The sequence below is a fragment of the Helobdella robusta genome, assembly GCF_000326865.2.
Source record: "Helobdella robusta unplaced genomic scaffold HELROscaffold_9, whole genome shotgun sequence".
Taxonomy (NCBI): Eukaryota; Metazoa; Annelida; class Clitellata; order Rhynchobdellida; family Glossiphoniidae; genus Helobdella; species Helobdella robusta.
The window spans coordinates 488,472-560,560 of record NW_008705512.1 but is presented as its reverse complement, the minus strand read 5'-3'; the positions used below and the strand labels follow the sequence as shown (position 1 = coordinate 560,560).

The 72,089-nt window shown below is 33.7% G+C and overlaps 9 protein-coding genes across 9 annotated transcripts in view; 2 read left to right on the top strand and 7 right to left on the bottom strand.

Moving 5' to 3' along the window:
* HELRODRAFT_165970 (hypothetical protein) overlaps positions 1-775 on the bottom strand; it is a gene marked incomplete at both ends in the record, with an annotated part of 3,731 nt that extends 2,956 nt beyond the window's left edge. The window contains 3 exons of the mRNA XM_009033021.1: positions 1-37; positions 243-387; positions 668-775. The exon at positions 1-37 is cut by the window's left edge and continues 1,115 nt beyond it. Coding sequence (XP_009031269.1) covers positions 1-37; positions 243-387; positions 668-775 — 290 coding nt within the window. The remainder of the gene's footprint in view (positions 38-242; positions 388-667) is intronic.
* A 1,052-nt stretch (positions 776-1,827) lies between these two features.
* Positions 1,828-4,381, bottom strand: HELRODRAFT_165969 (hypothetical protein; the record flags this gene model as incomplete). The annotated part of the gene is made up of 4 exons (XM_009033020.1): positions 1,828-1,923; positions 2,027-2,116; positions 3,271-3,419; positions 4,114-4,381. The coding sequence occupies 4 exons, from the start codon at positions 4,379-4,381 to the stop codon at positions 1,828-1,830; spliced, it is 603 nt and encodes a 200-aa protein (XP_009031268.1).
* A 27,562-nt stretch (positions 4,382-31,943) lies between these two features.
* On the bottom strand, positions 31,944-36,283 carry HELRODRAFT_165967 (hypothetical protein; the record flags this gene model as incomplete). The annotated part of the gene is made up of 3 exons (XM_009033019.1): positions 31,944-31,960; positions 34,709-35,167; positions 35,242-36,283. 3 exons carry the CDS (start codon positions 36,281-36,283, stop codon positions 31,944-31,946), a joined length of 1,518 nt encoding a protein of 505 aa, XP_009031267.1.
* Positions 36,284-51,418: 15,135 nt separating this feature from the next.
* Positions 51,419-54,604, top strand: HELRODRAFT_165965 (hypothetical protein; the record flags this gene model as incomplete). Its single annotated transcript, XM_009033018.1, has 3 exons — positions 51,419-52,336; positions 53,216-53,356; positions 54,551-54,604. 3 exons carry the CDS (start codon positions 51,419-51,421, stop codon positions 54,602-54,604), a joined length of 1,113 nt encoding a protein of 370 aa, XP_009031266.1.
* A 3,406-nt stretch (positions 54,605-58,010) lies between these two features.
* HELRODRAFT_70875 (hypothetical protein) lies at positions 58,011-58,322 on the bottom strand (the record flags this gene model as incomplete). The annotated part of the gene is made up of 1 exon (XM_009032932.1): positions 58,011-58,322. The coding sequence occupies one exon, from the start codon at positions 58,320-58,322 to the stop codon at positions 58,011-58,013; it is 312 nt and encodes a 103-aa protein (XP_009031180.1).
* A 1,037-nt stretch (positions 58,323-59,359) lies between these two features.
* HELRODRAFT_70817 (hypothetical protein) lies at positions 59,360-59,569 on the bottom strand (the record flags this gene model as incomplete). The annotated part of the gene is made up of 1 exon (XM_009032926.1): positions 59,360-59,569. The coding sequence occupies one exon, from the start codon at positions 59,567-59,569 to the stop codon at positions 59,360-59,362; it is 210 nt and encodes a 69-aa protein (XP_009031174.1).
* Positions 59,570-61,819: 2,250 nt separating this feature from the next.
* Positions 61,820-62,222, top strand: HELRODRAFT_156148 (hypothetical protein; the record flags this gene model as incomplete). The annotated part of the gene is made up of 2 exons (XM_009033017.1): positions 61,820-61,895; positions 61,981-62,222. The coding sequence occupies 2 exons, from the start codon at positions 61,820-61,822 to the stop codon at positions 62,220-62,222; spliced, it is 318 nt and encodes a 105-aa protein (XP_009031265.1).
* A 1,060-nt stretch (positions 62,223-63,282) lies between these two features.
* On the bottom strand, positions 63,283-63,693 carry HELRODRAFT_70858 (hypothetical protein; the record flags this gene model as incomplete). The annotated part of the gene is made up of 1 exon (XM_009032930.1): positions 63,283-63,693. The coding sequence occupies one exon, from the start codon at positions 63,691-63,693 to the stop codon at positions 63,283-63,285; it is 411 nt and encodes a 136-aa protein (XP_009031178.1).
* Positions 63,694-64,702: 1,009 nt separating this feature from the next.
* On the bottom strand, positions 64,703-66,770 carry HELRODRAFT_135178 (hypothetical protein; the record flags this gene model as incomplete). The annotated part of the gene is made up of 7 exons (XM_009033016.1): positions 64,703-64,747; positions 64,907-64,985; positions 65,197-65,264; positions 65,408-65,467; positions 65,587-65,761; positions 66,311-66,398; positions 66,686-66,770. Coding segments are annotated over 7 exons (600 nt in total), but the record flags the coding sequence as incomplete, so codon positions are not given.
* Positions 66,771-72,089: the final 5,319 nt, after the last annotated feature.

Sequence of the window (72,089 nt, the reverse complement as noted above, 5' to 3'; positions counted from 1 at the left end):
ACATCGTCATCGTAAGAGGTTGCATCATGTCGGTTATCTATGAGCAAATGAAATGTTATTCTGTTGGATCGTATAAATGTAGGCAGGTTGAAGCCCATTCATTCAACAAAGGCAATAGACAATAGAACACAATAACAGCAGCAACAACAACACAATAACAGCAACAACACAATAACAGCAGCAACAACAACAGCAGCAATAACAACAATTAATATTTTCCCCCATACTGTCCTAATATTAACCAGCATCATTTTTATAAGCATCTTCTTCAACGCCATCGTCATCATCGTCGCCAGCATCGTTATCATGATGGCACTGCACCCACAACTGATCCATCCACTCCACGTAATGCACGTGCACCGGATCACATGATCCTGTTCCTATCCTCTGCGCTCAGGTGATGATCATTATGAATCAGATGATGATGACGATGGTGAGGGTGATTATGATGACAACATGAGGACTATGTGGATGGTGACGACGATGATGACTAATATGAGAAGAGAAAATGTATAAAGCTAATGAATGCAACAACAGAAGCCACCACATAAAGTTCATTCGTAGAGTCACATAAAGTAGCAATTAAAGTAAGAAAATCTAATTCATCTGGCGAATCATCATCGCTGTGTTAATTAAGTAATGGTCATTCAAAATAGAGAATCGAAACCTCGGCAATTGTTAATTTGTAGCGAAGGTCGATTCGATAGATGGCAGGTGAATGTTGAACGAGAGCATATATGAACGTGTTCCTGACCAACGCAACCGACGTCCACATGATTGAAATCTGGAGTTGGAGAAAAGTTTTCTCAACCAATCAGTTAATCAGTAAATCGGTCGGTCCGTCTGTCAGTAAGTCAGTTAGTTCTCATTTGTTTGTTAATGTTTTTAATTTTAATGTGTTAATTTGTCTCTTACAGATAAGATAAAATAAACTGTTTCTAGAAAGAGGTCTGCAACTTTTGATGCAAATTAAATTAATTATTAAATGATGCGTAATCTTGATAATGAAATCAAAACATTGACAATATATCACTATAATATTTAAGTAATCTAATAGCATTGTGACTGTTGGTCAATAGGTAGCCTTTGTTGCTGGCATACGGTCGCAATAATATTTTTTATCGGAGTTCAGAATGACGGAAACTTTGTTCAAAGTCAGTTTTTGAAGCCTCTTAAATGAAAAGACACGACAAAGCCAAGCCACTGATGTTGTCCGTTGTTTGCAGATAGGCAGGAAATGACGCGTGGAAATATGCAAATCAGCGCCGCCAATAAACAAAAAACCTGAAAGTTATTTGAACAGAAAAATCATTCAACCATTGAAGCTTCAACAGCCTAGCTTCCGTAATGCTGAATTGCGCTTTTTTGATAAATTTGCCTGAACATCTTTTCGGATTGTTTTAAAAAATGAAAAAATTTGTTCATTCATGAAATAACTACTAGACTGTTATGAATTTTTATGAAAATATTTTTTCATATTGTATATGACTGTAATGTCAGTCTTCAAAAATTCCTTTTCAAAATCGCTTCGAATTTTTCTTAAACTTAAATGCTTTTTTATTGTTATAACCGCGGAAATGATCGAAATGCGCTATATTATTTGTTATTCTAATTATTGTTATCTTTGCTTTATTTGTAATTTTTGGATTGTAAACCATAGAGTGTAAAGAAATATTGTATCTATAGATGTAAAATCGGTCTATACACCCTGCATAAGTCAGGTTTCTAGTCATGTTTCCAGCAGAGAAAGCGAGCTCGCAGATGTGATTTATGTAGTTACTTGGATTAGTTTATTGTTTCTATTACTGTTGGCATTCAAATAAACGTTCAACAAAGTTTGCCTTTGAAGCAGTTGTATTCATCTATCGAAAAACTTGAACCTACGGAACAACGATAACTTAACGATCGTAGGAAGCTACAACTCTGGTGTTGGAAATATAGAGATCATTGAAGTTATAACAATGGTGTTGGTAGTTACGAGATTCAAGAGTTACAATAATATAGCTTTCTAATAATTGAATCGTACTTGCTTAATTGAGCACTTGTATGAACAAATCTGGCTGTTCTTAATTTTGGAATATAGGTTTGAAAACTGCCTGAACTTGCCTAAATATTTCTACATAAAAAATTGTTTTCAACAGGGCCTGCATGATTTATATTGTTACAACACAATTAAATAGAACACAAAACTGACAAATTTCTGTAAAAAAAACTTAATACAGCAGACGATAAATTATATCGTATTATTTATGGAAGTTTTTGATGATTGCAATCGCAGTCTACTTTTGATGGAGTTTTAAGTTTAAGTAGCAAGAACCAGGTTTGTATTGTCAGAAGGAAGGGGCAGTGGGGTTTGTCCGCATTGGAAGCACATTTTAAAGGGCGGCAATTTTCTAATTTTATAAACTAATTCAACAGACAGACAGATATCAATTTGCTAAAAAATTGAGGCAATTTCTGGAGCTGGTGAATTTGTTGGCTGAACACGACTCTGTGCTAAAGGTACGTATATGTATTTAATGTTGAAATAGGAAATAAACATAGTGTTACCTTTTTGTGGCTAACAATTTAAAAAAATTATAGAGCTACTGGGAGACAACGTTAGGAAAAAATTTTAACGGAGAAATCATTTTTGTACGACTTTAAACGGTAGACCAGATATTGGATGGATACATGAACCAAACAAATCTAATAATAAGATATGCTACAAGCTACAGAACTGAAGAGGATACAGCGAGTAAATGCTGCTAAGGAACTTAGCATTTGTGTTCATTGAAAGATTAATTAATATTATGAAATTATTTTTGAACCAAAATGCCAGAAAAACACATTTTTAAAAATTTACAATTTGTTTGCATTTTTTTTAATTATAAAAATTTATAAATTGCTTACAAAGCTCAGGTGCAGCAAGTGGTGCATCGTAGATTTGTAGAGAGCCTATAATGAGTTGGATTAAAGGCATTTCTTGAGTTTATGTAAAAAAAAAACTATCGAACTATCGATAAATTATCCACAGCTTCATTTTCAAAGAATAAGAATGTTTTATTATGTAAGCAAATTTATGAAGCCAATATGGTGAAAAAATTATTTTAGCCATATTTGATAATCTCAAAAAATAACCAAGCTGCTAGATGGTTTGTAAAAAGGCGATAAATTTAATGCTCTATGAAAAATGGACTTCTTAAGTGTATATAAATTCAGAGAAAAAGAAAAAAAGAAAGAAGGAGAAAATCTTATAAAACATATACATGCAACAAAATTGAGCAAAACCTTGCTGTTGTTGAAAGATTGTTTGAAGTGATGTTGAACATCCTGCCGGATTTTTGTTGGTTCAATGAAATGCAGTCCACACCTGTCAGGATCCATGAGCCAGCAGCCTTCCTCGTTGAAGATCACATACACATCTTCTTGCTTCAGGCCTGCAAGTTCAATGAAATGTTATTTAATTCTTACAGCTCAACTAATTTTAAAATATTTGCACATCTTACATTTTAAAAATTTTGAGAAAGTTTTTTGAACGTTTGTGATGAAATGCAGAAGACTGATAACCCTCTGATCATATCGTTGATGATGCATCGCAAATAAATTACGGCAGTGATAGTGCTTGTAGCAAATTTTAAAAATGTGTTGTTAATGTTGCAACTGAATCTTAAAAGATGATATTTATGCAAATTTTTTTCTACCGTTTGTACAGCCTCAACAGCTCATTAATCAACTTTAATGTGAAAATTTTAATTAATAATCTAACTTTTGAGAGAGCCTACCAAATAAAAAAAATGTTAAATCATTCTACCATTAGCTCGAGACTAGTTATGTTAAATTCTATCATCTGTTATCATCTCCATTGTTAGATTTATTGATTTTTATACAACTTTAAACTTTAAAAAAATTAAAAATCCGAAAGTCTACATGTTGAAAAACTCAGACCTCGGCGTAGCCTTACATTCAACACAACAACGTAACTATTGACCTAACTAAAACTACTAGCCAACACCCCACAGATACAACTAATTACACGACCACGCAAACCGCACAGCAAATGAACAACAACAAAACACAGTCGAACACAACAACAACCACATTACACAAAACAACGACACAACAGCAACAAACCAGCGTTGAAATAGTCAACAGGTAGATCGACTTCTTCGACGAAGACCGTAGAAATATCTTGATTGATTGCCGCGTGGTTGCTCGCCAAGCACTTGTAGGCACCAGTGTCAATGATGTGCCTCACATTGCTGATCGTTAACGTCTCGTTGTTGGCTGCAGGGCGGTCGAGCAACATGAAAGCGACAAGTGAATAACATGTTTCATCATGCAAACACACCATGAAATAACTAAATGATGCAATTATCCGAGCAGGTATGTACGAAGCCATACGTGCTTGCGACTCAAGTGCTCAGAGTGCTACATGGCGAGATGTTGCATACCTACCTATTCATTCTGTTGACACGTTTGTTACCTCACGATGAATTAATGCATGCATGCAAATGAAGACGTGAACTGCATGTAATGAGTCAGTTGTGTAAAGTTTATTATCATCAACATCCAGTTCTGCCCGCGTGACACTGTGATTCATGTGCATACAAAAAATCTTTCAGTAAATTACCACTCACAAAAACGAATGTACACACATATATTCACGCACACACATGCACGCACACACACAAACGTGCACGCACATACATAATGGCCTTTCCGTCTGAGTGAAACAGCAACATCACTGCTGGGAAACTCGACATGTTACTTTGCGAAAATCCGTTAAATGAATGAAGACATATTGATCTTTCTATAACATGCACGCCCTTCCACACAACAACACGCAACGGTAAACATTTAAATGCACGTAACGCAAGATACAAGCCAAACACGCAAAAGACACACACACAAGCACTTACCCAAGCGTTAACAATTATGAACGTGAGCTCCAACAACAAATAATGCATACAGATGCATGCATTCACATGCACAGAATTGCAGATGCACTGCATGGAACATACCACCACGCATCCATCCAATCCAAATACACGCTTACATCACTGCTCACGTGTTTGTTGTGAAGATTTTTTTTAAATTTAAAACAGACAAGTTAAAAAGTTAAAGACATGGATGGCATTTGCCTGTAATTATTCATTTGTAATGCGAATGAATATGTATGCACACAGACATGAAATACACCAATAAATATAACTGAATAAATCATATGTAATGTAATTTATAAATATAACTATATATATATATATATATATATATATATATATATATATATATATATATATATATATATATATATATATATATATGGTATATGTACACTTTGTTGAATGAGATTATTACGTTATTTTAAGAGTTTTTCAGTTTTTTAATTATAACTTTTATAACTGCAATTCAAACCTAAAATATTTTCTCCTGTCTCTCTTCACTCACATGCACACACGCACGCACGCACACACACACATATAAATCTATATCTAAAAAGAGAGACAGAAAGAGAGAGAGAGAGAGAAAGATTGAAAAAATATTTCAAATATTGAACAATACAATACTGGCATGAAATAATGAATACCTATTTGAAGAATTTTTTATGTTCAATAACAATTTATTTGGCCGGTGGGCAGATCGTGCAGGCGAACATCAATCAATCAAAATCAACCAATTAATTAATTAATCAACGAATCCATCAATCAATCAATCTATATATTAATTTATCAATCAATCAATCAATCAGTAAACAGTAGACTAGCTGGGATTGGAAAAGAAAGTCATTGAATTAAAAAAATATTCATCAGACCACGGAAGATAAGCACTGACTGGATTGGCTGTTTGGAGTGGAAAATTGATGTCAAATTATAAAACTGCTGGCGATTGTGAATGTGCGAATGGAAAGCGAGGCAATGAAAAATAATTTGAATCGAACAATTAGTCATAACGGAACAGAAGCGCGCCTGTCATTATAATGATTGCTGATTGGATGGAACTGTTGCAGAAATTTCAAAAGCTTCAATTAAAAGTTTAAAAAAATTTTAATTGTTGTGGAAATTTATAATGATGATAATAATAATATAATAATAATAATAACGACAAAAACAAAAATAATAACAATAATACATCATGATCGTGTGGATGATAATGATAGCAATAACAACGACTACACCAACAACAACAATAATAATAATAACAATAATAGAATGGGGAAACCTTGCATTCCATTGAGTTTAAAAAAAACCCAAAAATAAATTTGCATTAAAAATGAGAGCAGTGATGAAATAAAAAAGATGCAGTACATGGAAATAAATAAGGTGATGAATGCAACTGGAAGGCCTCATCTATTCTCCTTACTCCAACAACCTGCGCCTCTATTTCGAGCTCCATTACAACGCATCATCATCATCATTCTCATCAACACCGTCACCATCGTCATTAAGAAGAGATTATTGTTATTGGTATTATTGTTGTTGTTATTATTATTATTGTTGTTTTTGTTGATATTATTGTTGTTGTTGTTATTCTTGTTATTATTATTATTGTTGTTATTAATTTATTATTATTATTATTATTGTTGTTGTTGTTGCTAATTTAATATTGCCATTGTAATCACCATCAGTTAGAGTCATACACCGTTATCTTTGTTCAAATTTTCATAACAACCCATACTCATAAACTACTATCCCCATCTACCACCACCATCCTCATTCTCATCCACCACCACCACCTCCATCCTCATCATCGCCATCATCATCATTATCACCATCGTTATCATCATTGACTATAAGGGAATGAGACGGATCCAACAACCGGTTACCTGGAGTGGAATCCAGGTGGTGGTGGATTCGTACGGATCCGACCGAATCCAGGTGGTGGTGGATTCGTACGGATCCGACCGAATCCAATTTGCTGAATGTGCATTTCAAATTGGCTTCTCTCAACTCTAACAAAACTCCACTTAAACAAAACTCAATCAATGTTATTTAACTTTGTCGTAACAGCGCTATTAAAAGTAAAAACTATGAAGTGAAAATGACAAATTTATTGAACTCAATTTTTTAATGTTGAAATGAAACTATTTGAATGAAAATGTCTGTAAACAGTCTGTAAACATTGCCCAGTTATTCTGGCGGCTAACCTCTCGTCACAGTAGGCACACGTACAGGAATGTTGGCATCTTAATATTTTCCATCTGCAGTCTATGGCGGCTATTTGGGTTTCTTGAAAATAAGTTTTTTCATGCAAACTGGGTGGTCATTGTCTGTTGCAGATCCTCCAGAATGAGTTCTTGTCACAAGAAACTAAGCCTTTTTCTGGTGCCATTCCACAGCTGTTCTTGAAGCATCTATCTTCTACTTCACTTTCATTTCATCATCGGCACTTAAGAAATAATCCCAAACCGCCATTTTTTGTCTGGCATGTAAAATGCATGATAACATAGTGCAGAGAGGTGCGAGATGCTCGTTATCAGTAGGGAACAACGGAGATATACAAAATTTCAGCAACCCCGAAATAAAATTTTTTTTAATCTGCACAATTTCTAATTTTCCAGCTTACATACATTTAGGTGCATATTATTGGCAATTGCCTACCAAACTTCAACGTTTTCAATAGTTTCCATTGTATTGATATTTCGTTTCGTTTTGGTATATGTAGGTTTGGTCTAATTGTATAATTGGTTTGGTTTAATTTTAGTAACAATTCATAATTTTAAACGTGTTATTTAAAATACATATTGTTGAAAAAATTGTGCTCTACATAACCTGCATCATTAGCAGTCGACACATTATATAACAATTTTTTTTATTTTAATTGAGTCTAAAAAGTTAAATCAAAGATTTTAAAATGTGGTTATCGACCCTTTGTTAATCGCAAATATTTTTTTATAGAATTTTAACATTTTATCTTAAAAGTCAGAATTTTAGTGACTCTTGGAATTCAGAACCGTCGCATTCCTATTAATTAATCATCATCATCACCACCATTATTATCACCATTATCATCATCATCACCATTATCATCATCACCATTATCATCATCACCATTATCTTTATCATCACACCTCATCAAACACCATCATCAAACACCATCATCATCAGCCATCATCATCAATGTTGTTTTAATCATTATGATTTCATATTACAACCTTAAAAACTCCACCCATGTTTAGTACAACCACAGTGATCAAATTTTTGTCAGTCTAATCATTATGAAGAAATAAACATAACGTGTGGTGAAACTTGATGACACATACTTTCACAAGTGGACGCCGTCTCAATTTAAGATGATAACTTTTTATGAAAACTCTATTCATCATCATCATCTTCTTCTTCTTCATCATCATCATCATCTTCTTCTTCATCATCATCATCATCTTCTTCTTCTTCATCATCATCTTCTTCTTCTTCTTCATCATCATCATCATCTTCTTCATCATCATCATCATCATCTTCTTCTTCATCATCATCATCATCTTCTTCTTCATCATCATCATCTTCTTCTTCTTTTTTTTCATCATCATCTTCTTCTTCTTCATCATCATCATCTTCTTCTTCATTATAATCATCTTCATCATCGCTACCATCTTGCTTTTCCTCCTTATCGTCATCGCCATCACCATCATCATTATCATCATTATTTCTGTTGTCATCATCATCATCATCATTTCCGTTATCATCATCATCATTTTCAATGCGGTATAAACATTCAAAACATCAATTCATCATAATTGTAACCTTTCCAGTTTTCCCAACTTTTCGTTAAACCTTCCGGCAATCATCGAGATGACAATGGCATCATTATCCCTTCTTCTTTCTCTTTATCGTCCTCTTCATCCTCATCTTTCCCATCATCTTTTTTATTATCTTTCATCATCATCTTTATCTTCATCACCATCATCATCATCACCATCACCATTGTCATCTTCATACAATTTTCATCATCATCTTCTTCATCTTCTTCATCATAATCATTTCCGTCGTCATTTTTTTTCCATAATTCCTTAGTTACAAAGTGGGCCGGCCCAATTACAGTCATTAACATCCTTGTCCGTGTTATCATCATTCCTAATGTTTCATCATTTTTTGGCAATTTTCATCACTAGCCTTTTTATTGTTATTTTTTTCCTCATCATATCTCAGCAATTAATTTTAATTTTGAATCTTATCTGTATCAATCGCGTCATCATTTTTGTTATTGTCACATGACCATCATGGTGTGCAGTCTGTTTTTAAATGTCCTTCCCATCATCGTCTTCACTATCATCAACTGTATCATCGGCATAATAGTCATCATCATCTTGTTGTCATTTAACTCAACAACATCAGCAGCATCAACATCATCAACAACATCAACATCAGCAACATCAACAACATCATCATTAACAACAACATCAACAACATCAGCAACAACAACATCAACAACAACAACATCATCAACAATAACAATATCAACAACATCAATATTATCAACAACATCATCGACAAAATCATCAACAACATCAATATCATCAACAACATCATCATCAACATCAACAACATCATCAACAACATCAACAACATTAACAACATCAACAACATCAACAGCATCAACAGCATCATCAACAATATCATCAACAACATCATCAACAACATCATCAAAAACAACATCAAAAACAACATCAACAACATCATCAACAACATTATCAACAACATCATTAACAACATCATCAACAACAACATCAACAACATCATCATCAACAACATTAACAACATCATCATCAACAACATCATCAACATTAACATCATCAACAACATCATCTGCACCATTATCATCTTGCTTTCATTCCCATTAATAACATCACAGCCATCTCGGCTATCTTTATTTATCATATTTCCCCTTTCATCCTCCCAAATTAATGACGTCATCACACAAAACGATTGAGATCATCATCAATTTTTCTATCTTTTATTTTTTATCTGTAGTTACCAAAATTTTTAAATACCATGCTATCGTTAACTTTTAATATAATCGTCGTCATGTTTTCGCCAATATTATTCATCTGCATCTGTATTTGTATCTGTATCAATATCAGGATTTGTATCTGTATCAATATCTAGATTTGTTTCTGTATCTGGATTTATATCTGAATTTTTAACTGTATCTAGATTTGTATTTTTATTTGGATTTATATCTATTTTTGGATTTGTATCTGATCTGGATTTGTATTCGTATCTTTTATTTAGATTTGTATCTTTATTTAGATTTGTATCTGTATCTGGATTTGTATCTTTATTTAGATTTGTATCTGTATCTAGATTTGTATCTATATCTATATCTGAATTTGTATCTGTATCTAGATTTCTATCTGTATCTAGATTTGTATCTATATCTGGATTTCTATCTGTATCTGAATTTGTGTAGTGCCTCTCCTCACCCCTTTGCTCACCTCATCATTTTGACCATTGCTACGTCATCATCATCACTCTCTCATCCTTTCAACTGGGCGCCATCAGAGTATTTTGCTTCATTTGGTGATCATATTTGCCAATGTTATCGCTAGAATTGTTAACTTATTTACGTTTGTATTTCTAATTTATTAATTAATTAATTTATTTATTGTTGTTAAAAAATCATCTTCGTCATTTGATACCCAATTGATTCATCATCATCATCATCACCATAGCCATCATCCTCATCATCATCAAAATCACCACCACTACCATTCTCGTCATCATCACCATCATCATCATCATTACCACCCTCATCATCATCACCATCATCATCATCATCATCAACCTGATGTCCTTATCACTAATATCATTTCTACCATCCAACATCACCACCATCTTACTCACGAAATCACCATCTTCATCGTCATCGTCCTCAACTATCATTATCATCACGTCACCACAATTTATTGGTAGGCAAAGGATGATTTAGCCCATTATTCCCAAATATGAAGTGATCCATCGTAACATACATGACGTCATCCCGACGTCACCATGTTATTCCAGCATTTCGTTATTAATTTATAGTCTATGTTAATGTTAACGATGCCAATGTCTTTATTGAATAACGATACGAAGATGACAATGACGACGACGATGTAGTGATTAGGTGGAAGTAAAGTTTTAGAGAATATCAGCGCCCTCGTAATTCGGAATTAAACTTTAAATATTATTAACTCAATAAGAGTCTTTGAACAAAAATGAAGAAGAGTGATAATAAATTTTTCTTTTCCACGTTATCACCATTGCTGTGATGATGATGACGGTTCTAATGATGATGATGATGATGGTTCTAATGGTGATGATGATGCTGATGATGATGAACAAGATAATTGTGGTGGCACTTTATGCGATAGTTATGGGTGAATAAAGAACGTGCCATGCAGTAAGGAGCGGACAACCAACATAAGAGCGAGCGAGCGTCCAGTGAATATGTGAGACAGAGAACGTAACATGCAAGAAAGCAGAGAAGGCTAGGTAAAGACGATGACGAATAAAAACATGGAATGAAAAGTTAGTTCAGCGCTACGTAAGTTACGCTCACTTCAGATAACTTCACTTTAGTGCTATAGAGTGTTGCAAAGTCAAACGAATATGGATGACAATGAACATACAGCGAGTCAACATTTGAAAAAAATTATCGAAAATTTTCATCAGAAAGATTTTTTTATGTAAGAGTTTGATTATAAATTTCAAATTAAGTAATGAAAAAATGTATTTATAAAAAATTTGTTTTAGGGCACAGATTTTGCAATTATTATTTGAAAATTATTTTCGTCTTCCAGCAGTCAACGCAGAAGTACATTTTGTCGATTGAAGTTGCAAGGTTCCATAGACGCGATTCCAACTTGGAAGGGTCAACGAGAAGGAGTTGCATTGCATTTAATTTAATTTACACCAAACTCCTGTAGTTGGTGAATTTCGAAAGAATATTCATGAAATAAAATATCTGCAACTCAACAATGTGAACGCCTTCATACTTCGTGCATTCCTCTGCTGCTAGCCACGTACGATTGAAACTCCGTTCAAGTTCAACGTACAGTAGGCAGCAGAGAGAGAGAGAGGAAATGTTGGTGAGGCCAATAACACGGAGAACCACGACTAACGCTTATATCATATTATTATGCATATAACCGTGTCGCTAGATGTCCAGTGGATCAAAAAATTAGAAACTAATTTTAAGAAGATAAAGTAAAAAGTTTAAATTTGTGTCGCTGCAAACTATTTTTCTAGGCCTCTCCCGGACAACTTTCACATTTTAATTTTGATGAAATGTTCGCTGATTTGGTGCTGAGCATATAATTTATTGATTGGTAACTAAGTGAGAGCCAGCGTGAGGCCACACATTCATCTCCATGAATCTTCATTTGTGCAACGGATTACTTTAACAATATAATGCACATCTCTGCGACGTCTGGGGGGCAGCACGTTGCCTTTTGTGCTCTGCTGAAACGCCGTTAAATTGAACAAAAAAACATTATGCAGGGTAACACCAAGAACATTCTGATTCTGAATATATTCCGAGCTACTGGCTTCTTTTAGTTACAAAAAATGATCAACTGCATGTTTCAAAAGAACGATGCATCAAGAAAGCACCAAACCACATCAACATCATAGAACGTTAGCTACCATCCGTTGAACGTTCATGAGTTCAACTTAACCATAAACCAATGCTATTTTATGTCCAACTTGCAACACCGATTAGCGTTGATTTGTTGAAATGACAGGCAGGGATTTAAAATGGTCGGCGGTGATTATGATTTATACTTTTTGGTGTTTGATTTGATTTTCTTTGATTTATTTCGTTGTTTGATGAAAATTGAGAAAGCATTGAATGTTGAAGAAGATGGCTGGCTGGCTGCGAGAGAGTAATTAACTGGCAGATGGATACGCTGTACCAACATGTGAGTGATGTCGGTTTAATTAATAATTGTTCATTCATTTGCTCATTTCTTTGTTCATTTTCAATCATTCATTTATTTAATTATTCATTTATTTGATATTCAAATTTTTAAAAATATCAAAATTCTGTAATAGCGGGATTATTTTCAAACCACAAGTAAACCACCAGTGAACCACCAGTGAACCACCAGTGAACCACCGGTGGACCATCAGTGAACCACCAGTGAACTACCAGTGAACTACCAATGAACCACCAGTGAACAACCAGTGAACCACCAGTGAACAACCAGTGAACCACCGGCGAGCCACCATTGAACCACCAGTGAACTATTCAGAAGATAGATTTCGATCACTTTTAAAACAAATTTGTGCTGTTAGTTGATAAACTTTTGCTGAAAAAAAAATTATTAAACAAATAAAAAATAGCAACAGTAAAAATTTTATTTTTTTTGGCGAACGATGCAAAGCAGCAACGACAAAATGTTTGTGAGGTTGCACGTAACGGAGCACAAAGACAGCCAGCTTAACTCGACTTACAGTGTTGCAATTGCAATATCACGCCTGCGTTGTATCTATGCAAACATGCAATTCAGAAGTTTTCAGCTTTTAAAAGAATTAAAACCTCTTTTCCGGCAATTTAAAAAAAATTAATTCCTCACAATGCTTCCTTCAGCTTTATACTTTTTGGAAATAATTCCATTACACATAACCATTCAATTTTCGTGAAACTTGAAAATAATTATTGATGAATTTTGAAAAGTTGAAAACAAAAAATAAATATTTCAAACAACTGAATGACAGTTCTAAGATAATTAAAATAACCAGAAAGTAATGAGAGATGAACGAGGTAGATATCATCCGAGCTACCTGCCACAAAGAGAAGCAGCTGGAGCTTCTACGCGCAGCGCTGCTTATACTCTTTAGCATATTTACCAACAGGGCTTTTGTTGGTGTAAATATTACATCAAATTTAAAATATTGTAGCAATTCATAATGTTGCATCAATTCATAATATTGTATCAATTCATAATATTGCATCAATTCATAGTGTTTTATCATTTACATAATATTGCATCAATTCATAATATTGCATCAATTCATAATATTGCATCAATTCATAATATTGCATCAATTCATAATATTGCATCAATTCATAATATTGCATCAACTCATAATGTTGCATCAATTCATAATGTTGCATCAATTCATAATATTATTTACAGTGTAAAAACCGATGAAGAGAAATATGCACAGCCACATTTTAAAAAAGTTGAGCACTCAATAAAAATGTGCGTTCCGTTGTAATTTAATAATGAGTAATAATAAATAATAATAATTTTATTATTATTATTACTCATTATTATTATTATTATTATTATTATTATTGTCATAATAATCCACCACACTTTTCACTCGGCATTCAAATTGTATCCGAAATTTATGCAAAAAAAACTTTTAATATTTAAAAAATCTAAAAATCAGCCGTAATGAGCATGATAGTTCACAAAATAAAAAGAAGTTATCTCACCTGATAGAGCATATTTCCTCTTCTTAACGTCACTAACACCATCTTCACCACCACCACCATCTTCATCACCATCATCATCTTCGCCACCATCGCCAAAATGGAGAGGCCGTTCATTAAGAAACCACATTATATTAGCAGGCGGGATGGCACTGACCTGGCACCTTAACTCGGCGGTACCACCAGGTGTATGGAATTGTGTTGGGGGGTGCAGGTGCACGATTGGCCGCGCTGGTGTCGGGGGTGGTGTGTGTGTGGAGTGAAGGAGTATTATAATTGATGCTTCTAGCTTAACGTATCTATTTATTATTGGAGTGCAAATTTAGAATATGTGCCAGTGTGTGTGTATTTAAGTGTATATGTTTGTTTGTTTGTGTGTGTGTGTGTGGAGTGTGTGTTTGAGTGTGGAGCGTATGTGTGTGTGTGAGTGTGTGTGTGTGTGAGTGTGTGAGTGTGAGTGTGTTTGTGTGTGTGTGTGTGTGTGTGTGTGTGTGTGTGTGTGTGTGTGTGTGGTGTTATTATATTATTAAAAGTTGAAATGTGTATAAACACTTTATATAACAATGGTTATTTATAAATTGGTAAATTCACTTTACAAAACAATGCAAGTCTGAGAGCAAATGAATAATAAGCAAACCGTGAACGACTAAGTTGAACGTCTGCCTCAGTACAAGAACATTATCATTCTCATGACCATCCGCATCGTCGTCATCGCCCTCCTCGCTATCGTCTCCATCTTGGTTGTCGTCTTCATCATCAACATTATCACTTTCTTCCTCTTCACTTGAAGTTTCGACATTTTCATAAAAATCATCATCCCCGCTTCTATTTTTTCCAACGTTTGTACGCTGAGGTCTGTCGTCCATTGCATTTGATCTATCGCTACCATTACCATCTTCATCATCATTTTCATCATCATCTTCTTCATCATTATCATCTTCATCATCATCATCTTCTTCATCATCACTGTTATCATCTTCTTCTTCGCAATCTTCCTCCTCGTCATCACCATCATCATTTCTGTTGCCATCATCATTACCATCATCTCCATCATTGTCCGATCCTGTGCCGTTATTTGTCAGGTCATCATCACAACTGGACATGGTTCCATCGTGGTCAGTGTTAACCAACTGACCAGTAGCAGCAGTTGCAGCGGTGTTGGTTGCTGCGAAGTTGTTCATCTGGTCGCTGGTGTCCTTCTCGTTATTGCGATAGTTGTTTGCACTGTTGATGCCGTCATCATCATCATCATCATAATTATTATTATTATTGTTTTTATTATTATTATAGTCATTATTATTATAGTTGTTGTTGTTGTTGATGCTGTTGTTTATGTTGTTGTTATTCTTCTTCTTATTATTATTATTATTGTTGTTGTTGATGCTGTTGTTTATGTTGTTGTCGTTCTTGTTATTATTATTTTTGTCGTCGTTGTTGTTGATGTTATTTATGTCAAGTTCATTGAGAGTAGCGTTGACAAGATGGTTGAAACTGTCCTTCCCGCCATTCTCATGGCAGCTGCTGCTAACTGAAGTTCCGCCACCTCCGGCGACAAGACGGACGACCTTGACGCATGTGTAGGTGGCGACATGCTGAAAGGTCAGTCTGTCGAACGCCAGAGTACCGCCAGCATCTTCGATCTGAAACGAATGATGCAATAAATGTGATGGAAGATGTCACGTGTGTGTGTGTGTGTGTGTGTGATGCTTACTCGTTAAAAAAATTATTCTATCTACCTACCTACCTGCCTACCCACCTACCTACCTAACTACCAACCTACCTACCTACATACTTACTTACCTACCTACCTACCTACACCTACCTACCTACCTACTTCCTACCTACCTACCTCCCTACCTACCTGTGTAAGTAATTTGAAATGCAGTAGATAAATCAATCAATCAATCAATCAATCAATCAATCAATCAATCTTCGTTTTGCGTCCAGAGACCCGGTTCCCCGAGGTGGACGTTGTTTTCTTTGCCATCAACTTTTTGCGCCAAATTAGACGATCAGTTGTATCCATTTCATTTAAATTTAGAGCTTTCATGTCTTGCTCGATTGTTTGTGACCAAGACTTCTTTGGACGGCCTTTGGGACGTGTGCCAGGTACTTCATTATCTGCAAGAGAAGTTACGGCATTGTTTCCACTTCGTTTAACATGACCAAATCACCGCAGACGGTGTTGCCGGCATTCGTCCTTTATATCATCTAAACCAGCACGACGAAGAATTTCGGTAGATTTGATGTAGTCCTTCAGACTAATTCGTTGCATCCATCGGAACATTTTCATGTCGGTTCGTTTAAGTTGTTGTTCCAGTTTGGTTGTCATTGGCCATGTTTCTGCAACATATAACAACACCGGACGTATCACAGATTTATAAAGTCTTGATCGTAGTGGTAGTGGGATGTCACGCCGCATCAATATAGAGGCAAGGAGATGCCAGTTATTCCAGGCTGCACGTATGCGTGCTCTAACGGCAGCTTCAGCTGTTCCAGTACAATCCAGAACATCCCCTAGATATTGAAACGATGTGACTTTCTCTATTTTAATGGCTTCAAAAACAGTGCTATTTCGAATTTGTTGTTGTGGATTGATGCAAGCAGGACAAACAAAATTGGACACTTTTGATAAAGTACCAACTATTTTTGAACAACGTTTGTGACACCACTGGTTACACTGTTGACACTTGATTGAATTGTTACCTACACCAGTTTTCCAAACTGAACAGGGCCATCGTCCAGTAGCTGTGGAATGGATGGGTTCACCAGTGTTCAGTGTTGCTTTGGTTTTGCTGATGTTGACTTTGAATCCATGATTGGCCAGTCTGGTGTTCCAATCTTCAAACATCTGTGCTACATTCTGATCAGACGTGGCTGTTAAAACGATATCATCAGATATATTAGATTTCAAATGTCAGCAGTGCGTATTGGTTTTGTGATTTCTTCCATCACAGTTATAAATAACAGTGGACTAAGAATCGAGCCTTGGTGAACTCCAACGCCGATGCCAAATGCATCTATGATTCCAACCGTTGCGCTGACAAGAGTCTTAGTATTCGTATACATTTCCATCACAAGTCGAACAAGATATTCTGGAATGAGTTGTGGAATGACTCCACCTGATTGCTTTACGGGGAACTCGATCAAATGCTTTTTCAAGGTCTAAAAAAATGTGTGATAGTTGTTGATGCTTTGCGAAGTACTTCTCTTGCAGCTGCCGAAGGATGTGAATTGTATCAATTGTTTATTTCCCCGCTAGAAAACCAAATTGATAATTTCCGATTGTGATGCGCGACGTTAATCTTTTCTCAAGAATTTTTTCGACAATTTTCAGGGAGTGTTCTAACAGACGTATACCCTGATATGATGAACAGTTCAATGGATCACCTTTGCCTTTGTATAGCGGGACTGTCATGCTATAGTTCCATTCAGTCGGCATTGAGCAATTTCTCCAGATTTCACGGCAAAGTTGTAGTAACGTTTGGATACCTGCAGTACCAGATGCTTTGATAATGTCATTTGTGAGTCCAGAGGGCCCTACTGCCTTTCCATCTTTCATAGCTTTCAGAGCTTCTGTAAGCTCCTCTACAGTGATGTCTGGAATCGGACCTTCGATGGGTGGAGCGTCAAAATTAACATTGATGGGATTTGTTTCGTTTAACAGACGATTGAAGTATTCTCTCCATTGTAGCTTGATCTCATGTTGTTCAAGAACCATCTCATTTTTGTCGTTTTTAATACATGAGGCACCAACTATGTCTTTTTTCGTACGCTTTGCTTGTTTTGCTATACGATACAGAGATTTCATTTGTTCACCTTTGCTTTTAGTGAGCCACTCTTTGCACTGATCTGTCCGAGCCAGTGCAACTTGACGTCTTGCATAGTTGTTCTCACGGAAAATTTTAAGGTCATCAACAGACTTTGATTTTTGCCATTGCTTGTATGCAACTTTCTTTTCAGCTATTGCATTTTGTACACTGTCATTCCACCACCAAGTGTCCCGTTCATGCTGACGTTTTGTACCAGTTTTCCCACAAACTGTAGTTGCAGCGTTCATCAAAACGGTTTTGTATGTACTCCAATCTGTACTGGTTTGCGATTAGTGGTCTAACTGTGTGGCGACAATCTGTTGAAATTTTTCTCGATGAACATTGTTTTTCAGCTTCCACGTTTTGTTTTGATTCTCCGAGGCATTTGTTTAGACTTAAGTTTTGACAGTTCGACAACCAGGTGTGCCACAAGGAGTCTATGTTGGGCGAGCGACACATGATTAGCCAGGTATAACTTTGACATTTTTGAATAGCCTTCGGTGTTGTTGCTTGACAACAAAGAAATCAATTTGCGTGGCTGATGGTCTACTTTTGTATGTTATGAGATGTTCCAACCTCTTTCTAAAATATGTAGATAAATAGTTTTAAAAAATTAACTCGTTACAATGGAAACTATATATAACTATTTTTTGTTACTATCTTAATAGATCATCCTCTTATTAGCATCCTTATCATCTAAAGTCATTTAACTTTATCGCATTAATAACTGTCATCATCATCATCGTCGTCGTCGTCACCACCATCACCATTATCATCATCATCATCAACACTATCATCATCATCACTATCAACATCATCATCATCATCATTGTCGTAATAACTCCAACAATTTGTCAGCGAATCATCAGAGCCACACAGCCAGCCAACAATCCCTGGTAGCTAATTTCCAGCGAACGCGTTCGAAAGATGTCCAGCAATATTGCAACATCATGCTGTTCTTGATGTTCTAATATCATCGCATCATCGTTGTTGTTGTCATCACATCATCGTTGTTGTTGTCGTCACATCATCGTTGTTGTTGTCATCGTTAGCATTAATGTCGCCATCATCACCATCATCACTGAAGCTAATTAAACCGGCCAATAGTAAGTAACCTCAAGTTAATTAACATCATCGTCAATCGCAACAATGATATAAAGCAAAAGTCGTTAAAAGCAAAAAAGTTATCATCATTCTCTTCACTATCTTCTTCTTCTTCTCCACCATCGCCCATCATAATCATCGTCGTCATCATCAACATCATAATCATCTTCGCACTCATCATCATCGTCGTCATCATCATCGTCACCCTCATCATCATCGTCGTCGTCATCATCATCATCATCGTTGGATCCAATTTAGTTTTATATTGAGCTCCATTTCTTTGTCATTTGCAATCACCATTAAAAGTGGAAGCGCACGGACGAGTGATCCTGTCTATTATACAATTTGCACGGTACACATTTATCATATATATATTTATAATATATATTATAAATATATATATAAAACATACTAATCAATCAATCAATTAATTAATTAATTATCTGATTAATTAATTAATTAATTAATTGATTATTTAATTAATATGATCTGCCTACTAGTAGCAACATCTGCAGATGATTCTGACTTGCAGTTGGTCACGTGGCAGTGCTGTTACTATGACTGAGCAATCTCTGACCAATCATCTTATTTTTTAAAATGACGTCATAGAGTTTATAGGTGATATTAATAGCAAAATAATTCTACGATCATAAACATACCTATGCCGAGGTGCAAAATGGACGCCAGGTGAAACGTCAGCGCGTACGAGCGTCACAATAACGAGGCGGGATGTTAAGTTTGTGCAGTCGTCAAGAAGTTATTCAGGCGACAATTATTGACACCGGCTAATATTTATTTGCAACTTAGGCAGACATTAAAAAACTTGGTTATCGTTCAAGTGTCGGAGAAGCAGCCACACGCGCTTCCTATCGCTGCTTCAAAGAAGAGCCGTAGACCATCGATAGCTTCACACAACTTCATTAGATAACACATTTTATGAACATTTCCATCTATTATAAATATTACTATTGACACTCTTAAATTATCAACCCGGCATTTGTGTTTTAAACACAATCTACATTTCGTTGATAAGAGACATTTCATTGTGAAGATGTGGCGTTATAAGCGCATGTCATGTTGTTCGTTGTGGTGATGGTGGTGTGGTGGTGATGGTGATTGCGTCGTTGTGGTTGTGAGCAACTTAAGCAGCATCATGTGTTGAAGAGGAAGAATCAGTGGAAGCATCGGTGGGGCTTAAAATTGTCTGCAAGATGAGATTCCAGTGCACTGCTGTCACTAATGCCGCGTGGTTAGTTTTGTTGTGAGGCTCGCATAATGTAAGGAGTTGTTGTGTTCATATTCGTGTAACGTTTAGGTGGTGTTGAAGGGATGTTTATGTGGTTTTGTGTGATGTTTATGTGGTTTTATGTGATTTTACCTGGTGTTTATGTTTTGACTGTAATATTCGTATAATGGGAATAGTAGTTGAATTGAAATAGAAATAGTAAAGTTTTAGATAACAATTTTCACAATTGAATTCTCTCTAGTTTTGTAAATTTTTTTGTCACATACTTTTGTAATTTTCTGTAAAAATGTTAGTTTTGCAGCAAAATCCGTTAACATTTACTGTGAGAATGTTTTGCAACAATATACATTCAGATCTCAAATATTACCTCTGATGTGGTTTCAAGTTTAAAATCTGTTAGGAATAACATGTTAACATTAAGTTTGTGGAAGTGAGCGTCAGTGAAGGAAGTGTAATAAAGTTGCAACAAACAAACAAACAAACAAACAAACAAACAAACAAACGAAGCGAAAAATAAAGAAGAGATCGATAAACGAATGAGCGAATGAAGAAACGAATGTACAGAGCGACCTGCAAATAAGGAGATAATTTCAGAGATTTATCGTTCCTCAACCAATTTGTCCGCACTGAATAAATTTTTCCATCTGTCCTCCTGTCCATCTGCACGGAGCAGTTCAACTTCAAAGGACCGCCATACGTTCCAACCACGAATCTTCTTCGCCATCCTACAAAGACCATTCATCCATACATACATTTGTGCTTGCACATTCACACCGATGACTTAATAATTATGAAAACATATTTTAACTTGAAACGGTTGAACAGCATTAAAACAATTGACAGTTTTAGCGAAATTAAAATGTAAAACTAAAACACATTCTTAAAAATCTGTTGGTGCCACATACGACGGTGTACACTGACTCAGTGGGTTGTGAGTAACGCATGCGAGCAGACGAACAGCTACGAAATGTTTGTTGCGTCGCCCCGGACCAGCAAGACGTTGTTGAATTGTTTGCAAACATGGAAACTCTCAATAAAACATTCGAACCTATCAGCCGCGCCATCGATGTTCATTTGAATTAAGTTACATAAATTTTCTCTTAACCATCACGTTTGTTGAGTCTCGATAGCTTATATTTTAAGATTTTTAGCATTCACAATAAACTTTTTTTGAATTATTTAGAGTTTTAAAATTTTTAATAATTACTATACACAAGAAATACAAATGAATTAGTTTTTTTTCAAAAATTATCAGTAGAATCCTAACATCATACTCAGCCATGCACGTATGGACATTTAGCCATGCATTTGTGCATTTGTATCAAATTTTTTTTCATTAGATCCGTTGTTGTGCCATATTAGATTTGCGAAAGATAATGAAATAGCAATCTAATTTAAATTTCATCATTAACCTTTACTGGCGTGCTCTTTATTGCACCTAAAAATCTGTTTCTTTTGTTTGGTTTGTGATTGTTGCTGACGTTGTTTTTGTTGTTGTTGTTTTTGGGATTGTTGATGAGTTTGAAACTGTAGACGACTTTTACAGAGTTTTATTTGCTGACTTTCAACTCGTTTATAGGTTGATGACCGATTTTGTTGACGCTCGTGACGTCCTGAATGTTTTTGTCCAACCACACTGTCTTGTGGGTCGTGTGTTTTGTGCGGTTTTTGCTGTTGAGAATAATCTCGCTGGGGAATTGTTTTTGCAGATCCAAGAAAATGTTTATTACATTTCAAACCTGCTGTTGAATGTTGTTGATTTTTTATTGAATGTTTGTTGCAGTTAGAGGAAAGATATTGTTGTTTGGCGGAATGATTTGTTTGCTTGAGTTGTTCAGCAGATTGGTGATGTGTGCGGCCCGTCTGATTGTGTCGGTAGTCTTCGGGTTGAAGCCATCTTGAGTGACTTCGTGCGTCTGCAGAATGTTCACGTTGCGTTTCTTCCTTCAACTGGGAAGTACGCATCAAATTCTTATTTTCCTTTAGAGAATTAAAAATTGAACTTCTCATGAAATCATTTTTGTGATTGGAAGTTTGAAGCGTGCGGATAGAAAGAGTTTGCTTTTTGTAATTTGAAATGATGGACGTTGTAGTACTCTGAGGTAAGGGCGTAGTGACGTGTTCCATTATGGGCGGTGTTGTGGCCGTTGATTGCATTGCATTCGTTGTCTGTAGAGTTGGTTGTTGTACTTCCTGCGGTCTGGTCTGTCTTGTTGTCTGTCTTGTGTCAGATGTGTTGATTTTGTTTCTCAACAATTGTGTTCTCAAGCAGAGTTTGAGATTTTTCATGGGAACAATGTGCACGTTGCTGGTGCATGCAGCGCTATGTAGATGGCAGTGGCTTCTGTAGAAGTTGCCATCGCTGCCACAAACTTGCGAGGGGAAGGTCGTTTGGTGGGTGTGAGGGTGAACATGCCTGCTTGGTTTGATGGTGGCATCATTTTTATGATTGCTAATATAGCGAACGTTTTCAAGACTTTTGTCTGAATTGTGTGGCTTGAAAATATTAAACCATTCGACGTTTGCTGTTTTGTTTGCGTCTGGGGTTTCGTTATATCGCAGTAGATGTTTGTGGTTGTCGTGTTCGATTTGAAGGGGATAATTGTTAGCATCATTAAAATGATCGTAATCGTTAGCGTCATTTGTGTTACCATGGTGATTGCTGTGATGATGGAGATGAATGCGGTGCTGTCGTTTGTGATGATGTTTAGGATGATGTTTATGATGATTTCCATGTTTCAGTTGTGAATGGTTAAATTGGGTTCTGATTCTTTGGAGTTTTTGATACTTGCGTGAATGATGATGATGATGTTGGTGATAATGATAATGATGATGGTGATAAGAAGGATGATGACGATGATGATGACGATGATGATGATGTGATAAATTACGATGCCGGTTAAAATGATGATAATCGTCATCGTGTTTCGAAACTGAATCAACTTCCATTTCATTCCCGACGTGATTGCTTTCTATGATTCCATCACCATCGTGAATATCATGTTCGTCCATCTGAATGGTGGAACTGCTGACGACGTCATCGCATTGTTCCGGCTGGATGCACACGCATACAATCTTCGGCCTCCACATGTCCAAGAAAGTTACTTTGCATGTTCGCCCTGCTCTGCATTTTAAAGAGTTGCACAGGTTGGAATCTGTCATTGATATGGTGAATTATAGAAATATATATATATATATTAACCATAGTATTGGAATGTTAAAATTAAAGTATAAGTCTGGGGAACAAACTAGAGAGAACCAATCTCGTATACCGATTTTCTTGTCCCGTGCCACACTGTGTTGTGGAGAGTTATATCGGCCATACGAGAACTACTCTCTCTAGAAGACTCACCATGCATACACAGAATGGTGCCATTAAGGACCATATGGAACGGGTACATCATCAACCGCTTACGAGGAACATATTGGATCCCAACACAACGATCCTTGATTATGAACCCGATCCAGTTCGCCTTAAAATTAAAGAAGCCCTTCATATCAACAAGCATAAACCCTCACTCAATAAACAATATAACAGCTTTGATCACACTTTGCAATTGTTTTCTCAATATCACGATCTCACACCTACTGTTGCCGTTGGGGTTGATCCACAGGATCTGCGTGTACCACAACGATATGAATATCATCCTACGTTGAATACATTTCAACCCATCAACACGCAGTTTGTGACCCAGCGTCATCCGACAACCGTCATCGCGTCGTTGGATGTATTATGTGATACCTAATACTTGATCTATACATAGATATGTATCTTGCATGTACATATATGTATTTATATTTAACTATGTATCCGTAGGTCTGATGTGGAAACTCGTATCACACATTCAACCGCAATAGTTGTATTCACAACGCATACACAGCAATATTATATATCTGGCGCACATGTCATTCGTAATTAGTTTTCACTAACGTTTCTCAACCATGTTAAAACTTTTATAAAATTTCTATATTTTAATTATTTTACTAAACATTTTATTTAAATTACATTATTTTATTTATATAATCTACATAAACTTTAGTTATTATGATATTTACAACAAGGTTAATTTATTTCACAATTTAATACATATTTTATTTTCTATATTTTCACATTTTACATTAGGCATTTACTTTAATTAAATTATATGTTTAAACAATATTTAGGCTCTGAAGATGGCATTACAGCGCTGTTAGCTTTATTCCAGTTTTAGATAAATATGAACTCAAACAATACCGCCTCGTTGAATGTCTTATAAAGAAGTTAATTAATGCAAAATGGGCAAACAATTTCAATGAAATTTGCATATATATATATATATAAACATATATATTTTTACAACATTATATAATATTCGGTAGAATTTATAGAATGTTGTAAAAATTATGGTCTATTACCAACATTTACTCGAAGTTCTGCGACCAACCGACGTAATCTAACAACCGAACAAGATCGCGAGCAGCGACTTGCTTCATCTCTCTCGAGAATTAGAAGTTAAAAAGAAGGTAGTATTCGGTAGAATTTATAGAATATTGTAAAAATTATGGTCTATTACCAACATAAACATATATATATATATACATGTATATATATGCAATTATTCATCAAAACCACAGCATGTTCCGCGTGAGTTAGCTTCCTGTTTAATTTTTTCGATTTTTCTAACGGTAGATCGTAAATCATTGTCAAGTTTCTTAAAATCAAAACCAAAATTTGAACTCGACAGTGATTTACGATCAAGTGCTAAGAAAAAATCGAAAAATTAAACTCGACGCTAACTAACGCGGAACATGCTGTGATTTCACGGGCTGGATAACAAGCCAGATTGTAAAAAAATAAAAAGAAATGTGGTCAAACTTTTGAAATTCTAATAAGAAAATGTTTACAATAATTTAGTTTTGACCTATGACATTTAATCTGACGAAAGCAAATGATAATTACATATAAGAGATGAAGGCTCATGAGAGAATAGTAAAGATTATTGAAAATATGTTTAAGTAATAACATTTGTCATTTATTTATAACACCTATATTTTTAGACATTTTTTTTGAAATATATAAAATATGATCCTTCTAATTTGAATTACTCCAAATAATAATATTTAAAAATTTTTTACCATCCACTCTAAAAATAGTACAATTGTTATAAACTATTGAACAAATTTCGAATTAGTTACGATTTTAGGACCAAAGAGAATAACATCAGTTTTGGATGAATTAATTTTTAATAATTGCAAAACATCCATCCAGACAAATGTAAAGGTTCAATATTCACGAGAGTTTCGACTTCTTGCACCCATCTACCGCTTGCTAGAATCGTAAGCGTCGTCGGTGTATGTAACAAATTTAAGGGAAGAGCCAGCATTCGCTAAATCATCAGTGAATATATGTGGAGGAATGGTGGACCAAGTCAGCGTTTATGAAATATTTATTGAAATTTCCAGCAATCTCAAAAGAATCTGCAATAATTTTATCTCCATTTTTTTATTAAGTTTATTGAGTTACTCAATTGATTTCTTGATAAAGATTTATTAAATCATTTTCAGGTTGATTTAATGTCATTTTTATTTTCATTATTTTATTATATATATATATATTATATTTATTTATTAAATATTCATTTTTATGTATGAGCTGCGCATATAGGTATGTGTGTAATAAAAAAAAAAGTAAAAAAGTGTCTGCGTGCTTCCGTGGGCTCCACAGATCGCTTTGTGAGACATTAAGATAAAAAAATTTCATCTTCACGTCGATTTGATAAGCTGGCCTATTTTAAGCCCAGCCAATGTCTAAATGAAACTCATCAAATAGGATTTTGTTTTGTTTTGGAGAATTTGTTTCAAATAAACGGCAGGCTCCATCAAACGGTGGTCCAATTAACCGACTGCTTAAAAGAGACAGAAAAATAAATTTGTTCAATAAAGGAAAGTGTTGGTGACGTCGCTTGAGAACGCACGGATTTCTCGTTCAACAGAAATTTGTTTAATATAATTAGCTTACAAATTATTACACCCTCCCCCCTTTCAAAACCACGAGCATGGCATGGTTACAGGAGGGGGCATGCGGGAATGCCCTTCACTCTTGCCAGCCGCCACATGTAATAAAAATATAGAAATTTTCAAAAAATTGTCGTATTAAAATAAGGCAGGCAGATGATTTTTTTTCTCACCGTGCTTGTTCTTCCCATGGGTCACAAAAAGTCATTAAATATTCTCCTCCAGAAGATAATACAAAAAAATTTGAAACGCGCAAAACGTTCTCCCACGTTAAAAATTTGTTGATTCGTCACATTTGAGCAATATTGTCGACATCAATAAAACAACCAATTCCAAAAATCTTTTTCTGCCCATTTTTTTTAACTTCCCTTTGAAAGACCTCTTGGCGAAACTCAAAAAATTAACAAAGTAATTGGAAGAAAAAAAAATGATTTCACATTCTGAGAGCCTGTTATCTTTTAGTGATATTTATTAAAAAAAGTTTGGATAAATTTTGCATAGAATGTCTGATGTCAATTTTAAATATTTCATTCTTTCAAAATGTTTGCCATTTAATTATGAAACAAGAGTGTTATAAATTTTTTATTATAGATACAGTATGTAATAAACTATGATAAAAGAATTTTTATTTCATTAATTAAAACAACAAATGTTATTAATTTAACTTGTAAAACTCTTTCAGAATAAGAACAAACTTTCAATTGAAAAATCTTCAAATTAAAATTTTGCAGGATTTGTTAGAAATAAAAATGTGATCATCAAAAATGTACCATAGAATATAATACAAGACACATGTGGGAATGAGGTCTCTACCAACTACGCAGAACGATACTCTGCCAGAGAAGTCAACCCCCTTAAACTTTTTCAATAGAATAAAATTTAGAATTTCAATAATGCAGTTTGCAATAATAATTTCAGTATATATAATGTATATAAAAATAAAGATATATATATATATATATATATATATATATATATATATATAGAAAGAGAGAGAGAAAGAGAGAGAGGGAGATTGGGGCATTTATTAATGTTTATATAATAAATATAATAATACAAATGAATGATTAAAATTTATTGAACAACAGCTTATGAAAAAAGGTTTAAAACGACTTTTCAGCTGAGTTACATCTCCTCGATAAATTCACGCTGACAGATTTTCATATTGCCGAACATTCATGCCAGGAACAACTTTAGAACAGCATAAATTGTTGCTTTAAACTGTTGTTTCTTGCGCAAAGTAGCAGGAAGTGATCATCCGGAAAAGACAAATTGATGATAGAAGGCTGGAGACGAAGAAGCGGAGCAATGAAGATGACTATGAAAAAGAAACTGGCCCATGCCTCCAATAATCAGCTTAAAACAATAAACTGTCCTCATACATATGCGCATGCACGATACTATATATTATAAATATTACGATGAGAAAGAGAAAAGAAAAGAAAAAAGAGAAAGAGAGAGAGAGAGAGAGAGAAATAGAAAAAGATTTAAATATTTACGAGTGCGATGTTGTTGCATATGAGTGAATGCGTTTGCGCGGAGTAAATAACAATGTACATTTTGTATGGAGTCGAGAGAGAGAGAGAGAGTTGAGTATGAATTATGTAGATGAACATAAACTGAGACATAAATACAAAGAGGAATGCAGCCATAAAGTGGTAGCTACATTACCGGCTCTAAAAATACATATGTTACAATATCAGTGTGTACACTGACTTAGCGCTTCTGTGTGTATGTTTGTATGTCTGTGTGTATGTGTGTGCGCGCGAATGTGGGTCTGTATCTCTGCTCACATGTTTTTTTGGATCTATCATCTTTCCAGGCGGAGGCAGAAAACGAACGTATCATGAGGCATTTCCAATTAGTTCATTTAATTTTAAACATTATATTATTTAATACTTGGAGAGGTTCAATGGGATGATGACTGCGCAGCGCATGGATATTTATAATCTTTTCATGTATAAGAATGATCTATTTATAAAATATTTTAATTACATTTATTTACGTTTAAATGAACCTTCCTTAGTGGGAACGTCTCAAAGATGGGCTAATCAACAAACCAGCCCAAACAAAACATCATCTAACAATAACAACCGACTAATAATCTGAACATTTCTATGCTTCATTTAAAACTCTCCTTGAGAAATTTGAAATACTTTGTAAGGAGCAAACAATGTTGAAGCAATACATCGCTACAGTGGCATTCATCGTGAATGATGTCTTTTTTACAAGACAATAAAAATAAATCTTACAAACCTGTACGGCATGGATGTACATTCGTTCAAAAAAAATTTGCAAGTTACTCAACCCGTGAGAAAGTTTCAACGATATAACATCTGATATCATTTGAAACAGTTTGTGCCACATATAACAGCTAATAACAAATATAACATTGATAGAAGTATTGCCTCCCCATGTTATTTTGTTTAAAAAAAAAATTTATAATTTCTGAAAACATGAAAATAATTGCTTGGTCAAAGTAAACATTTGTGTTTTTAAGTTAAACGTAGATCATAAATTTATTAAATAAATGCGCCACGTATAGATACGTGTGCGTGCGTGTGCGTGCGTGTGTATGTGTGTGTTTGTGTGTGTGACAATAGTTGATGTTTTATTTTTTGCTTGGTACATTTCAAATCTGCGTCCAATGTTGTACACGAAATTGCGGTTGCTTGCATAGAATAATTTTTTGTTTCGGTTGGCATTCGATTCAATCGATCACATGTACGTCGGTGCAGAATGTGTTCCCACCTGAATTAAACTTTTGGAACATTTGCGTTTATAGATGATGATATTATTATTATTATATATTTTATTGTATTATTATTGTATTATATATTATATATATTATTATTATGTTATGATATATGGCTGTTGAAAATGCATTATTGTGAAGATGCAATTAAAAATTGAAAAACTCTTGCCGTCAGCAAAATATTTGAATTTAAAAACAATTTCTAATGAAATTGGTTTGTTGTTCATTTCAATTTTTCATGCAAATGTTAAATTGATTTATTTTCAATAATTTCAACAGCAATAGCAATCTGATTCGAATGTTCTGATTAAAAATTTAACCGAAAAATATTTCGTTAAAAATCCGGCCGAGTACTTGAAACCATTATCCTGCCAAAATTTTCACTTGCCTATAAATTTCGTGTACACGTCGCATGCGTGCATGTGTGTGTGTACGTGTTTGTGTGTGTGCGTGTGTTCGTTTGTGTGTGTGGTGAGTGTGCACGCGCGAATTATTAAGCAAAACATCCGCATGCTTAATAAAAACAAATAAATCCTGTTCAGGACAAATGAAACAACTGCCAACCAACGATGCGTCCAACGACCCAAACAAAAGTAACATAACACAACAAACAGTTCACTCAACAAAGCAAGCAAACAACTCAGCCACAAATTAAAACAAAATGTAAAACAAACACATCAGACAACGACATATATCAAACAACCAATAACAACAAACAGCACCCAACACAGACACAAAAAAGTCATCAAACTATTTCAACGCTGAAACAAAGCGCTAACAAAAGTCTGGCAGGTTTAATTGGTTTTTTTATTATTATCTGCAAAGCAAAAGCGGAATGTAATATTAAAAATATCACAGAGGACAAAAACAGCACCAGTGGCTGCAGTGGTCGTAACATTAAAATGCTTCACATTCGTCGGCTGACAATAATTTCAACAAACTGCACCCCATTCACGTCTTAACTATCATTTGTTTCTAGCTTCGAACAGTAAGAATAGTGTCGGTTATCACAACAACAAAAGAACGCTAACACGTTGCTGAACTTGAATCATCGTTCCTGAAAAAATGTTAGCTTCAATATCAACAACAACAACAAGCAACAACATCAACAATAACAATAGCAACAACAACAATAATTATTATTATTATTATAACATTAACAACAACTACAACAACATTAAAACTATCAACAACATCGTTATCATCATCAACAACAGCAGCAACAGTAGCAACTTCAACAAATCGAATCCAATGAAGAAGGTCCAGCCAGTATTAGACTCGCATGCACTTCATGTACGACGGTCTCTAACTCAAATGCGTTTCAACAACTCCAACAGGTGAACAACAACTTCAAACAACTCCACCTCCCAATAACATGCAGTCCGTATAGCATCAGCGGAGCTCACCAAGATATGCGCACTGAATGAGATGAAACCATCTGATCAAAATTTACAACCACCCGATATGATGGGCGTCGCTTTGGTCTGATTTAACTTAGAGCTGTATAAAATATATTAGCAGAACGATGCATATTTTCAAAGAAAGAATCTTCACTATCACAGGCCAGATTGGGGAAAACTTAACTATCAGCAGCCCAATTGGAAGAAACTTCACCATCACTGACACCATTGGACGATTTTTATTATTAATTATTTTTCTTTGATGCTTGGCTGTTTATTTTGCGTTTGGAAACATTACTAATTTCATTTTGTTGTTGTTGCTGTTGTGGTTGTTGTACCCGTGTTATATTTGTTTTTATTATTTTTAATCTTGTTATCATTGTCACTGTTATTATTGAGATTTTTGTTGTTGTTGTTATTAATATTAATAATGTTGCCACTGGTGCCAGCTTGTTTCAATCGTGTCAACCATTCATCATATCTGTTATTATCATTGTTATTATTATCTTTGCCGGTCCTCATCATCATCATCATTGTTATTATTGATATTATTATTATTATATTTTCACGACGATAAATTCAGCCATAATTAATAAAAAAATTTTGTTAAGCGTTCATTAAAACATAGTAGAAAAAAAGTACGACAAATAATAATAAAGCTTCTTCGATTCCCAACAAAAAAACCGACATTCTGAATGTGGCTTCGTCACGGACTGCTGATTCAATTCGGAATTTGAGATATCTAATTTTTATTGCCTACCGCCTGCCTTCTGGCAAGAAGGACCGTGCGACATTTTGTTGTTTATGGGTGCAGTGGTGCAATAGAGTAAGCAAAATGTTCAAAGTCGATGACGATTTTATGAGAAATGGATGTTGGATGGATGTAACGGGTTCGATATTAACTAAACACAACGACAGATATATTATTAATCCTCCTTTATTAAAACCTAACTAAATAATTATTCGAATAAACCAAATTAATGAAAATGCAACAATACAATACTCAATTTTACTAACGTCAACTCCGACCCAAGAGCCACATAAAGGAAAAAGAGCTAACTTATTTGCGTAGGCTATTTATAGGCATGCACGGTGCTCTCTCCTAGGTAAGCGCTTGTACTTTGGTCTAGTAATCGACCCACGTGACCATACGGCGCTCTCTCCTAGGTAAGCACACGTGCTTTGTGCTAGTACTTATTCCACGTGATCATGTAATGGAACAATTTCCATTACATACCTCCAACGCCTAGGAGGATGAATGTAACATTCATCACACTTACAAAAATAAAAACTAAACAAAACAAAAATTAACGTCCAAAAAAAAAACAATAATATTTCTTGACTTTTATATCCTGGAGAGAAAATCGGCAACGTTACGTGAACCCGGACGATAACAAAATTGTATATTATACTCTTGAAGGGCCAATATCCAACGTGTAAGCTTTGAACTTTTTGGTGTCGATTCCGTCAGGTATGTTAATGGATTATGGTCTGTAAAAATTTTGATTTTGGATAGGCAAATCCACGAGCGGAATTTCTGAAGAGCCCAAACTATCGCGTATGCTTCCTTTTCGATCGTGGACCATAGTTTTTGAACATCGGTCAGTTTGCGACTAGCAAAGGCAATAGGTTTTTCTTTCTTGTCGTTGCCCCATTGAATTAAACAACAACCTACCGCACATTCGCTTGCATATGTTATTAATCCAAACTCTCGTTGGTAATCTATGGTGTTCAATACGGTGGCATCCTTCAACTTCTGAATCATCAGATTTAATGCATTCTGATGGTTGGTGGACCATATTATTCGATTCGATGGTGATTTCTTAGTCAACTCGGTGATCGGGTGCATCGTTGCAGCCAGGTTGGGTAGGAATGTTTGAAAATAATTAAAAAATCCAATTAATTTTCGTACCTCTTTTGTAGTCTTTGGTGGTTGTAGATGATCGAGTACCTGTATCTTTGATGGGTCTACCTAAATTTTTCCGGATCCCACTAGATGACCTAAGAACTTAATTCTCTTCTGCGCAAACCGACATTTGTCTAAATTCAACGTTATTCCGGCATGGGAAATTGTCTGTAAAAAACTTCGAAGGTGTTGGACATGTTCTGACCAACTATTAGAAAACACGGCAATGTCATCAATGTAGGTTTCTGTGAACTGATATATATCTTTCGTAAGTTCCTTCATGGCGCGTGTGAAGGTTACTCCTGCCGACTTCAATCCAAAAGGCATCCTTTTAAATTCAAACAAACCTTCATCGCAAACGAACGCAGTTAACCATCTTGAACTTTCTTGTAAGGGTATTTGTCAATATCCAGATCGTGCATCAAAACAACTGATGAGGTTGGCGTTGCCCACCTTTTGTAGTACGTCCTTTACATCTGGAATTGGAAATCCATCGTTTGTTGAATGTTTGTTAACGTAACGATAATCCACTGCCAAACGTACGCCTCCGTTATTTTTTAACACTCATACCACTGGGCTAACCATCTCACTGTTCGAAGGTACAATGATATCTTGTTCCAACATCTCTTTGAGCTGACGCTTTGCTTCCCCCCTGAGTAACTCGGGAATTTTGTAGGCTTTTAAACGTTTGGGTTTAAATCCTTCATTAACTTCAATACGATGTTGCGTTCCTTTAAAAAGTCCTATTTTCGTGGAGAATACGGCTGAGAATTCCTCGATCAAGTCAATCAATTCTCGACTTTCTTGTTTTTCTAGGTCACTAATGTGTATCTCCTCCTCGTTGATTTTTTGTTTGTTTTCCTTCTGTTCTTTTTCATACGTATCTAATACGCCAAAATCTGAATCATTCTCTCGAAGAATAACACAGGTATTGATCATGGCCTCTTCAATTCTTTTATGGAATCCATGAAGTTTATTGGCATGCACATGATATTTTTTTCCTTCCAACTCAACTAGGTACGAATAAGGTGACTTCACTTTCGCAATAGACGCCGGTCCTTGCCATTGGTTATACCATTTGCTTTTCATCTTCAAGGGTGCGAGCATAATGACCGAGTCGCCAACTTTGAAATGCTTGTCTTTCGTGCGAAGATTGTAATTACGTGTGTAACGCTGCTGTTCCTTCTCTGAATAGTATGCTGCATAATTCTTCGCCAATTCCAGATTGTTTTTAAGATTTTGGAGATATTCTGATCCTCGGCCAACATTTAAAGGAAATTCTCGTTCACCTGTCCAGTTTTCTTTCATCACTGTTAACGGGCCTCTCGGCAACGTTCCATACAATAATGTAAATGGACTTATATGGGTCGTGGCAGAAGGTCGTTCTCTCAAGCACCAAAGTACAAATGGTAATACTTTGTGCCAACTACGTGGATGATCTTTGGCAACCTTGTATATCATCATCTTCAGGGTTCTGTTACATCTTTCAACAACGCCCGAAGCTTCTGGATGTTCGGGTGTGTTAAATCTAGGACAGCACCCCAACCGTTTCAACATCTCCTTTGTGAGTTGACTCGTGAAGTTTGTTCCGCAGTCAGAGCTGATTATTTTTGGAATGGAGTGTCATGAATATCTGTAATAAAACTTCACAGTGGCCTTCGCACTCAACGATCTGAGAGGGTAGGCCATGGGCCAACGCGTGAATAAGTCCACTGCTACCAAAGCGTAATTATATTCCGGTTTAGGTCCTATTTCCGTGATCATCGGTCCAATGCAATCTATAACCAAATGACTGAATGGTAATTCGTCGTTTCGAGGTATCGGTGTGATGGGAACTTGTTGATCTCTTTTAATTGGTGCTCGGAGTTGACAAATCACACACGTTTTACAGTACTGTCGTATCTGTCATATCTGTCATATCTGGAAACCAGAAATTTAATCCGATACGATAACGCGTTGTCTTATACGCCATATGCCCTGCAAATGGGGCATCGTGTCCCAGATGTAATATGGTTTGGATTCTCGAAATTGGGAGACACAATTGTTTTACCTTATGTCCTAATATTTCTTCTCGATGATACAACAGACCCTCTTCTATGAAGAAGTTGTGTTTTCCGGTTTTAGCGTATTCCCAACACCTTTTTAATGATTCACACGCTAGTTGTTCTTCAAGGAGTGTTGATTTTTCAGCAACCGCGCTATCCCTACTTCCCGTCTCTTCTAAATCGGGTTTGTCAACTTCCTGGTCTTCGTCGGTTGATTCTTCTACGTCAGACATCGGATCTTGTCTCTTCACTTTTGCTTCATTTACCGACTTCCCTATTTCCCTTTCAACTAGTTTGACTTCGACGGTCACTGGATTTACTTGTTCGGTTTTGTCAACCACCGGGTTATCGCAGGTTAATTCGTTTCTCTTACTTGCCGAATCCTGCATCTTTTGCAGCTTCATTGATTCATCAATTTCTGACAGGTTTGTTTGTGGAATCGGGACGTCATAGAATTTCATCTCCTCGATCAAGTCAACGACACTTGGAGTTAATAATAGCCCTTCACAAATTTGGGAACAATTGCGCAATATATCTTCACTACTGGCGCAATATTTGTTTGTGTCTTATCCTTACAAGTAGGTTTGATCTGAATCCATACACCTTTCGTATGGTCGAAATGTTGTCCAATTCCCTTTATTGCTATAGTGTCTACCGGCTGTAATTTTAACTGGTAGCTGATCTCTTCACTGATGCAGCATATTTCTGATCCACTATCAATTAACGCCTTTTGATCAATCTCGTCGTTAATATTTACTTCGATGTACTTGCGATCATAAAGTTTGTTTGCTTCAATGACAACTTCCTTTGTTCTTATTGGTGATTCGATTTCAACTGGTCTCTGCGTTTTTTTGTCCGTCTCACAGCGCATGACTTTTCTAGTGGCCGTAGGTGTAATTCTATTTTTCCATGTACAGTGCTTTGCAATATGACCAATCTTCCCGCAAGAAAAGCAGGTTTGTTTGGGTGAAGCTGATTTGTTGTTGCTACTTCTATACATCTGGTGCTCATTTTCTCGAAATGATTGTATCTGATTGATACTCTCCGGCATACATGTATTGTCGCTCGAAACTTTCATGTTCATGGCAGTTTCATATTTGTCGATCGTTTGTGCCAACACGTCAGGACTCATCCAGGAAGCTGCTTGCTCTTGTGACAAAATAAATTCCAGAGTATGTCTTGATAGCAACTCTTTCATTCTATCTGCACATATTAATTTCATTGCATCTTCTAATCCCGTAATGTTACGGCTTTGAAAATAGTGGTTCAGCGTGCCGTATAATTTCGCCCCGAAACTCGTGTACGATTCGCTTTTCTGTCTTCTCAGGGCAAAGAATTCATCTCTCAATTTTGTCGAGTTTAACCTGAACTCCTGCAGAATGAGTCTTTTAATTTCGCTATAATCCTTCAGACCGTCGGCGGAAATAGTATGTAACCACGTTTTGGCCTTTTCGTTCAAACTCATTATCAACAAATTGGCTTTAATTTCTCCGTCTACGTGATAGTTTCGAAAAATTTTCTCTACGTGTTCAAAGAATGCAGGAATATCTCTTGGCTCTAACGGACACGTTCCTATCAGATGTTTTAACGACTCCGCGAAAAATCGAGTCTGTTGCATTAGTTATTATCCTCACTAGCATCATTGGCCACTTTTCGATTATTCATACCTTCTACCTCTAGTCGTCGAATTTCTAATCTAGCATAATTCTAATAATAGCATAATTCTCGAAGCCTATACTCCATTTCTAACTGTTTCCTTTTGTATAAGGTCAATCCACTTTCAGCATCTTTCGACACAGCGCCCTCCGCCGCAACACTGCATGGAGAATCAGCGCTGTCCGCCAAAATTGTTGCCCACGTTTCTAACAGCTGTGATCGGCTCATCAATCGTACACTGGCTTCGTCGATTGATCTCTTCAGTAGCTTCCTTGTTATTTGTTCGTTCGACAGACGTTGTAATTTTTGTTGTTTCATCTTCGTCAATCGATCCATTATAATTCTGAATTCTCAACTTACAACAAACGTACAACAAATGTAACAACTTATAACTAAGTATTTAATTAATCTTTTTATATAAATGTCAAAACGTCCTATTAGTTATTTAATTAATCACCAATTAAATAACTACCCCACTTCTGGTACCAATGTAACGGGTTCGATATTAACTAAACACAACGACAGATATATTATTAATCCTCCTTTATTAAAACCTAACTAAATAATTATTCGAATAAACCAAATTAATGAAAATGCAACAATACAATACTCAATTTTACTAACGTCAACTCCGACCCAAGAGCCACATAAAGGAAAAAGAGCTAACTTATTTGCGTAGGCTATTTATAGGCATGCACGGTGCTCTCTCCTAGGTAAGCGCTTGTACTTTGGTCTAGTAATCGACCCACGTGACCATACGGCGCTCTCTCCTAGGTAAGCACACGTGCTTTGTGCTAGTACTTATTCCACGTGATCATGTAATGGAACAATTTCCATTACAGATGGAGGTTATGCTAATGTTTGTGCTAATGATAACGTTGGAAACAAGGTTATACAAATTTGGAAGATAAAATATGGAAATAGTTTCTCAATGTTTAAGTCTACTGAACATTTTGTTGCACCTAAGGTTAGTCATCACACTACAAATAAATACAATGTTAAAATGTCTTACAGCATATTCTTACTCAACTGTTAAAGCAAGAAAGATTGTTCTTTTTTTTCATAAATTTTTTTAGAGGTATCAGCAAAAAAACACATAGCATGTCAACACGCGTGAATCAACGCATCACGCACGTCGCATGTGTGCATTCGAACACATTCACTACAACAACAGTGCCAAGCATCTTAGCAAGTACACCGCCCATGTCTTGTCGTAGCATGTCCCATCATGCTGTGCCATGGTATGTAGTGTTACGTTATGCTGTGCATAAATATGGGCGAAAGATTCCAAAATTTAAAAAAAGTACATAATTAATAATGGTGCTTTTACAATAATCGAATAAATGCTGATACCTCTAAAAAAATAATAATAAAAATTTTATGAAAAAAAGAAAGATCTTTCTTACTTTAACAGCTGAGTAAGACAATATGTTGTAAGACATTTTAACATTATATTTATTTGTAGCGTGGCGACTAACCTTAGGTGCAACAATAACTGTAATTAGTTTATTGTTGGAGAATGCAACACGGTTGTTAACGCGAATGTTTACGCTTTAATCAGAGTGCCTTTAAATTGAGTTTTCAGTCCGATCATCTTATTTCTTCATGTTAAGGCAAACAATATTTTGCCTTCCAACGAATGTTTCTCGTCTGTGATTGCTACGACAAAAATATACTTTTAAAGAAGTTTTAAAAATAGAGCCAACCATTTAAAATTCGTTACTTTTTGAATTTTTTTCCTTTAAAAAAAAAAATTTCCTCTTGTAGGCTATAATTTTTTTATCACTAGCGTCTAAAAAATAATTTTACAACGTTATGCAAACATTTGATAAGTTGCTCAAGTTCATTGTTGGAAACGGCGCAAGAGTTTCGCGTTGAAATATCAGACCGTGATTTAAAATGAATTCACTCCAGACTGCGATTTAAAATAAATTAACTTCAAATTGTCATACGAATTGGGTTAATGAAATATTAAAAAAATATTTTTTTTAATTTATAACATTTTAAATTTTAAATTACAAAAACTGCTTCTTGACTAAGCTAGGGTTTTTTTGTTGAAAATTTTGTTTTCGTTAAAAAATTATGGTTCAACTTCATTTTGTATACTTACAATGACTGAGAGAAAGTAAACCTCCTAAGTCATTCAAACATTCAAGAAAAAAAAAAAGTTCTACAATACCTGCTCTCAATTTTACGTACACCTTCTCACTCATTTGTTTGAAATACAAAAAGAAATTATTTTCATTTTAATCTGAGCTTGACTTGCGAATATAATTAAAACGCCAACGAAATAAATTTAAAAACTTAAATATCGTGTTGATTTAGATTGACAAGGAAGGTAAATAAATTTTTTAGCTTTTTATTTCCTTTCCTTCTTTAAATGAAAACTTTTTCTCTTCTGAATATTTATTATATTTATTTGAACTTCACTATTTTGTCTACTTAATTTTACTAATATTTGTTATAAACAAAATTTACCTAATGTTACTAAAACATTTCAAATCCATATCCATGATTTTTTTTCTCAGTTGTTTCACAGCTAGTATGTTGTTACATTCTCCGCGTCTGGCAGAGTTTGATTTAAAGAATACAACAATTATTCTCATTAAACACTTTTTCCTTACTAAGGGTTAGAAATGAGGAAGGTGCTGGCATAAGGAAAATGATGAGTCGTGGGTGGATATTAACCCAAAATAAACATTACAACATTTCCCAACTGCCCGATAGTTGTATACCGTAAAATCGTTGATGTTTTGCATTTTAAATTCTTGATTATTCAGTCAAAATATTTCTAGTTTGAAAGCTGGTGTACATCATGCTATTGTTTTCTTGTCATTCTCTTCCATGTTTGTAAATTTATTTATTAATAAACAGGAGCATATAAGAGCTTTCTGATTCTTTTTTTATTTCAAGTTTGAAATTCTCACAAAATGAAAAAACAAAATAAAATCTCACCGCTGGTATCATGTAGAATTGACATTGTTGTTTAGAAAACAGAAATACAACATAGGAAAATGTGTGGTGTGTGTACGTGTGTGTGTGGTGTGTGTGTGCGCGTGTGTGGTGCGTGTGTGTGTGTGTGCATGTTCGAGCGTGTGCATAGTAATAAGTATATTATCAATCAGAAGGTGACATTCACAATTTAATTCAAATAAAATTATTGAAATGTTCTTAGTTATTTACCAGCCAGCATGCGGAGGCATGGTAACGAACTTACCTGTCGACGATGACTCTTAGTGAAGGAAGGCTCGTGAATTAAATTATTTTTACATCCAATTTATTTAAACTTAATTTGCTTGCATTACAATTCCTGAATTTCAAATCATTGGAAAATATCAACATCGTGAGTGAGTGACTGATGGTCTGGAGGAAGTTAGAAATGTGGCTACAATGAACGCTGCAGGTCGGTTCAATATAAAACATGACTCCAATAGATGACTATTGTGTTACGGAGATTCTGAAGACATTATTATCTACAGTATTAAAGTGTAATATGGTTCTAAAAATGTGTGCGCTTGTTGCATTAAGAAAATTACGATAATAACAAAATCGATTATATTAGAGACAAAGTTTGGCGAAAGCTCCCGCACGAGGGATAATTTTGCTAGGGTTGATAAACTAAGCAAAATTTTTATATAAATTCGACTTGAAATACTTTCAACTTCTTTTCCCACTAAAACAAAATTTTTAAAATAAAAAGTACAGTGTTTTTTAAATATTGAACTATAAGAAAAAAGTAAAAAGTTAACCTTTTTAAAAAATCAAAATCCTCTTCAACAAAAATTTCTGACTACACAGTTTATTTATAATATTGTTAATGTGTGAGTGTCATAAATATTAATGTTGCTTTTGAATTTTTGTTTAAGCTGCTACTCCGAAAAGTATTGTTGTCAGTTGCCTCCTTTGTATTTCTTATTTAATTTCTCTTTAAATATTTAAAAGTCGCATTCGCCCGGATTATCTCGCAAGTTTGTAATGTTGTTGTTGCTAATGTTGTTGTTGTTAGTGTTGTTGTTGCTAATGTTGTTGTTAGTGTTGTTGTTAATGTTGTTGTTAGTGTTGCTGTTGTTAATGTTGTTGTTAGTGTTGCTGTTGTTAATGTTGTTGTTAGTGTTGCTGTTGTTAATGTTGTTGTTGTTAATATTGCTGTTGTTAATGTTGTTGTTGCTAATATTTGCACTGCTTACGCCGTTGCTAATGTTTTTTTGACGTATCCTGCTGCTAATGTTGTTGAGGCTACCGTAGTTGCTGCTATTGTGTTTCAACAATGTTGTTGCCATGCTCTCTCCTACAAAATATAACATTGAAAAATTTTCATTTAAAAAAAATTAAAAAGTTGCAATTCATTATAGAAATAAGTTTTATCATTTGTGAACGACTAGTATGGTTTCACACAGACGTGTGGGTCGTTGGCGTGTAATAATTGGAGAAGGCATCTCCCGACAGGCGTACCTATAGATGAACCAATTTGCAGTTCCATTGTTCCATTGCACACAAGTGCTTATTTTTATTCTTTTTTTGGCCATTGAAAAAAAGATTGGAAGACGCTGTTAAAAATTTCCAATAACAAATTACGTCATGAATAGATTTTTTTCATGGAAATATAATTTGCTGAAAAACAATTCCTAATGAGACATGCTCGAAGGAGAATCTTCCTAATCAGCGATGTTTGAGACGAATTGTTAATTGCATGAAAGACCATATCAGCACATTTTTATTTTATTCATTCATTCATTCATTCATTCTTTCATTCATTCATTCATTCATTCATTCATCCATCCATCCATTCATTCATTCATTCATTCATTCATTCATCCATCCATCCATCCATTCTTTTATTCAACGGCTTTTAATATCGAAACTATCAAACATAGCTCAGCTAACCATGAGCAAGTAATTGGTTGATGAACACTCATAAATACGAATTCAAAGAAAATATTTCATCCAGTTCAGCTGACCTGAAGGGAGGTAGGTTGGCGTGCGTGCGTGTGAACATCTTGCCAACAGCAGAACTGTACGCCCCCCTACCCCTCCCCCGCACGCACTGCAAAAATTTAATGACGTAATTTCCGCTTTAGAAAAAAAAGTACCGAACCAGTTTTATGATGAATGCACTTTTTAAATTAATTATGAAGATGAGTGCTTCAGTGCTCAAGGCAAACGTCATCTGCTACTTATTATTGTTGTTACCGTTGAATGGTAGTTATTATTTTCTTCACCATGTGCGATATTTATGATAAGGAACTCTTATCTTAAGACATGTTAAGTTTTTTGTAGGGCTGAGGACAAGGTCATGAAAACCTACCTAGCACAACACCACAACAAAACAACTTCAGTTCAATAAAAATATAACATCTATAAAAAAAGACCCAACAACAACAACTATACAAAAATGATACAACACAACAACAACACAACAACAACAACACGACAAACAACATCAACGTAATCATCAGAACGAAACAACGATAGAACGGCGTTACAACACTGCACAACTGCACAACTGTAGGAAAGCAGAGACGACCGCAGAGCACAACATCACCAACTACAGTAATTGACCAAAACAATATTTATGAGTTTAACAGCGGACAACGTAGAATGCGCAGAAATAAGCTTGGAAAATTTTTTAATTACCCATGAAAGGACGTTGGAAATGTTTTTTTCGTGCGTGACGTAGCTGAACCGGCGCATGCGATCGTAATTTGAAAAGTACCAACCAACTAACTTTAAAGGTACTAACCAACTTTAAAGGTACCTGCCAACTTTAAAGGTACCAACCAACTTTAAAGGTACCAACCAACTTTAAAAGTACTAACCAACTTTAAAGATACCAACCAAGTCTTCAAACAAAACAAACATTTGTTGGAGTAACATTTACAACATCAACAGAAAATAAAATTCTCTCAAAAAATATGTTCATAAATATTTGACTGAAAATAGAAATTACGTAATATTGATGGAGATCTTTCAACAGCTTTATTACAAGCCAACGAAAAGTTTTACGATTAAAATTGCCCCACATATGACGAAAGACCAAAATATCAGCAAAAAATGCGACATTGAGAATTTTAAAGTAAAAACTGCACGTTGACACGTGACTTCAGAGCAAAAAATTTAAATGTGGCATTCCTCATCGCCAGACTGGCAGACAGGCAGTGCATCACCCGCATGGAAATGTCTCCGGCATAAATTGAAAAAGTTGAAACAATAAAAACCTGCTTTCCAGCATCTTCTCCACAAATTGACAAACAGACAGGCAGAGAGACAGACAGACGAGAAAAAGTATTTTTTGATTTCACAATAGAGAAAAGTAATAAAAATGAATGACAAAACGAAAGTCTTAAAATGAATACTTCATCTAGTTTAATTCAACTCCTACATTTATATATTTATCTAATATAGCTTTTTGTCTAATAAAATGATGATTTAAATGATGAATCTGCTCTTTGGAATCTATTTCAAAACTGTAAATCCTCTTTCGCACTTTTCACCAACTCCATGGTGGATGGATTGCTTCCAGTTCATTATTAGCTTTATGTAATTTAATCCCCTTGTATATGTTTGTCTATGTTGAGGTCATCATCGGTCTATATGTGTATCTATTTGTCTGTCTGTCTATCTGTCTATCTGTCTGTCATCTATTTATCTATCTTTCCATCCACTCATCCATCCACTCATCCATCCATTCATTCATCCATCTATCGAGAGAGAGTGAAAGAGAGAGAGTAATGATAAGGTGAAAAAGAATGAAATCCTAAGGGTTAAATAATTGATGCGTTTGAGATAGTTGTCATTTTGTTCATGAAAATGTTCAGAATTTATGTACCTACGTTTCGTATTGTTATAACCGCAAGAATGGTTAAATTATGCTATATAATTAATTATAGTTATCTCGTTATATTTGTTATCTTTGCAATTTATCAATCGATTGTCAACCATAGAATCTTTTCATTCTATAGAGGTTATAGAAAGGGCAAGAGTAGCGAAGTCGGTAACAAGGTTTGAAGCAAAGTCGTAAATGTGATTTGTGTAGTTACTTGGATTGGTTTATTGTTTCTATTACTGTTGGCTTTTTAAATAAACGTTCAACAGAGTTTGCGTTCGAAGCAGTTCTGTTCACCTAACGAAAATCTTGAACCTACAAAATAACGAACACTTGACGATCGTTTGAAGCCACAACACTGGTGTTGGAAATATAGAGATCGTTGAAATTATAACATCGGCGTTGGAAGTAGCGAGCGTTTAAAGTTTACAACAGTACACACGAGAATGGTTCATAGGGTAATATCGTTTCACCGTTTGTCCGTTGTCCACTCATTTAAATGTTCACAACAATCAACGGCTCATTCTTTTAAACTTCCAATTTTTACGCTGTCTGTTTGGTTCGTTCGTTCATACGTTCAAATTGTTAACTTTATCGATCTTATTTTAAATGTTTGCTCTGTTTAATGGTTCACTTGTTCAAGTGTTTGCTCTGTCTAATGGTTCAACGATATTCAAAAAGTTTCAAAGGTTCGCATTCCTGTGAATGTTCGTTATTTGACGATTCGTTACTTATAAAGTTCGTAGTCAGAATACTTTTTTCTGTTGGTAAGTCAGACGGCGTATTTGTTAGTTCATCCATCCTTTATTAAATGTTCTACAAAACGTGCACACTTATTATGATATTGATGTTGTATTTGTAAATGCTATTTGTTAGAAGAAATATTAAATTACGTTCTAAAAATTCAAAGTAAGTAATTGCAGTCTGGGGCATGTGTTGCGTACGGGCTGGTCTGATGCAAACCATCTTATAGCAATTGAACACGAAATGTCGCAGCAAACAACTAAATAAAACTTTTGTTCTTATTTTCATCATCAGCACCACCTTTTACATTTGCAACTTTTTTGTTCATAATTGAAAGAATATTCAACAATTTTTAAAAGAAAACGTTAAAAATTAGGCAGCTTTTTTTAGTTTGTCTTTTTCAACATTGTGCCGATGAACTGTTGAATCTCTAAAGTGAGAAATTATTTGTGCATGGAATGAAGTCCCATGTGCTATTTTTTAATTCAATTGTGGATAGTATTTTGTTTTCAAACTAATTTGAACAAAGAATAATAATTTCGAACTGAAACATCTCATGTGTGGTGTTTTTTTTCCTTTAAAAATTGTTAACATTTTCAAAGCCCTTTCAAACTTCGAATTCTTCACAAAAATATTCAAACTTCTGATGGTCTTCTGAGATTCGTTCGAAAGTAAAAAGTGGCGTTCGTGATGATAATAATAAATTTTTTTCATTTTTACGACATCTATAACAACTCTAGTAATTCTAGAATAAATCCACTAATAAAAAATTATTATCAACTTGAAAGAATAATTTTTGTGATGAATAATTGAACGCGCCCATTAGTTACTGTTAGATGATGCATTTTGATGGCTGTGTTCGTACGTACGCTGGCTCGAAGATGAAGCGGGCTTCGTTAGAATGAGACCAATTCATCATTTTATTTTCTTGCACGGACATGCATGCAACGTTCCTTTGTAAACAAAATTAAATTATTCATGCACTTTTGATTCAATATTTATGCCCATTAATTTACTTCAGCTCTTGAAAACTGCCAGATAATTTGTGACACGTTCCATAATTTATCGCATCTTATAAATCATCTCCATTCGTGATTTTAAAGAGGAAATGAAATTATTTTAAAATTCATTTCGCATTTACATCTCTGCTGCTTTTCACAAATCTCATCCATCAAGCGGTCTGCACATGGCGCTCATCATCACTCATGCTTCTTCTTTGACGCTACGAGCCGACCGACTTCAAGTTGTCTTCCAACTCACTCATCACTCCGCAGATACGCTGCTGTCTCTTCCTTGCATGCACGCTACTTTTCATTGGAAATATTTTTTTGGACTGGTTAAGCGTTTTTTGTTTCATCAATTCATTAGGAATTGAATTTTTTTAATTACGCCAGACAGACCGGCACGTAGGCAGGGGAACGTTGAAATATTTATTTTGATATCCAGGTTTTGCTGTCCATCCGACTTCAAAGAACGACAACAAAACTTTGTAAATTTTAAAAAATATTTAAAAAGAACCTGTCGAGTTCTTCCAATTAAAATGAAAATATCGAGTGCATGAAAGAGAAGACACCAGGCTGGCTTGTTGATTACGTCGTTCGTTACAAATATTTATTTGTTACAAATGAATTTTTATTTTTTAGAAAGCGTTTTGCGAGATTTTTTGTTAACATTGTTTATTTCTTTTTTCAAATTTTAAATAATTCATTTCTTTTGTGATGAAAAAATTATTCAGACGACAAAATTTGCGCGGTACACAAAAATGAAATCACGATCAGGCAAATTTATAAACTTATTCAAATCATGTGTATATATACTCATATTTAATATAACTGTCTGTATTTTATACAATTGTTCGTATCATATATATTTGTTCGTATCATATATATTTGTTTGTATGTTGTATTTATTTTATAAATCTATTTAAAAGTTATAAAAATTTCATTCTTTCAGCATAATTTTCAGATGAATTGTTTTTTTTTAACAATTAAAATGTTCATGGAATTCGAGAATTTGAAGCATAAGTAATAGAACATTTTGAAAAATTTTTTAAAAAATCGTATGAGCCAGTTGAGAAAATAGAATAATAAATAAATAACGCTGTCGAAGTCAACATTCAAAAAAGGTATTAAAAAGCAAACTGCGCTATAAATGTATATGCTGCTATGATAAACATTCATTGAAAAATACGTCAAATAATTTTCTGTGAACAAGCAAATGTATAGAATTCAAATATATAAGATACAAACAAACATACAAAATACAAACAAATATGTAAAATACAAATAAATATATAAAATACAAACAAATAAATATGATGGTAACAATTATAAAAGATACAGACAGATATATAAAATACGAGCAGAGGCATACAAGGTAGGAACAAATACGTGGCATGAACGAAAAGACAATATGGTTCGATAACGATAACAAAAGCAATGAATAAAGTTTTGGATATGAGCAACTAATGGGTCGTGAGGTGATGCATGAGTTAATGAGCTATTTGTTAGGCTTCAATAAACTGTTATTATGTTGGGAAAAAATTTACACGGAATAGCCTCTTGTTAATTCCATCAAAAATATTTTTAATCGGTGTATTTTTTCGCCGCTAAGTAAAAAGATTTTTAAGCAGGAAGTTTGCAGGACGTTGTTTGAAGAGTTACCATCGATATGAAATATTAATAATTATAACGAGAAACGTTTTTGGCTTTTTTTTACGTGATTAGTTTGGATGAAAGCTGTTGAAAATTGAAAATAAAATTTTAGAATTGTTACATCGGATTTGTTATCAAAAGACCTACATAGATTAAATTTTTGCCTTTTAATTAAGTTTTCGTGAAAAAGCAATTAAAATTAGTGATAAGAAAGAATCAGAATAAAAAGAAAGCAAAAAGTCCGCTGAATATGTTTGATGATGATTTAATTTAAACGTGCAGACAACCTCAAATTTTGTTTGCAATTTTTTTTCTTCTGTCCGCCGCTCAACTGCTCAACCTAATCTGAAATGCAATGAATGATTGCCTTCTGGATTATACATGAAAATATGCAATGTACGTGCATGCGCTTTCGAACGTACTCTAGTACATCTACGAATCCACATACGTACCACATGTACATCAGGGTGGTCACAAAAAATCAATGCTCGAAATCTTAAGGTAGGAACCTACTAAATTGTGCCACTTGGCTAAAAAATTACATTTGTAAAGTTTTAGCTCAATTGGATGATGCTAACCCTCGCCTAAACGAGGTTGAAATTTTTAAAAATTAGGAAAAAAACTTATTTTTTGTTTGTAAAATGAAAACAGTTTATCCTAAAAACATGACCTTAGTCTCATTTCGTTCATTTTTTTATTTTCTTAAAATTTTACTGCTAACATTTCTAGCTACAACTCATACTTTCTGAGATATTTGCATTTTTACACATAAACAGTAGAAAAATGTTGAATTCTTTTAATATGCAAAATTGCATAATAACTTGAATACTATTGAAAAATCACTTCTAATATTGAATTATTATATTTTTGTAAATTCCTGTTGACAAAGTATTTCGCAATTTGGTCAGGATTTTTTCATTATATCTAAGTCTGACAGGTTCAGACAGAAAATTAAATTCATAAAACTGGTTATATGTATGTTTGATAGTGTTGAATGTAAAACCATTGTGTTTGCAGCATCTGGTGCTCTGCTTCAATCAAGGTAGATGACGAAGGTGGTATTTTAATTAAAAATGTACCTCTCCAGAGAAAAGTTTAGTCTGATAGATTTAAAGAAAAATGGTTTAAAGATCTTTGTTTATTTATTGGTAGCATTTGAAGAAAATAAACAAATGAACAAAATGAGAACAAAATCACGTTTTTAGGATAACCCGTTTGTTTTAAAAACAAAAAATGTTTCAAAATTTAAAAAATTTTTCAAGATTTCAATCTCGCTGAGGCACGGGTTAGCATCATCCAATTGAGCTAAAACTTTACAACTGTCATTTTTTAGCCAATTGGCACAATTTAGGAGGCACTCCATTTAATTTTCCCAAAAAGGTTTTCACCTATATCCTTGTTACCACCCTAATGTACACACACAAATTCTCATACATAACAATACATATACAAATTCACAAACATACCATTATGTGACATAATGTATCTATATGTTGTACATGTACAATAATAATACGTTGGTAGACATAACCACAAAAAGACCTGCACACACATGGATTGAAGCTTACAGAAATGTTCAAAAAGCAAGGATCGCATAGAATAAACATTGCAAACAAAGAGGCAGGTGGACAGATGATGAAACACACACATTCAGATACATGTGTTGTGAACCAGACTCGTAAACATGTCAGAATTAATACGATCATTGCCAACCTTCGTTTTGAAGAGTGGTTAAGTTACATTAATATTTTAAATTACGTAAAAAATTAAGTGAATGAACTGAGTGAACAAATTAAATGAAAGAGTGACAAGTTCCTGTGCAAATGAATGGTACGTGGTACGTGCGTTCAGTCGTCATCCAGTTAGTATGACACGATAAAAACATTGAATGAGCACATATTAATAACATTATAATATTATATAAAACAAAAAGACTATTATACCAGATGTTATTGATATTAATAAAAATAATAAACGTAGTCATAGTTCTGTTGATGATGCTGGGGTAATTATGACGATGAATATGACGATGATGGCGATGATCATTAGAGTAAAATAAAAATGTATACCTGCTATCTGTGTGTATAAAATGCAATAAAGTTCTTAAATGTATTATGTTCTGTGTAGAATGTTTGTAGCACAAGACGACCCTGGTTCTGCATTGCAGTTGCAGTGACCGGGTTCGAATACGACGATATCTCCGTCTGTCACACGATCTTGCCTTTGCAGGCCTGCTTTGTGCTGTTAGGCGTTGTGCCAGAGTGAGGGTGTGTCGTTAAAGCGGTCTGCGCAGGCAATATTCCTGGTCTGTGCTTATTTTTGATTTTCAGTCGTCATCTTATTAGCTTAACACGGTAAAACCATTGAATGCGCACATATCGATCAGAAAAACCAGAATTTTTCTGAAATTTGACCTGAACTGTACGGAACGTGTGTGTGCTTGCCCAGTCAAACAACACGGTTTTAAACTAATTTTAACAGTATCATTAGATACTATTAAAGTTAGTTTAATTAGTGTCGTTAGATTGTGGAATGACCTTCCTGAAGATGTGGTGTGCTCTCGTAAAATTGCTGAATTTAAGAAGAATGTGGACAAATCATTGGTTTAACATTCCTTGGAAATTTGAATATGATTGTTATAAATAGTAAACAGTAAATGTTGTTGGACGTTATATGTTAGTTTAATTTATTATTAAACAATTGCAGAATGATTGCCATTAACTTCATTATTTTGTTTGTGGTTATTTATTATAATTAAAAAATACTGTATATTTTTATTTCAATTTATATTATGATACCGTTATGTCACTGAAGTTTTCTTTTATTTATTGTTTTATTTATTTAATTAATTATGTATTTTTTTGTTCCACTTCATGTTACGATTGTTTCTATACGTATTGTATGTATGATGTGGTGGGGTGTACACATATGTATCTGAGATGGTTTGTTTAATTATTGAATTTCTATTTAGGTTTCTATTCTGTTACTAAATCAGCTGTTGGTTACAAGCAAAAAATTATTTTATTTTAATAAATATTTTTAATTTATTCAAATTTTTAATGTATTTCCGTTAAAGAGTCGACTTGCATTCTGATTGTCGCAAAACGATATGTTTACTGAACAAAATAGAATTTGTTTTCTAAATATGTGCACAAAAATACTGAAAACATTTTTAACTGTCTAACTATTGTTCGAAGAAGACTGGACAAAAAACTTGAAAAATTATGTGACGTGTGTATAGATAGTATTGAGTGAATGGATTGAATGAATGCACCCTTAACACGCGGATTCAGGCCACGCATATTTGCCTGCGGGGTCTTGGGTTGAGCGATATATGGTTCAGTTGTTTTCCTCTAGCTCCGAATTTCTTAATTTAATTTTTTCCTTGATTAACGAATTTTCAAAAAAAAAAAAAATTTATTTTTTATTTTCTTTTTTTAATATTATAACTTGCATACTTGCACGGAAGCACCAAAGGTACTGGTGGGCCAGTCAGGCTGGCGCCACGTTACAAAAGGGCCAGGGTGGTTACGTCGCCAACTATAATATCATCACCACCGAAGATGGACAGACCAATGTTTTTTATCATTGAACCGCTAACACTGGATAATGACCACGACTTCCGAAAAATGTCAATTTTCAAAATCTGTAAATTCTTCCAAACCACTCTAGTAGAATTGAATTTCATTAAAATTCAACCAAACAGAATCTTGGTTAAATTAAAAGTGGAAACTCAACGAGATAAATTATTAAAAATCAATTCTATCCTGAATAAAAAAGTTAAATGTTATCCACACAAATCTTTGAATATAAGTAAAGGAGTTATCAGAACAACAATTTTTAAATACTGCTCTGAAAGTGAAATAAAGGAAGAATTAAAAAGTCAAGGTGTGATAGATATTTACAATATAAAAATAACCAAAAATAGTCAGAAAATTAACACAAACACCTTCATTCTAACATTCAATAGTCCCCAACTTCCAGGAGATTTAAAAGTTTGTTATCAATCAATCAAAGTTGAGAAGTTTATACCCTCTCCAACACAATGTACAAAATGTCAGAAATACGGTCACCACCATAAGATTTGCAAGAGTAAAGGTGTTATTTGCTCAAGGTGTGGAATTGTAGGACATAAGCACACATGGGAAATCCCATGTCAAAATACCCCAAAATGTTACCACTGTGGACATAACCATGAAACCTTTTCTAAAGAATGTTCAAAATTCAAATTGGAAAAAGAAATATTAAAGACAAAAGCTGAAAATAATGTATCATATATCCAGGCGAGAAATCAGATATATCAACAGAAAAAACCATTATATTCCCAAATAATTACAAAAAAAGCAATGGTAAATAAAGAAACCCAATGCAATCTCATAAAAGATCCAACAAACTACTGCATGACATATTTAAAGAAAAAACCATCTAATATTGATAAATCTCATAAAGGAAGAGGGAAAAAATTGGAATCAGATCATGATGATGACGACAGGAGCAGTACCAGTAAAAGTAACTATAATGGTAATAGTGTTAATAAAATTGGTAGTCATAATAATGGTAATGGTAATAATAATGGTAATAATAGTAATGATGATGATAATAATAAGAATAATGGTAATAATAAGGGTAATAATAATAATGGTAATAATAAGAAAAAAAATAAAGATCCATATTCATTCTCTACTGATGAGGATATGAAAAGTAGTGATGATAATGAAGTATTTTGAAGTATTTTGTAACAATGATGATATTTTTTTTTTTTTTTTTTTTGAAGGATGACCAAAAAAGATAAACTTGTGGATAGGCCCAATATTAATGTAAATAATATCAAAAGGGTTACAAAAGATAACAATGAATATGGCTTCTAGTAAAAAAAATGCCAACAATAGACATACAAACAAGGGATAAATCAGACATATTAAGCAACAATGATGATCATAAATCAATTAAACGTCAAGATGATATAATGCATAAAAATCCCAATAAGATTAGAATCCTACAATGGAATATAAGAGGAATGAAAAATAATTTTCCAGAACTACAGATCTTAATCTCCAAATATAATCCTCAAATCATATACTTGCAAGAAACTAAGGTTACTGATGACAAGCAAATAAATTTGAAAAACTTCAAGGCTTACCATAAATCAGCCATACCAACAAAAACAAACCCATCGGCAGGAACATCAATTTACATCCATCACGATATAACACAATCTCCAGTTAAAATAGAAACTAATAATCATTTTATAGCAACAAGAATAACAATCCACAATAAATCCATAACAATATGCAATGGGTATATAAAACCAAACTCATTGATCAAATCACAAGAGTTAAAACATTTAATTAAACAAATCCCTAAACCATTCATATTATTGGGAGATTTCAATGCTCACAACAAAATCTGGGAATGCTCAACTTCCAATGCTCAAGGAATACACCTAGAAAAAACAATAATAGAAAGCGATTTCTGCCTAATCAAACCAACAAAAGCAACAATGTATCATGATCATACAAATACTTCATCAACAATAGATCTAGCCATGACCACTCCAGCCATTTTAGAATGGGATGCAGAAGACGATTTACATGGCAGTGACCATTATCCAATAATTTTATCCATCAAAAATATAAGAAATTATGATTTGAAAAGAATAAATTACAATAAAACAGATTGGACTGCATTTAAAACCATGACAGAGGAAAGAATGAAAAATTTTAACACAATTGATGATGAATCAATGAACAAATGGATAAGGATTATAACAACAATCATAGACCAGATTACACCAGTTATAAAAAATAAAAGTGGTAAAATATTAAATCCTTGGTTTAATGAGAAGTGCAAAAATGCAATCAAGCAAAAACAAAAAACATTCAAAATATTTAAAAATAACCCTACCCAAGTCAATCTCATAAACTATAAAAAATTCAAAGCAGAAGCACGTAGAATAGTGAGAGAAGAAAGGAAATTCTCCTGGATTTCATTCGTCAGTAATCTCAATGTCAACACTTCAGCAGTAAAAGTATGGGAGATGATCAGAAAAATTAAAAACAAATATAATACTAACAAAAACAGCCATATTATTGTTAACAATAAGGAATATATAACTATATCCAATATTTTGGCCAACCACTTCCAGCAAAATTCAAAAAATTTAAACAACCAATTTGCAAACATCAAATCAATAGAAGAAAGTAAAGATCTGGATTTCAATTCAAAAAATTTAGAGCTATACAACTCTCCTATATCAATGAAAGAAATGATGTATGAAATTAACAATAGCAACGATTCCACTCCAGGTCCAGATTTAATTACTTACAAGATGCTTAAAAACTTGCCACAAAATGCACTAATGATACTATTGAAAATTTACAATAATATTTGGTACAACTCAAGTCTTCCAACTATATGGCTCCATGCAACAATAATTCCGATAAATAAGCCAAATAAGACCAAATTACAACCTGAAAACTATAGACCAATATCCTTAACCTGTTGCACCTGTAAAATAATGGAAAAAATAATCAATAAAAGATTAAATTGGTATCTGAAAACAAATAAAATAATATCAAACTCACAATGTGGTGGGATTAAAGAAAGATCTACGTTAGATAACATACTATATCTAGAAACCCATGTCAGACAAGCTTTAAACAACAATGAACAGGTGATAACAATCTTTTTAGACATAGAAAAAGCTTATGATAAAGCCTGGAGGTATGGAATTACTAGAGTACTACATCAAGCAGGATTAAGAGGAAACCTACCCAAATTTATTCAAAACTTTTTAATAAACCGATTCTTTCAGGTAAAAATTAATAATATATTTTCTGAAGTAATGCATCCAGAGTTAGGCATCCCTCAAGGAAGCATTTTGTCACCAAAACTGTTTTGCTTACTCTTGGATGGCATAACAAGTATAATTCCAAAAAAAGCAATAGCTTCACTGTATATGGATGACATAACAATAACTTTTAGAAATAAAAATATTGAAATAATGAAGGAAGAAATAAACAGATTTTTGATTTCATTAGAAAAATGGGCAATTGAACATGGAATAAATTTTTTAGAATCTAAAACAAAAACCATCCTACTCTCAAAAAACGAAAAAAAAATATACCCAAAATTAAAATTTCAAGAAAATTTCATCGAATTTACTCAGCAATATAAATATTTGGGAATAATCTTAGACTCCAAACTTAATTTTATTCCGCACATCCAGCAGGCCAAAAAAAAATGTTTAAAAGCACTCAACCTTCTAAAAGTTCTATCTCATCATACCTGGGGTTCAGACCAAAAACACTTAATGACAATCTATCAAGCAATGATAAGGTCAATAACAGACTATGCTAGTCCTGTCTACGGATCAACAAGGAAATCATATCTGAAAATTCTTCAACCAATAATGAACGAGTCATTAAGAAAAGTCTTGGGAACTTACAGAACATTGCCATCTAGCAGTTTACATGTTTTGTCTGGGGAGATGCCTTTAACATTTAGACATCAAAAGTTAGCATTGAATTATTATTTAAAAGTTAGGTCTCAGCCAAAAAATCAGAACTACAAATTTATAAACCAGAATCATCAAATAAAATGAAAAGCTATACAAACATTCCCAGCAAGACTTAATGAATATATCAAAGGTCATAACAAAACTAATATTTTGAAAGAAATGGATTATGAACACCCGCCTTGGCTATTGCTGTATCCGGATGTTGATATCAGTATAAATTGAACAGTAAAAGATGAAAATTTAGCAAAATTTTATTTAAAGAAAAAATCCATAAAAATCCCAATTCCACAAAAATTTATACGGATGGCTCAAAAAAGGAGTTCTCAACGACAGCAGCAATAGTTGTTTACCAGCAATCAAAGATTATACATAAGCTCATGAAACATCTTCCAAACTATACATCAATTTTTACGGCAAAGATCATTGCTATTGAGATGGCGATAAGCTATGTATCTAAATTCAATAATAACAAATTTTTAATATTTTCAGATTCATTATCTGCAATCTCTGCACTTAATCAATAAAGCCCTCAACATAATCTGATAAAGCAAATACAAAATAATATACATAATAACTTGACTAATAATAGTAATAAAATAGCTTTGATGTGGATTCCCAGTCACATAGGAATTCATGGCAACGAAAAAGCAGATCAAATCGCATCACAAGCCCATGCTATCCCAATATCAAATGTACCAATTCCATACAGTGATTTAAGAACTTGGACAAAAAAAATTATGAATGAAAAATGGCAACTTGAATGGAATAAGATTAACAATTATCTTAAACTATCCATGCCAAGTGTTTATAAAAAAAAATCCAGATGAATCTAAGGGTTTGAACCGTAAACTGAGGACAATTATTAATAGGCTAAAAATAGGCCATTCAAAATACACTCATTCTTGGATAATCAACAAAACAAATCCACCAGCATGCAACTTTTGTGATGAAAAACTTTCTGTACAACACATATTGGTGGAATGCAAAAACCATGATGATATTCGGAAACGATATCAGATCCCCTCAGATATTGAAAAAATTTTCAAGAGAGAAAACATCAATAATCTAATAACATATCTTCAGGAGATAAAAATAGTCGACAGAATATAGAAATATTTGAAAAAAACTCAAAAAAACCGTAAGACAATTTTGTTTCAAAAGAGAAAAGGGCGTAAAGATAGCCAGTAGCGCTGAAATGCCGTTAAACTGCATTATTAATAATAATAATATTTGCTTGCCTTATGTGTGTTGTTTATACTTTTGAGTAATGTCACAAAGGAGAATAACCATTAGCATTATCATCATTTGTTTATTAAACTCATACATTTTAATCATTTAAATATGTGTAACAACCAGCCACACCATCTGTTCGTTTCTGGATTCTTTCCGGACAAAAAAATATTGGTGTCGTCTGTAAAAAGTACCGAAGTACAACGATCAGACTACTGTAAAATATATATCATTCACAAATAGTTCTAACACCGACCCTTGAAGGACCAATTTTGGTAACAGGTAACAGACAATGATATAATATATATAATATATAAGGACTTATTAAGCCTGTACTGAATTTGACTTGTTAGAATTAGGGCAAAGTTAATAAAATCCCAATATAAACACTGACAAATTTAAAGCTAGTTTATAAACAGCCCCATTTAAATTACATTATTTAAATTTTGTAACAAATAAAAAAGTAATACTTCTAAAAAGATGCCAGATTATTTACTTGAATGTGAGTTTAGTATATTTATTTATTGTAACAGCCATTATCTATTAAAACACCTTCGGGGCGAAGATAAATCTTCATTATCTCCCTCTGATAAGCTAAAACATTTTTACATATTGTCAACAGCAATTTTAGTGTCACATTCATTATTCACAAACAAATAAAATGAAAAAAACGAACAAATAACTTTGGTGAACCGTAAGTTCCAAAATCCGATAAGTTGATATTAATATGGAAGTTTAAAAGGCAGGTATACAATGACATACATATGTGTAAAAAAATAAATTTGTGAAAAGTAATTTAGTATGATAAAGATTACAAACACAAACTAACCATATAAATGCTTTCCAAGAAGTCTTGCATCACGTGCATTCCCCGCCTGTTCAATAAAAACAACTTTTAATACTAGCAATAAATGATAAAAATAAACTCATACCCAAATTTTCAATGTGAAATTCGTACAGACCAACAGCGCAACGGTTGAAATGAATCTTTGTGCAAACATTTTCACCAACTATGATGACGTAACAAAAGCCGATTGACAGAAATAAACATTTAAAACCAAATTTTGTTAAAAAAATAACGACAAACGATTAGACGAGAACATGAGCAAATTAAAGAAGAATATAGCCAAACAAATGATTTTATAGTGCCAGGCGATCAGCACACGTGCGCATACTACGTCCATTACATGGAAGCATGCAAGCGCACGTATATGAATACATGGAGCGGTGATGGGGTGGGAAGTTGTCGCCAGCTGGTTGCTCCCATGCAGTGCGTGAACAAAATATTAATATAACGATTAAATAATAGTTTATTAGATCAATCTTATCGTCATGTTATTGAGTTTAACATTATGTCCCTACTCTATTACTTTATGGAGTACTTCTATGTTTTTTTAAGCTTAATCCTTCTTAGTTTGAACTAATTTGTTTTAATAAGTTTAAAAATTCTATTGGTCTTCCTTCGATAAATTTAACTCCAGATCCGTCTTTAAACTCTTTTTCTTCTATTTGTGGTTTAAGTTTTATATTTGACTCGACTATTTCATTGTCTCCTTAAATTTATCATGTCACTAAAAATTTTTATTTTCATTAGGCTAAAATTAAATCTTTTCTCGATAGTCCTAAATTTCAATTACCTTTTTCTTTGCAGGTCTCATCAACCAATCAATCAATCAATCAGTGAAATTTGATTAGCTCAATTTCTAAAAATTCAACTAGACCCAGCCAAAAATTTGCAAACAGACAATTTCGAAAAATTGATTGTTGTCACTCTATTTTGGGCTTCCTCTATACCGTTTAAAGCTTTCAATTCTGGCACTAGCTTAGTTTCTCGTGTTCCTATGTTTACTCATATTTGATATTTCTCCCTTTTTAAACTATTACATTGGCTACCTTTTAAATATAAAATTGTTCTTAATTTACGCATTTTGATGTTCAAAATCATTAGTTTTCCTATATATGATTTTGATCTTTTATCTTAACCTAAACTTAGATGATCTTCCCATTCTCACTATTTCATATCTGTTAAACACTCGTTCATTAAGCTTGCTTTCGCTTACTCTGATGGTCCATTTTTATAGAAATCATTACCTGTTACTCTTCTAGATTAAATCACTTTCATTATTTAGAGCCGGTCTCAAACCTTTTTTGTTTAAAAAATTGTTAGACAAATGTTGTCGACCAAAATAAATGATTGGCTGTTAAATTGTTTTATTGGATGTTTCTAAGATTAATTCGTCGCTTAATTGACCATTTGATTTTTTGTGCGATGTTTTTGATTAATTTTGATTTTTTATTGTTTAATTACTTAGTTTTTACTTTTTTTTTAATTTTAAAATTTCAGTTAACTGTTTTTTAATTTTTTTGAATTTGAACGGTTATTTTAAGATATTAAACGGTGGCCTCCTACAAGTTTTTACTTTTTGGCTTCCATTTCAATTCATTTTATTGTTTGTTGTGACAAAAATAAAAATGTATCTATCTATAAAAAAATTACAAATAAATATAAAAATATAATGGCTTACCTTCCTTTCGTTTCACGTAAAAAATAAATGCATTCTATTTTTAATCGTAAAATGTTTACGCTCCCCTCAGCATTGAACCGAATACAAGATGCTTACAGTTTCGATGTAGCAGCCGTCGACAGGCTAAAACTAGACGTCGAGATATTGGATGGCCCTGAAATGACCGTTATTTACGTACAAGTTTGTGTGGGTCTTTAACCACCGAAACCGTAGAGGGTACTTCCCTGTCTTTTGAGTGCGTGCACGACGTCCATGGCCGTCACGGTTTTTCTCTTTGCGTGCTCAGTGTAAGTGACAGCGTCCCTGATGACGTTTTCAAGAAACACTTTGAGAACGCCTCTGGTCTCTTCGTATATCAGACCTGATATGCGCTTAACCCCGCCTCTTCTGGCCAGGCGGCAGATTGCGGACTTTGTGATGCCCTGGATGTTGTCTCTGAAAACTTTGCGGTGACGCTTGGCTCCACCTTTACCCAAACCTTTACCATTTTTTCCCCTTCCAGACATGATTGATCAACTCGATTGTTAATAAAGAAACCAAGCCAGACAACTAAGCGACAGTATAGACAGACTGATTGCGATTGAATGAACGACGACATTTATATACAAGAAACTAAGACGTTTACCTCGTAGAGAGCTCTTCCGCCACGTGCCAGAATACGGTTCTCACTGTTAATCTTTTGTAAATCTCACCATAAAACATTTGTTTGCTATGTGTGTGAACGGTTTTACATTTCATACAACGCATATGACGTTAGTTTACTTATCATGCTATTAATTGCTTGTTCTAGTTTCTTTTTTGCTCTTTCGCTAAAAACAAATTTCGTGACACAAAATGCAAAGAACAACTACGACATGACAATGAAAGGATGAAAATTGTAAAACTTAACTAATAACGGCAACCGAAATTCCATTTTTACATGTTTTTGAAAATGTACGTCCAGAGTGTTCGTTTGTGCACTGCATTTAGTAAAAAAAAATTACACAGTTTCCAAATTAGTGAATAGAATGCATCAGCAGTTACCACCAAATTTTATAAGCAAATACATATATATTTTTATTCCTCGGTAATCGTTGCGCTTCAGCCCTTCAACAATTTCATCGACAGACAGTAGAGTACAATTTCATCGACAGACAGTAGAGTACAATTTCATCGACAGACAATTTGTTCCCAAATTATCAAATCCATTTGCTTTTGTAATAAAATATGTAAAACTTCCTAATGAGACATATACAACAAAATTGCCGAAAAATCATTGAAAAAATTGAAAAAGGCTTTAATTCTTTAACAAATTTAATTGAACTTGATAATTTTAAAATGGAAACAAATTAAAAATTGTAGCGCACATACAAAACATATTTTATACATACAAAACATCTTTTGTTTTGTCAATGATCAAAAGCTTGAATATTTTTTTACTTAGATATACACAAATTAATTTTTTCTTTGTTTCAGTGGTCGATTACTTTGAGTTGGTGTACTTGGTGACTGCCTTGGTACCTTTTGCAGACGGCGTTCTTGGCCAACTCGCCGGGTAACAGATTTATTCAAAGATGTCATTGACAAACGAAAGCATTATTAACATGGATTTGCCTCTAGTGCCCGTGCCCGGATGAACTTGATTCAGCACTTTTTTTATGTATATAAAATAGTTTTTCTTTTGCCTTCTTTTGTGCTTCTTGTCCATGCTGCGAGTAGCTTTCGCCTTGCTGGCGGTCTTCCTAGAATCCTTGCTGGCAGACTGTGGTGGCATTGTTCTGATAGAATAAATGAATAATAATCAACGAATAATTCAATTCAATTCAAACGTTCAATTCTCGCTGGCTAATATATATGAGCGAGCTAGGCGAGTGAATAGATCACGTGACTCGCAACACTTATTTAAGAACGAGATGATGTGCGCGTGAGAGAGCGTGCCTGTGCGCGAAAAAAAAGACAGTTGAGTGGAGAAAGAACAAATGTACGAGACAAAAAAAGGTGATAATTGCGCGCGCCTAATTTTGAATTTTAAAGATTGTGTATTCAAAATTATTTAATTCCCATTCGCATGATTATTTGAGTTATCAATTTTTTGCTAAATATGAATCAGTCGATATTGACGAATAAATAAATATTTGATTAAATGTATAAAAAATAAATAAAAAAAATTTAATGTATACTTATGCATGCACAATAAGTCAATAAATATCAATAATATAACGTCTATACACGTTGTAAACGTGTGTAGAATTATTCAACTTGTTCTCTAGAGCTGCTTTCTTCTAATTTACTTATAGAAATTTTTTCAATATTTTATCCAATCATTCTCAAATTAGTTAATTTATCTCTTTCACCTTCTAAATTTCCTTCTTCTTATAAGAATTCTATTGTTATTCCCATTCTTAAAAACTCATTTTTAGATCTTTCCTCTTTATCTAATTATAGACCTGTTACTAACTAATATTACTTTCATCTCTAAAATAATAGAAAAAATAGTTTATAATCGATTATAATCTTATTTAAACTCTAACTTCTTGCTACCTGTATCTTAATCTGGTTTCAGACCTGCTCACAGTACTGAAACTGCTTTACTCAAAATACATAATGATATCCTTATCTCTAGTGACAATAGTAATCTTACTTTTCTTGCTCTTGACTTTTCCTCTGCTTTTGATACTGCTAATCATACTATTCTCTTGAGGCTGCTAGATCTTTTTTTTAATATTACTGATACTTGTCTATCTTGGTTTTTTTCTTATCTCTGTAATTGTTTTTATTCTGTTCTCAATAATTATACTTCTAACTTCTCTACTCTTACTTCGGGGTACCTTAGGGTTCTATCTTTGGCCTTCTTTTATTTATACTCTATACTTCTAAACTACATCGTATTATTAATATTTTTTCACTAGTCAATTATATGCTGATGATTTTTATACCTATACTTATTTTCCTCCTTTTAATCACAATAGTATTCTTCATAGTCTATCTCCATGTCTTTCTTCAATTATCGCTTGGTTTGACTCTATGTGTCTTAAACTTAATCCTTCTAAATTTGAATTAAATTGTTTTAATAAATCTAAACACTCTATTACTATTCCTCCTATTACCTTACCTGATTCTAAAATTCTCGATGTTTCTCACAAGTTTCGTAGTCTAGGCTTTACCTATGATTCTAGTATGCCTCTTTCTTCTCAGATTAATAGTGTTGCTAGAAGTTCTTAATTCCATCTACGTAGAATAAAAATACTTTTGCCTTTTCTTGACGATCCTACTTTTCTCCTTGTTACTTCGTTAGTCTTATCTAGGATTGATTATTGTAACTCGCTCTTCTATGATCTTCCTGATTCTACACTCTATCCTATAAGTAAAGCTTTTAACTCTGCTGCCAGTCTAGTTGCTTGTGCCTCTTTCTTTTCTCACATGTCTCCATATATTGTTCTCTTGCACTGGCTACCTATAGAATAAAGAATAATTTTTTAAATTTGCACATTAAGTCTCAATCTAAATTATTTCCTAAGTATTTATCATATATATTAATTGAACCTAAACGATTATTTTCTTGTTCTCATTTCTTCTTAAGTCGTGTTAAACACTCTTTTGCTAAATCTGCATTTGTTGTTTCTGGCCCTTTTTTCTGGAACTTTCTACCTCCTTCACTTACGAAGTTCAGAGCGGATCTCAAGATCCATCTGTTTGCAAAATTCATTGAGGAGCGCTGTTGAACTTCGCGAAAATAGCGCTTTATAAACTAATTGATAGCGTGTGTGTGTGTGTGCATGTAACGTAAATAGAACTGTTGCAAAAAGTCTAAAAACATACAGCAATATTATAACGACATGAAGTATATGTACAAAAATGAATTTACAAGCTTCCGGTTATTGGTTGTGAATGCATACCGCGTCACGTAATATATTAAAAAAACTATTCGAAAGTTACTATCATTGTTGAGAATTAGGTATAATTTGCAATTATTGCAAGATTCTGATTTTTTTATTATTTAGTTTACATAACATTATTAAAAAATATGTGGAAGAGGAAAGGGCGGCAAGGTCAAATGAAATGCCAAGTGCAGATCAAGCAGAGCTGGTTTGCAGTTTGCAGTAGAAAGAATACATAGGCTGTTGCGCAAAGGCAACTACGCCGAGAGAGTAGGAGCCGGAGCGCCAGTATATCTAGCGGCCAAAGTTCTAGAGTTAGCCGAAAACAATGCCAGAGACAACAAAAAGACCCGTATCATCCCTCGTCATCTTCAGTTGGCAATAGGAAACGATGAAGAGTTAAACAAGCTCTTGGCCGGAGACACCATCGCCCAGGGTGGCGTTCTTCCAAACATCCAAGCCATCCTCTTGTCCAAGAAGACTGCTAAGGTTGGCGGAAGCGGTTCCGCTATTACTGGAGGAGTCAGTCAGGCTAGCCAAGCCAAGTAGAAAAGTACATCGACTACACCACCATAACAAAAAGCTCTTTTCAGAGCCGCCCAACTTTAACGACTGTTTGCATGCTCTTTCGCTATTGCTTCTGCCAATTATTTTTTTTTAAACAACTAAACATTGTTTTGTTGCCAAACTTTTCCATACATAAACTAATCGATTGAATTTTATGCACCTAACCTTATATCTGATTAACAGCGACTGTTTTTACATATTTTTGAGATTGTGCGTCCGGATTGTTTGTTCACGTTATTTAGTAAAAAATTGCTTCACATAATTATTTTGCGCTTGCATTAATGTTAATGAATCGAAATGCATCAGTTGTTACCAACAAATTTTATAAGCAACAAATATAATTTTAATGCTCGGTCAACGTCGTGCTTCAGCTGACGCTCTATTGAAAAATTCTCAAATGGCCAAAATAATGTCATTTTTCTGAACTCGATCGAGATTTCGGTTTATTAGATAACTTTTGTGATTTCCGGCCAATATAGCGATGTGACAGAATGATTTTAAAATGTGCTGCATTTTCCACAACATACAATAAGTACAACTGACATTCGCTTTCGATATTTTTGCTAATTTATTTGCATTTTAAATATGAAATGATGATGATTATTACTGTAAGAGAGTAGTTTACCTTCATCAAATAACTAATGCAATCAAATATACGCTGTGGAGTTAGCCTTGTAATTGTCGGCCAATATAGATTAACCGATGCTTGATCTTATTGACATTGTGTCCGTTTTTAATAACTCACTCGACACGGCTTACACGCAATCACAATTGGCTATAATGTGTAATAATTTTATTGGATCACTCATTATATCAGTTGATTGATAAAAACATGTGACAGGTGGCAAGTTTTTTCACGCTTTTTCCCATATAGAAACACGATCCTAACCAAGTAGTAAATGTTACGAAAAACCAGAGCCAACAAATGAACGAATAAAAAAAACACACACACAAAAGTGGAGTTTAATTAACCAGGCAAGGTTTGTCAATCGTTAAATTTGGTGGCTCTGAAAAGAGCCGTTTGTCTCGTTAGAGGTAGAAATTAAGCACGTTCGCCTCTGATTCTGCTGGCAAGCTGGATGTCTTTGAGCATGATAGTGACGCGTTTGGCGTGAATAGCGCAGAGGTTGGTGTCTTCGAAGAGGCCGATCAGGTAAGCTTCGCTTGCTTCCTGCAGAGCTATGACTGCTGAACTCTGGAAGCGAAGATCGGTCTTGAAATCTTGAGCTATCTCACGCACCAGTCTTTGAAAAGGCAGCTTTCTGATGAGCAGCTCGGTGCTTTTTTGGTAGCGCCTGATTTCTCTGAAAGCTACTGTACCCGGCCTGTAACGACGAAATTTCTTGATACCTCCGGTAGCCGAAGCACTTTTTCTGGCAGCCTTTGTGGCTAGCTGCTTGCGAGGTGCCTTGCCACCAGTCGACTTGCGAGCTGTCTGCTTAGTTCTTGCCATACTTGTCTGGAACTTGTTTAAACGAAAACACGCAGACCATGAAATAGCACAAACCATCAATAGTTAGAATACAGAGAACGCACTACACACAACTATTAATACAAGCACGAGATGAGCCGCGGCCTGATATAAAGCTCTCAAATCACGTGACTTTAGTCCAATCATGTAAACGTGTGCAGCAAACAATTCTAATGTGATCTTGTTAGTTTTGAAACTTTTTAAATAATTTACAATTACTAGAAATTGTAAATAATTGGTTTGTTTTTCTATTTGTTTATTATTAATTAATTTGTTTGTTATTCATTCATTCATCTTTTTAACGTCAGTATATTTAGCAATTCATTTTTTTTAATTTAGTTCTTAAATTAACGACATTTAGATTTATACTTTTAGATGGTGATTAGTAATCAACAAATACAATCGCCTAGACAAAACTGTATGAATCGCTTATCTTTTGTGCAGTATATACAGCAAACTGCTCTAACTTTTTTTAAAACTCTATTTAATCTTCTTACCTGATAAAAATGAAAATTTTGCAATCCGTTTATTGAGCACGTAAATTTTTCATGTTAACCGTGTAACTTTAGGGTGCTTGCTATTTCAATGTTTTCAATAGTTTTATTCATTGAATATTCATGTGTGCTATTTTTCATTTTTGTTTTTGAAAATTTTAGGCATTGAGGCAGGTAATATAAACCTCAATGGTTTTATGTTGAGTTCAGTTGAATTTTTAGGAGTTTGGCTATATAAATTTGATTGAATCCGGATGATATTTATAACATTCTAGTAGTTTTCGCTCTCGTATTTGATAAAAAATAATGAAACATAATTACGGGTTTATACTTTTATTATAAACAATTGATTGATTTTAAGGTTATCAAAGTCACACCGATAACTTATCATTATTTGTTGGTAAACAAATTTTTTGCTCAACAACAGATACAACTGAAATAAATTTAAACATATAAATGGGTTGTCGGTGAATGTCGAAAATTCAGGTGGCTGACTAATGTTTCCTATAAATCAATGTTTTGTTGTTTGCAGGCATATCAAACTGGTGGTGGAAAATATAATCTATCAAATGACAAATTTCTAAAGATTAATAAAATGTAATAAAGCATTACAAGAAAAGTAAAATAGGAATAAATATAATAAATTTCATAACAGCAACCAAATTGAAATCTGGAATCCAAAGAAAGAAAAAAAAACAAACAATTTTCTCCAACTTCATTCCATTGTCTTCAGCAACTTTGTTCAACTGTGAAACATCTCTCAGTCCCCACTCAAGAGTTCTGTTTGAAATAATTAATCAAAAACAATTTGTCAGAACGAAATGATGATAGCCAATATGAAATAGTTGCATTAACTCTGAAAAAAGCTCCCGAATATATTTGATGATGATGATGTTAGGATATGGACTGATATGTCGATAATTCATATCTAATTATGGAATTTTTATATTAAAAATAATAATTTAAGTTACGCAGTTGAAAGAAAACAAACTGGGATTTGAGCTGCTTATCGAAACTGATGTTGTTCTTGTGAATGAAATCTCCATAAACAATAAACGGCTAATTGAATTATTATTTTGGTTAATTATACACAATTTTTTATTAATTAAAATAATTTTTAAGTAAATTTAAATAAATGATGTGAGAAATTAATAAATGAATTGATAAACTAAACAAGAAATTTAGATATAAAAAGCTCTAACACCATATATAACAAGGGATCCATTTGGTTTCAAATAATAATTGGAGCCAGAAAATAAACCCTGCACATTTTGTGTTAAAAAACTTGAAATAAAATTTCACAATTTAGAGATCAAGCAACATAATATATAATAATATAATGCTAATATATCACAGTAATAAAACAAAACAACCAGTTTACCTCAGTTGCTTGCCATTTTGAAATGTGAGTCATATTTATGCAGAGAATGCAATCAAAATGACATCTTTGGTACATACCATTGAACCAAACACAATGATTTGTAGTTGCATCGATTGCAAGTGGTTTGGAAATATTTGAATTGTTTTTATTACTGCTGGCAAGTTTCTGATTGATTCTTGAAATGGAAACCATTAATAAAATGATGCAATTGAGAAAAAATAGTATTCATATAAAAAATTTACATTTCTCATTAGGATTAATTTAAATTTTAAATGTTGAACTTATCAGGCTTTCAATCGAATTAAAAAAAAATAAACCAAAGTTTTTATAAAAAAAATCTTAAAGTAATTTTGTGGATAAAAATGTTCACGAAGACTTGGATTGGCATTGTTCAAACTTCAATAACAATGTTAAATTATTTAACACAACAACAATTTTTTTTTTATTAATGGAGACCTGAAGCAATGCTTGTATGGCCACCTCCAAAAAAAAATAATAACATAACATAATATGACCAGAAATAAACAAAACACTATATAACATAATTAGCAGCAAAAAGAGATGTTGCAAAACTGAAATAGTTCAATTTACTATTTTACTTTAACATGAAAATCTCTAAAATTAAAGTTCTAATCAATTAAAATATAATTTTAATGTTCATAATATAAAAACCAAAGTGTCATGAAAAGTGTCATGTCATTTATATAATATATTAAATAAATACTTGTTAACACAAGACTGATCTCCATCTGTTGGTTGCCACTTGACGTTATCAAAGAATTTCGCAAAATATGTCACATGATATCCCCACCCTCTTAAAAAATATTATTCTTAGAATCTTACATTATTTTTACAATATTATAAATAAATAATTAACATTAATTAATAACATAAATAAATAAATATGACAGATTATGATTATAGAGATTATAAGATTTATATAAAATCATTTATTTTCAAATTTACAATAAAAAAATAGTAATAATAAATTGATTAAACAATTAATTTAATAATTATTTTAATACAACATTCTATAAATATAAATAGATTTTTTCAGTTCTTTACTCCCCACTAAACAGTAAACGATTAACGCACTAACCTGAGGCGATTTCCAAAACATTAACGAGGCCGTCAGGAGAAATAATTTGCTTCAAGACATTTAGGATGGGATCCCTGTTCCTTTCAAACGGACCCGACATTGTCCGAGAGACGGGAACGCGAAAAGGAAAAGAAATGGACGACGACAACCAGACGCTTTTGTTCAGTACCGAACGAATTATCATTAACAACTCGACAACTAGCTAGTAGTATATTAATTAAACCGTAAACTATTTTCCAGACAATACTAAAAAATGGTGTTTAAAGATCTTGGAACATAGGAATAAAGTAACTCGACTAAAGTACTGACACATACCGATCAGGACCGATTTCACTTTTCTCATGTTTTTACATAGCAAATGCTGCATACACTTAGCTGCTTAGATGTTTACAAAATTCAAACTCATTTGTAAATGACGGAGGCGGGATGCGGGATAACATGGAATTCTTTCTAGGTACCGTACATGCTAGATCCCATCATTTTTCAGTTCCTTAGATACTTTAGTGTTCAGCTCTCAATTTAAATAAAATAATTTTTAAGATACTCATTGCATTTTATACTGATATTGCCATTGAATAACATATTGTTATAATACTCGCTGTCGTAACCGATTTACGATGCGACGGGTTCAAATCTTCGATTGAATAAAATACTCCAAACAGTTATTAGTTATTAAACTTTATTTACAGAAGAAATCAACTAATCGTTTATTTCTAGCAAATTCAAATTAACACAACAATTAACTTTTAAATTGTTCAAAATCTATCGCTATGACAACGTCAACAAAACAAATTAAATATCGCTTTAAATAATTCACCGAATCGCTTTTCACAAGTCACGAATTTACAAAATCACTAATCACGGATTTCACTAATCACGGATTTCACTAATCTTCTTGCGACGTGCGCTTATATACTCTTCGCAAGCGTCGTTTCTAGATTCTTCTCGATGGTCCGATTCTAGCATACTCTAGAATGCTCCAGTCACTAGAACATTCTAGAATACGCTAGAATCTAGTGCGTTCGGTAGCACGGTTATAACAATATGTAGGAGTAAAATGAAACGTTTGATCTCAACTTTGACATGGAAACAACTACGCCATTACACCTTATTTTGCGTTGTCAACGATCAGGCGCCGGAGTCCATCTGCATCTATTTATTTATAATCGATGAATGACGTCATTACTTCTCTTGCCTCAAGTATCAGGTTGGTGCAAAAATAATGTCGGTTTTCTACCATCCATTTTAAAATGCAATAAATTTGCTTTCATTTGAGATATTTAATCAAAATAAGAACCATCATAATTTATGCACATTTGCCAACGAGAAATTAAATTATTGATGCCTGTAGCATAAAAATCAGGGGTTCTAGAGGCGACAAACTGTAAGAAGGCATTTTTTGTAGCTTCTTCGGTTTTGAAGCACTTTTCACGCAAAAAGTTGTTGAGGTGTTTGAAAAAGTGGAAATCTGTTGGTGAGAGGTCTGGTAAGTATGGTGGGTGAGGGAGAATCTCGTAACCCAACGCGTTCAGTTTTTTTAGCGTTAGTTGTGCGACGTGTGGTCTGGCGTTATCGTGGAGAAGAATCGGACCCTTTCTGTTAACCAATTCAGGACGTAGTTGGCGTAATTTCTGGTGCATCTCATAAATTTGTTGGCAGTACATCTCTCCATTAATCGTTTGACCAGGTTTTAAAAAGCTATGGTGAATCAATCCAGCTGCAGACCACCAAACTGTCACCATTAACTTTCTTTAGTACAATTTTGGCTTGGAAAAGTGTTTTGGACTTTCATCATGGTCCAACCGCTGAACTGAACGTCGTCTGTTATCATATAGGATCCATTTTTCATCACACGTCACAATCCGGTCAAGAAGCGGATCGTTTTTATTACGCAGAACAAGTGAAGCTGACACCTCAAAACGCCGAATTTTCTGATTTTCGTTCAACTCATGTAGAACCCACTTGTCAAGTTTTTCGACTTTACCAATCTGTTTCAAATGACGAACTACTATTGTGTGATCAACCTTGAGTTCATTGGCAACTTCTCGAGTCGTTTTAGCTGGGTTTGCGTCAATAATTTCCTTCAGTTTGTCATCATCAATTCCGGTTGGTCGCCCGCAACCCTCTTCATCTTGGAGGCTCATGTCACCAGTACGAAATTTTTAAAACCATCTTTGTGTGGTACGCTCAGAAGCACCGACGTCGCCCAATGCTTCCACAATATTACGAGTTGCCCTGCCGCATTATGCCCGAGTTTAAACTCATGAAGCAAAATAATCCGAAAATCACGCTTAGACATTCTCAAATATCGCTCAAAATCAAAAACACTGAATAGTTGGACCAATTAATTAATAAAACTAGATAGAAGAATAAATAACCATCAAAATGATATATAATGATCAATATATTCAATAAACTGTATTTAAAAATTTAGTGATGAAAAATTTATTAACATAAAACCGACATTATATTTGCACCAACCTAATAGATGGGAAACACGATTAGGGCGATTCCAGTTTAAAATTTCATGACTATTGCTCAAACGTATTCTTCACATTATAAACTTAAGCAAAGGTAGAAATGACGTCACACATGCACCGTAATTGTTGCATGAAGATCCTAATATCTAGATTTACATGATTGGCAAGTTAAAAAATAATAACGCAAACTCTTCCAAGCCAACGTTTGTGTGAATCTGTTCATTTCAATTCCTATTTGTAATTCAACGTATGTGCATAACGAAGGTGCTTTGAAGAGTAAATTGTTTTCTGGTCTTTTCTAAATATTTTAAAACGGAGCAAGCAGTCTGCGCTTTAATTTTTCTTTATCTTTTTACACAAATGTTATATTAATTTTGTTCTTTTTTACTCAGGTCTTTTTGTTTGACAACTTTGGAAACCACTTGACGGTTTTGCTTTCAGCGGGCTCTAAACAAAGTCCCAAAGCCAAGTTTCACTTTTTAAAAAAATTACTACTGAAACAAATATCTTGGTCAAGTGTCAACTCAACTATATTTTTTATTATTTGATGTCGTGACGTTATTATACTTTATATCCAGTTTTACGAATCGCGAAATTTTTTCAAAAACATTGAATTACATGTAGGAGATGAACAAAACTTCATGACTTGAACGTTGACCTGGAAACATTTACATCATTTTATAAACACCCGCGATGGTAGATGATTCCCTTATGAAATATGATATATAAAATTTTGTGGATTATACATTGCTTATTGGGTTAGTGTGTAATAATGCTATTACACAAATACATTACTAATGATCGAAACCAATTTTTACTAATTTCTTAACAATGGCACGATTGTATCAAAATTTCGCATAAAAGCAGCAAGTGAATGTTTTTCTTAAGTAGGTGGCCACTTTTTCTTAAGTAGGTGGCCACTTTTTCTTAAGTAGGTGGCCACTTTTTCTTAAGTAGGTGGCCACTTTTTCTTAAGTAGGTGGCCACTTTTTGTAAACGGTTTGCATCCTGCATCTCCAAGAATAATTTTAATTATTTGTTCGTTTATTTTTATTTTTACGGAGTTTGAGCTTTACGATGGGCTGCAATATATCTGACCACTATTTTTATCTTCTAATGCTTCTTTTTCTTGAACTTTTACTTCGGCCTCATTGTCTTATTTCAATCCGCAGTGATGAATATCCACTAAATACTGCTCTATTTTTAATTATAAGTATTTCATTATTTGTTGGATACACATTTACAGAATCTTATTTTTTTCCTAGAATATCTTAAATTTTGTCAAAATATTTCACCTCTTCCAGAAATTGTATTACCGCCATTATATTTTCGTTAGTTTCAAAATTATCAATTAAGTTTTCTGGTAATGCAGTCTTTTAAATTTGGTTTTATCACATTTAAAAATATGTTGTGTTAATATCACAATATTGGCAAATTGGTTTTCCTGTTCTTTATTAAACAATTATGCGTTAGATCGATATGTTCATTGTTCAACCATGATTCTATGAATTTTACTTGGGGTTAATTGATTGTTAAAAATTCTGTTTCCTTATTTCAATGTTTGGGTATAGTTGACGAAGCTGAGTTTTAATAGTTTTAATAGCTAATAGTTTTAATTAACTTATCTGAATATAACCTACTATAATAAAATCCCATTTGGTCGATATCCTTTTTTAAAATTTAACTTGTGAAAAAGTGAATAACATGAATATGACAAAAAAAAATCAATTAATTTTGAGGAGTGCCAATTAAACATGAAATGGAAAAATATGATGAATTAATTTTCCCCAACCATGGAAAAAGTTACCAAGTAAAACAAAAAACTATTTACTATTTACATCTGTATGGATATGGTTAGTGTTGTAAAATGACTAAGGAGCTAAATTCGATGTTCAAGAAAATGATGAAAGTAACATAAGGTAACAAAAACATTCCTGGTGTTAGAGATGTTCGATAAATGTGGTTATCATGTTGAAAAATAGTTAAATCCTGCGATTTTTGTTATTATGTAATCAAAAATATAATTCAACTAAAAATTAACCGTGACGAAAACTATGTGATGAGAAGAAAATTAAACAAACATTGCAAACTATTAAAAATAAGTTCTTTAATAATATAAAATCGTTTGCAGTATCTTTAAAAACTGATTCAACTTTCTAAGAAATCTTAGTGGAGTCGACAGCATTTATATTAAGCAAAAAACAAACTTGAAGTCTGAATAAAAAAAAATTATTATCCCCACATTACATTTAAAAAAAATAATATTTAACAATTAATGTAAGAAATCATAATAATAACTTTAGTTTACATGACGTCATCAAAATGTATTTGTAAGTAATCAAAAAAATGTAATAAAGATGATGGAATAAAAAACAAGAACTTTGATAAAACATCTTACGTGAACAGCAGATGAAACATTTACGCAATTATACAATGCAGAAATAAAAGTCTTCAGTTCAACATATGAAAGGAATCTTTCAATACGTACCAGTACCACACACTCAGCCAAAACGACACCAGGCTTAATATGCTGACTTGTTTATGTAAGTTTAATGATGTATGCATTTCACGTACAAAGGGCTTGACAAGTTCATTCCAACGATGATTCTTCGGCTATGAGAATGCAATGTTTAAATAATTGTATTACATAAATAACACGTTATAACAATGTAAAAATTGTAATAACGATATTGCAATAAATGAATGTCTACACTTCAAATGGAATGTAAATTATTTCGCATAGTCTAGTCACACATCCTCTATTCAATTGAAACAAATGAAATGTTACGAATGCTGTGTGGCGTGCATGTCTCCTTAATTCTCCCAGAAATTATAAAGAAACAATGAATGAACAACGACGAAGAAACAAAAAAAATGTTGCAGTCCACAACATTCATTGTTTCATTACAATATATTCAGTAATG